Source organism: Scyliorhinus canicula, chromosome 9, assembly GCF_902713615.1.
Source record: "Scyliorhinus canicula chromosome 9, sScyCan1.1, whole genome shotgun sequence".
Lineage (NCBI taxonomy): Eukaryota > Metazoa > Chordata > Chondrichthyes > Carcharhiniformes > Scyliorhinidae > Scyliorhinus > Scyliorhinus canicula.
The window spans coordinates 94,483,686-94,555,774 of record NC_052154.1 but is presented as its reverse complement, the minus strand read 5'-3'; the positions used below and the strand labels follow the sequence as shown (position 1 = coordinate 94,555,774).

The 72,089-nt window shown below is 46.6% G+C and overlaps 2 protein-coding genes across 6 annotated transcripts in view; both read left to right on the top strand.

The window, feature by feature from the left end:
* LOC119971546 (zinc finger E-box-binding homeobox 1-like) overlaps nt 1-2,971 on the top strand; it is a 703,616-nt gene extending 700,645 nt beyond the window's left edge. For 2 of the 4 annotated variants that reach the window (XM_038807210.1, XM_038807211.1), the window contains exon 4: nt 1-709. This exon is cut by the window's left edge and continues 480 nt beyond it. In XM_038807210.1, coding sequence (XP_038663138.1) covers nt 1-353 — 353 coding nt within the window. In that variant the 3' untranslated portion in view covers nt 354-709. Of the gene's footprint in view, nt 710-1,662 lie in introns of those variants that run through there. The other 2 variants (XM_038807213.1, XM_038807212.1) reach the window with 2 other exon arrangements.
* A 28,466-nt stretch (nt 2,972-31,437) lies between these two features.
* Nucleotides 31,438-42,319, top strand: LOC119971551 (zinc finger protein 3-like). 2 transcript variants are annotated; one of them, XM_038807225.1, is made up of 3 exons: nt 31,438-31,626; nt 32,309-33,274; nt 42,116-42,286. In XM_038807225.1, the coding sequence occupies exons 2-3, from the start codon at nt 32,749-32,751 to the stop codon at nt 42,262-42,264; spliced, it is 675 nt and encodes a 224-aa protein (XP_038663153.1). In that variant the 5' UTR covers nt 31,438-31,626; nt 32,309-32,748; the 3' UTR covers nt 42,265-42,286. The 2 variants fall into 2 exon arrangements, with proteins under 2 accessions (XP_038663153.1, XP_038663154.1); XM_038807226.1 differs by having other exon boundaries at nt 31,467-31,626; nt 32,309-32,481; nt 42,116-42,319.
* The last annotated feature ends 29,770 nt before the right edge of the window (nt 42,320-72,089 follow it).

The following is a 72,089-nucleotide window of genomic DNA, read 5'->3' as shown; positions in this document are numbered from 1 at the left end:
AGATTGATGTTAGTCAGAATCTGCAAATAAACAATGAGATTCTTCAGCATCATCTACAAAGAAAGAATGAGATCCTTCAGCAGCAGAATGAGGTCGTGAGACAGCAGAATGAGATTCGAAACCAGCATCTGCAAAGAAATAATGAGATTTTTCAGCAGCAGAATGAGGTTCTTTGTCAGCTTCTGCAAAGAAGCAGTGAGACTCTGAATGAAATGAGGCAGATTCTGTCTCAGATTGTAGCGCCAGTAGTGGGGGGCCAGCAGCAGCCCAGTGCAGAGACATCTGCTGCTGGACACGGCTCTGACACAAGACAGGTCACGTCACAGGGACAAAGGAAGCATAGAAAGAATTAGGGTCACTCCCTCCAACACTGCCTCCTCGACCCCTTATACCCCCTTCTGTTTTATCATGAGGGCGTCACGGTGGCCGTGGTTAGCACTGCTGCCTCACAGCACCAGGCACCCGGGTTCAATTCCGACCTTGGAGGACTGTATAGAGTTTGCACTTTCTCTCCATGTCTGTATGGGTTTCCTCCCACAGTCAAAAGACGTACAGGTTAGGTGGATTGGCGATGCTAAATTATGCCTTAGTGTGCAGCAAGGTAGCACCAAGGTCCCAGATTCAATTCCCGTCTTGGGTCACTGTCTGTGCGGAGTCTGCACGTTCTCCCCGTGTCCCGAAAGTCCCGAAAGACGTGCTGTTAGGTGAATTGGACATTCTGAATTCTCCCTCTGTGTAGGGGCAGCAGGGTAGCATGGTGGTTAGCATAAATGCTTCACAGCTCCAGGGTCCCAGGTTCGATTCCCGGCTGGGTCACTGTCTGTGTGGAGTCTGCACGTCCTCCCCCTGTGTGCGTGGGTTTCCTCCGGGTGCTCCGGTTTCCTCCCACAGTCCAAAGATGTGCGGGTTAGGTGGATTGGCCATGCTAAATTGCCCGTAGTGTCCTAATAAAAAAGTAAGGTTAAGGGGGTGGGGGGTTGTTGGGTTACGGGTATAGGGTGGATACGTGGGTTTGAGTAGGGTGATCATGGCTCGGCACAACAGGCCGAAGGGCCTGTTCTGTGCTGTACTGTTCTATATTCTATGTTCTATGTACCGAACAACTGGTAACTGGGGGATTTTCACAGTAACTTCATTGCAGTGTTAATTTAAGCCTATTTGTGACAATAAAGATTATTACTACATTCAGGTTAGGTGGGCTCATGGGATAGGGGAGGTGGGAGTGGACGTAGCTAGGGTGCTCTTTCAGAGGTTCAGTGCAGCTCGATAGGCCATATGACCTTTTGCACAGTAGGGCAGCACGATAGCACAGGGCAGCACGGTAGCACAAGTGGATAGCACTGTAGCTTCACAGCGCCAGGGTTCCAGGTTCGATTCCCCACTGGGTCACTGTCTGTGCAGAGTCTGCAGGTTCTTCCCGTGTCTGCGTGGGTTTCCTCCGGGTGCTCCGGTTTCCTCCCGCAGTCCAAAGACATGCAGGTTAGGTGGATTGGCCATGCTAAATTGCCCTTAGTGTCCAAAAAGGTTCGGAGGGGTTATTGGATTACAGGGATAGGGTGGAAGTGAGGACTTAAAGTGGGTCGGTGCAGACTCGATGGGCTGAATGGCACTGTATTTTCTATGTTCTAATTTTTCTCTTTTCGGTCTGGATTTTTGCCACAGCAGTGAGCCTCTCTATCATGAGGACAATGGCAGAAGAGACTGAAATCCAGAAGACCCCTCTCCTCTCGATCACGGCACCTCTCATTTCCATGAGACCAGGAATGGCCAGGCCCGGATCTGCACATTTCACATCTGTCCATAGAAATCAGCAGCTGCCTTGACTTGTGTGGTTTTGGGGTGAGAGGTGTCTGAAACCCAACGTGTGCAGATTAAACCTGATAGGAGTTGGTCTGAACTCTGTTCATTTGTTTGGATAGATTGGGTACCCTTGTGGAGTGGAAATGGACCCGTTTGAATATGGTGACCCAACACCTTTGGGGAGCAAAGCTAACTTTGGGAAACTAAGCTATCAATTCAGATATATAAAAATTAGACATGAATGTGCCATAGTAAGTGCACAAACCCATTACACTGAGCCCATTGAAATTGTCAAAAACAATTGCCAAAAATGTCAAGAAGACTATCAAGCTCAAGGGAGCTGTCAAATTAATAAGCATTAAATACTCCTGGGCAGGATTCTTCATCCCACCAGCCGCCAATGGGGTTGCCCATTTTCTGTTGCGGCATGCCTCTGTCGGAAGCAGGATTATCTGTACCCGCAGACGGCCATTGTTGCCACCCATCTCACGCCGTTGGGAAACCCGCGGGCGTGGTTGGGCTGCTGGCAGAAACGGAGGATCCTGCCAACGGAGAATCCCGCTGCCTGTCTTTAACTCAGGAAAAAACTGTCTGGATGTGAGGAAAAACTGATTGGAGTATCGGCTCTGACTAAGTCATGCAGTTTCTACACGTTAGCTCTGTCCTATCTCCACAGTAGGCTGCCTGCCATTTCACAGTGTGATTGTCTGCCACAGTGGCTTTGTGGTATTGTTACTGGACTAGTAATCGAGGTACCCAGGGAAATGCTCTGCGGATCGAAGTTAAATCCTACCACAGCAAATCGTGAAATTTGAATTCAATAATCTGATTCCCTGATGTCCTTTATGGAAGGAATCTGTCATCTTTACCTGGTCTGGCGTACATATGACTCCAGATTCAACAGCAACATGGTTGACTCTGAACTGCTTCAAGGGCAATTCCAGGAATGAAGTTTTTAAAAAGTGGTTATGAACAGCATGGAGTGGGACTACCAATTTCATTGTTTGCTTTTAATAGGGGCAATTCAATTAAATGTTTGTTTCCAAAAGGGATAATCATAGAATCCCTACAGTGCAGAATGAGGCTACTCGGCCCATAGAGTCTGCACTGACCATCTGAAAGAGTATCCTACCTGGGTCCACTCCCCTGCCTCATCCCTGTAACCCCATAACCCCACCTAACCTTTGGATACTCAGGGACAATTTAGCATGGCCAGTCTACCTAACCCGCATATCTTTGGAATGTGGGAGGAAACCTGAGCATCCGGAGGAAACCCACACAGACTGGGGGAGAAAGTGCAAACTCCAAACAGTCACCCAAGGACAGAATTGAACCCGGGTCCTGGCACTGTGAGGCAGCAGTGCCAATCACTGTGCCACCATGCCACCCATAATGAAACTGAAATAATTTAAAGGTAGTAATTTAAAAAAATAAATCAATGTTCTTTTAAAAAAATAAAGTCTGCAACAGACAGTTGGAACTTCATTTTATTTAACCCGAGCAATGGGTCCCGACATTTGCCCATTGTGGATGGTGGGAGTTGGTATGGGTGGTGAAGGGCAACAAGTGGTGGGAAGGAGGTGAGTTGACACTAAGTTGGCATGGAGGCTATGGGGGCAGAGGTTTGCATGGAGTGTATGAGGGGACATCGTGGCAAGTGGCTGGGAAATAGAATCCATAGAATCTCTAGTGTCGAAGGAGGCCATTGGCCCATCAGGTCTGCACCAATCCTCCAAAAGGAGCATCCATCAAGGCCCACACCCTCGTTCTATTCCCGTACCCCACCGAACCAGCACATCCCTGGACACTAAGGGGCAATTAGCATGGCCATTCTCCATCTATAATCTGCACTTCTTTGGACACAATACCACAAAGCCAATCTACCTAACCATGAGACACCAAGCATAGCCAATCTACCTCACCTGCACATCTTTTGATTGTGAGAGATAACCGGAGCACCTAGAGGAACCCATGCAGACACGGGAAGAACGCATGCTCCTTCCCACGTAGTCACCCTATGCCGGAATTGAACCCAGGTCCCTGGCGTTGTGAGGCAACAGTGCTAACCACTGTGTCACCATGCTGCCCCATTTGGCATGGATGGGATGTCGGGAATGTGTGAGGGGTAACTCCTGTTTATGTTTCTTTGTTTTTAAACTTCAATACAGTGCTGGTCCTCCAAGACTGGATTTCCACCCAGCCCACCTCCTCACCCAGCATCCCCTCACTCATTCCAGGGACACCCATCTTGACGCCTGGGGTTCTCCACCATCCTGGAATGAAAATCCCAACTTCCAGGCCCTTTCTCCTAGTTGGGATTGCTCCAGTCAAACGGTCAGTACAAAGCACCGAGTAAACAGGTTTCTCAGCTGGATCTTCTCACACAGCATAAGGGGCATTTCTCACCTGATTCCCAAAGGATATTCAGACTGCCTCAAGATTAGTGTGGATATTATGGATGCAATTAATTAGCATCTTAATCCATTATTCACTGAACATTCATTCCTGAACGAATGTGGATATACAAGACGCCATCCTCGAAAAAAACATGCTCCTTCCCTGGTAAACAGGACTCTTACTAGATGCTCCTGAATGATTCACTGAATCGGAGCATATCATGCTGACAAATCAGGTACTTTAGTTTCAGCTTAAATCATGAATTTATTTCAGTGAGTTACAAATCAATACTGAACATGAATAAAATAACAGACAACAACACAATATCCAGCTTACACCAAAATTTAAATCAACCACAATGACAAAGCATTTGAAAATGATTCAAGATAGCAGAGGTGTAGAGGGGACATGAGAAGAACATTTCCATACATCGGGTGGTGGAGTCTGGATTCACTGCCTGAGTTGGCGGCGGAAGCAGAGACTCCTAAACTCTTTTTCAAAAAGTACCTGAATCTGCACCTTAAGTGTTGTAAGATAGAGGACTAAGGAGCGGTGCAGGAAGGTGGGATTAGAAAGGACACTTGGGTGTCCTCAGACTGGCATGGACAAGATGTGCCGAATGGCCTCCTGTGCTGTAACTTTTCTAATAATAACAATCGTTATTGTCACATGTAGGCTTACATTAACACTGCAATGAGGTTACTGTGAAAAGCCCCTAGTCACCACATTCCAGCGCCTGTTCGGGTACACGGAGGGAGAATTCAGAATGTCCAAATTACCACTGTGCTATGATTCTATTCTACATCACACAGTTATTACAGCACGATATGATGGGCTGAGGGAACTCAGTTCTGTAGAGACTCAGCCCCATTCCCTAACCATATTCAGGATAGTCGTCCTCCCAGACAGGAAAGTACAAACATTACCCATGGTATTAAATCGACCGTGGATATCTAAGGAAATAAGGGAGAGTATCAATTGAAGGAAAAAGCATATAAAGTGGCAAAGATTGCTGGGAGATTAGAGGACTGGGAAATCTTTAGGGGGCAACAGAAAGCTACTAAAAAAAGCTATAAAGAAGAGTAAGATAGAGTATGAGAGTAAACTTGCTCAGAATATAAAAACAGACAGTAAAAGTTTTTACAAATATATAAGACAAAAAAGAGTGGCTAAGGTAAATATTGGTCCTTTAGAGGATGAGAAGGGAGTTTAATAATGGGAAATGAGGAAATGGCTGAGGAACTGAACAGTTTTTTGGGTCGGTCTTCACAGTGGAAGACACAAATAACATGCCAGCGACTGATAGAAATGAGGCTATGACAGGTGAGGACCTTGAGAGGATTGTTATCACTAAGGAGGGAGTGATGGGCAAGCTAATGGGGCTAAAGGTAGACAAGTCTCCTGGCCCTGATGGAATGCATCCCAGAGTGCTAAAAGAGATGGCTAGGGAAATTGCAGATGCACTAGTGATAATTTACCGAAATTCACTAGACTCTGGGGTGGTCCCGTGGATTGGAAATTAGCAAACGTGACGCCACTGTTTAAAAAAGGAGGTAGGCAGAAAGCAGGAAATTATAGGCCAGTGAGCTTAACTTCGGTAATAGGGAAGATGCTGGAATCTATCATCAAGGAAGAAATAGCGAGGCATCTGGATAGAAATTGTCCCATTGGGCAGACCGCAGCATGGGTTCGTAAAGGCAGGTCATGCCTAACTAATTTAGTGGAATTTTTTGAGGACATTACCAGTGCAGTAGATAACGGTGAGCCGATGGATGTGGTATATCTGGATTTCCAGAAAGCCTTTGACAAGGTGCCACACAAAAGGTTGCTGCATAAGATAAAGATGCATGGCATTAAGGGTAAAGTAGTAGCATGGATAGAGGATTGGTTAATTAATAGAAAGCAAAGAGTTGGGATAAATGGGTGTTTCTCTGGTTGGCAATCAGTAGCTAGTGGTGTCCCTCAGGGATCCGTGTTGGGCCCACAATTGTTCACAATTTACATAGATGATTTGGAGTTGGGGACCAAGGGCAATGTGTCCAAGTTTGCAGATAACACTAAGATGAGTGGTAAAGCGAAAAGTGCAGAGGATACTGGAAGTCTGCAGAGGGATTTGGATAGGTTAAGTGAATGGGCTCGGGTCTGGCAGATGGAATACAATGTTGACAAATGTGAGGTTATCCATTTTGGTAGGAATAACAGCAAACGGGATTATTATTTAAACAATAAAATATTAAAGCATGCCGCTGTTCAGAGAGACTTGGGTGTGCTAGTGCATGAGTCACAGAAGGTTGGTTTACAAGTGCAACAGGTGATTAAGAAGGCAAATGGAATTTGTCCTTCATTGCTAGAGGGATGGAGTTTAAGACTAGGGAGGTTATGTTGCAACTGTATAAGGTGTTAGTGCGGCCACACCTGGAGTATTGTGTTCAGTTTTGGTCTCCTTACTTGAGAAAGGACGTACTGGCGCTGGAGGGTGTGCAGAGGAGATTCACAAGGTTAATCCCAGAGCTGAAGGGATTGGATTATGAGGAGAGGTTGAGTAGACTGGGACTGTACTCGTTGGAATTTAGAAGGATTAGGGGGGATCTTATAGAAACATTAAAAATTATGAAGGGAATAGATAGGATAGATGCGGGCAGGTTGCTTCCACTGGCGGGTGACAGCAGAACTAGGGGACATAGCCTCAAAATAAGGGGAAGTAGATTTAGGACAGAGTTTAGGAGGAAGTTCTTCACCCAAAGGGTTGTGAATCTATGGAATTCCTTGCCCAGTGAAGCAGTTGAGGCTCCTTCATTACATGTTTTTAAGGTAAAGATAGATAGTTTTTTGAAGAATAAAGGGATTAAGGGTTATGGTGTTCGGAGCCGGAAAGTGGAGCTGAGTCCACAAAAGATCAGCCATGATCTAATTGAATGGCGGAGCAGGCTCGAGGGGCCAGATGGCCTACTCCTGCTCCTAGTTCTTATGTTCTTATTAGTCAAACACCCGTCACCTGAAGAGGATCTGTCTATAGGCAGCATGGTAGCACAGTGGTTAGCACTGTGACTTCACAGCACCAGGGTCCAGGCTGGGTCACTGTCTGTGCGGAGTCTGCACGTTCTCCCATGTCTGTGTGAGTTTCTTCCGGGTGCTCTGGTTTCCTCCCATAAGTCCCGAAAGACACACTGTGTATTTTGGACATTCTGAATTCTCCCTCTATGTCCCCGAACAGATGCCGGAATGTGGCGCCTTGGGGCTTTTCACAGTAACTTCATTGCAATGTACTTGTGACAATAAGGATTTTTAAAAAATCCTTATAATTCACATCACCAAGAAAAGCAGGGTCCGATTCTACCACTTATCCACTCCTGACACTTTACTGACACATGCACACTCACATCAGGGGAAACTCTTTCAGAATACAACAGACAGAAATTTCTTGAAATTGTTGAACATCTGGCTCCCAAACCTGATGGTCAGAATTACACCAAACCTACTATGCACAGGATGGATATCATTTCCATCAACAAACCTACCAATAGTTCCAGAGATCCAGTGGTCACATGAAAAATCAATGGGTAATTTTATTGAGGTGTTTAAGATGATTAAACAAATTGATAAGAGAAATTAGAGAAACTATTTTTCTGGTGGAAGAGTCCAGAACAAGGGGACATTGCCTTAAAATTCGAGCTAGGCTGATCAGGGCTGATGTCAGTAAACACTTCTTCACAAAAACGTGTTGCCTGTAAAATTCAGACACTTCAACCAGTTCATTATTCAAACGTTTTACCCAGACACCCTTATTTGCCAGATGAACAAAGGACAGACACAAGTTAACAATTCAACCCAAGTTTATTTTTAAACACATTAAAACAGTTCTCTCCACCCCCCCAACCTCCAAATTATCCAAACTAGAATATGCCTGGACTCTTTTTTTAATAAATGTTTTTTATTGGATTTTTGAACAAAGTATATTTGCCGTTATGTACACAGGATATGATATATATATATGTATATATAGAAGAAGAGAAAGGCACACACACAAATCACAAAGGGAGAAAAAAAAAGTTACAACACGAGAGAAATGCAAAATAAAATAAAATAACGGGTACGGTATTATGCATCCGCTCAACAGCAGCAACTCTGTACACTTGGCAAAATTATTTACACGCTGTGTAGGCATCTGTTTGTGGCGGGCGGACGGAGACTGAGGGAGGGGGGGTAGATATACATTTGGGTGCCGGAGAGACAATTACGGAGGGCAATACCCGAATGGGGCTGGTGCTGGTGCTGTCCCTTGCTTCTCCAATACGGATTTTGCTGCCGTTGTCGTCTCGTGCTCACTTTTACTTTGGCCGGCCCTCCCTCCTTCCGCCTGTATTATCCTTTTTCTCTGTTCCTGTGGATGCCAAGTTTGTTATCGTTTCCCTACCTCCCCCCCCCCCCCCCCCCCCCCCCCCCTGGTTCTCCTTTTTTTTTCCCTGTCTCTTCCCCCCCCCCCCCGTGGTTCGCCTATCCTTCCTCTTAGATTTAGCTGTGTTCCCCCCCACCCCCCCATCTCTCTCCCGGTCAATCTCTCCTTCTCATGCTTTGGCTACTTTCCCCTGGTTCTTGGCTACCTTACTATTCTTCTGCTTGTTTGTTGGCCACAAACAAGTCCTGGAACAATTGGGTGAATGGCTCCCACGTTCTGTGGATGCCGACGTCTGACCCTCGGATGGCGAATTTGATTTTCTCCATTTGGAGAGATTCCGAGAGGTTGGACAGCCAGTCTGCAGCTCTGGGTGGTGCTGCTGACCGCCAGCTGAACAGGATTCTACGGCGGGCGATCAGGGAGGCAAAGGCAAGGCGTCTGCTCTCCTCCCCAGGAATAGATCTGGCTGGTCTATTCCGCCACTTTCGGGCATGGCTCCACCCTCACCCCCACCACTTTGGACATGAAGAAGGCTGTCCAGTACTCCACAAGTCTGGGGCAAGACCAGGAACGTGTGGGCGTGGTTGGCCGGGCCTCCTTGGCACCATTCACATCTATCCTCCACCTCCGGGAAGAACCTACTCAGATGGGTTCTTGTTAAGTGGGCTCTATGTACCACTTTTAGTTGCATCAGGCTGAGCCTTGCGGACATGGAGGTGGAGTTGACCCTATGAAGTGCTTCACTCCAGAGTCCCCATCCTATTTCGATCCCCAGGTCCTCCTCCCATTTCATTCTTCTTGTGTCCAGTACCTTCTAACAGTCGGTCATACATGTCGCTACAGTTTCCTTTCTCAAGTATGCTTGCGTCCAATAACTCTTCCAGTAATGTCTGTCGTGGCAGTTGTGGGTATGTCCTTGTCTCCTTTTGGAGGAAGTTTTTGAGTTGCAGGTACCTTAGCTCGTTCCCCCTGGCTAGCTGCAATTTCTCTGTCAGTTCGTCCATTGTTGCGATCCTGCCGTCCGTGTATAGATCCCTGACTGTCAGTGTCCCTCCGTCCTGTCCCCACCTTTTGAAGGTAGCGTCAGTCAGTGCTGGTGTGAACCTATGGTTGTTGCAGATGGGAGCTTTGTCCGACATTTCGGTCAGGCCAAATTGTTGCCGTAGTTGGTTCCAGGACTGGAGGGTGGCTGTCACCACCGGGCTGCTGGAGTGTTTTTTGAGTGGGGATGGGACTGCTGGTGTGGCGAGGGTCAGGCGGGCACCCATTTGGCTTCTGGCTCCTTGTTTCATCCCCTTATTCACTCGGCCATCGCCGCCCAGTGATAGAATTGCAGGTTTGGGAGGGCTTGTTTTTGCAAGACCTTCTTTGGGATCCTAGCATTCTTCCCCCTCCATACGAACGCCATAATTAGTTTGTCCAGTGCTTTGAAAAAGGCCTTGGGGATGTAGATCGGGATGGATCTGAATAGGAAAAGGTACCTGGGCAGCACGTTCATTTTGATTGTCTGGACTCTCCCCGCGAGGGAGAGTGGGTGTGTGTTCCATCTTTGCAGGTCCTTTTTACCCTTCATGTCCATAGACCACTACCTTCCTTGTGTCATGAATGCACATTTTACTGTTACTCACATCCAAATAATATTTACATTTACTGTATCCCGCATTCCATGCTCTATAACTATAGTTGATTAAAATATGGTCCCAGTATGATTAAGACCAGTTGGGAGGGTTGCTTGGGGTGGTTCCTGTCTCCGATCATAGATATGTTGGTACCATCCCTTGAAAGTGTTCAATGGGTGGCCTGCAGATCGCCATCTCTTAACCTCATCGTTTATCCTTTTTTTGGTTCTGTGTGTCTCCACATTGGGTAACGGTAGAGTCAAGATTTTGGAAAATGTACCATTCTGCCTTTTGGGAAAAAGTAAAAGGAACAGGCTGTAGTGGGATACCTGCTCAGGAATTGGTGGGGACAGAAGAACACACCCAGCACTTAGAGACGTTGAAGTTTCTGACATAGGCATAGGACATGTAAAGGAAACATTGAACTCCTGGATCAGGCCTGTTCAGCCAAACATGTAACTGAAAATCAATATTGTGGTAAACATTTTTACAGATTCTGATTTTGATACGCGCACTTAACATGTGACAAGTGACTTCCGGTGGCTGTGATGGATCAGTAAGCCACACATTTGGAAGCTCCCGTTTTAAAGAGATTTTTCGGCTCTTTTGAGAGCCCAAAACGGAAATTTTTCGACGTCTCCCGGTGGGGGAAGGTGTGCTGAACGACTTTCCCTGTAGTCCATGACTCGAACTCGGAGTGGAAAGGTGGAAAAAACAGCAGCAGCTCCTCAGAAAAAACGGGGGAAGGGATCCAAGATGGCCACCGACAAAGCTCCAGGGGAGTGGAGACTCTGGGCCCAGAAACAACAAACTGATCTCCTGCGCTGCTTTAAAGAATTCAAGGATGAAGTACTGAGCTCTCTGCAGGAAACAAACAGAAGGCTGTCAGAGATTCAGTCCACCCAGGGTGCTGCCATCAAGAAGTTGCAGACGCAGGCCATTGAACGAGAGGAGGAGGCCGTGGTCCTCGTGAGTAAGGTGGAGGGGCACGAAGCACTCCACAAGAAGTGGCAGGAACGCTTCGAGGAGCTGGATCACCGCATGAGGCGGAAAAACCTGCGGATCTTGGGCCTTGCGGAGGGGCTGGAGGGATCAGACCTGACAGCCTATGTGGCTGTAATGCTGGGTTCGCTAGTGGGGGGCGGGTCTCTCCATCTGCCCCTGGAGCTGGAGGGAGCACACAGAGTACTGGCCAGGAGGCCTAAGGAGAATGAACCCCCGCGTGCGGTGCTGGTGAGGTTCCACCGGTTCAGTGATCGGGACTGCGTGCTGCGCTGGGCCAAGAAGGTGAAGAGCAGCAATTGGGAGAATGGGGTAGTGCGGATCTACCAGGACTGGAGTGCGGAGGTGGCTAAGCGGCGGTCCGGATTTAATCGGACGAAAGAGGTGCTTTATAGAAAAAGATAAAGTTCGGAATGTTGCCGCCCGCGCGCCTGTGGGTAACTTATTCGGACCGGGACCATTATTTTGATTCCCCGGAGGAGGCGTGGGCCTTCGTGCGGACGGAGAAACTGGACTTGAACTAGGGGTTGGGGGTTGCGAGGTCGGCTGTAAGATATTAGTGCTGGATTCGGCTGTTGCTGTGTTCTCTTTTTCTTCTGTTTTTTTCTTCTTGTTTTAGTACTTTTGCAATTTTGATATGGTTATTTACGGGGGGGTTGTTGTGCTATGTTTTTGTTTTTGTGCTTGGGGCATTGTTTGGGCTGTGTATCTTGCGGGGAGGGTCGGGGGGGGTATGTTGTATTCTATGTCGGAGTGGGGGTATGGAGGGGGGCTGATATTTGGGAGCTGCGTCAGAAGGGTGTGGTGGGGCAGGGGCGAAAGCGCGGGCTTTCCTCTGGTTTCCCGCGCTGCGGGGCTGGGGGAGCGGAGATGGTGACGGGGGAGGTGGGGCCTTAACTGGTTCTTCCCAGCGCTGGAGCGGTGCCAGGAGGAGGGATAGATTGGGGGATGATCCCACTTCGGGAGGGGTCGGGCTATTGGGCGGGAGTTTTCCGGGGTCAGCAGAAGTTAGCTGACCCACGGAAGTAAATGGAGGACGGTTCGCGGCTGGGAGGGTTCCTAGCCTGGGGGGGAAGGGAGGTGGGGGAAAGGGGAATACCGGGTTGCTGCTGGTAGGGTCAAGAAGGAGCTGGTGGGGGCTGGGGGGGACAGAGGTGAGGGGTTGTCGCATATGGGGACGGGGGCGAGCAGGGGACGCTGGCCTGGGGCGGGCAGTCGAACGGGCTATGGCTAGCCGACGGGGGAGGGGGGCGGGACGCCCTCTGATCCGGTTGGTCACCTGGAATGTGAGAGGGTTGAATGGGCCGGTGAAGCGGTCAAGGGTACTGGCTCACCTGAAGGGGCTAAAGGCGGATGTGGCAATGCTTCAGGAGACCCACCTGAGGGTGGCGGACCAGGTCCGCCTGAGGAAGGGATGGGTGGGGCAGTTTTCCACTCGGGGTTGGATGTGAGGAACCGGGGAGTGGCGATTCTGGTGGGGAAAAATGTGTTGTTTGAGGCATCGGAGGTGGTGGCGGATAAGGGGGGTAGGTATCTGATGGTTAGGGGCAGGCTACAAGGAGAGAAGGTGGTACTGGCTAGTGTGTATGCCCCAAATTGGGACGATGCGGGCTTTATGAGGCGTATGTTGGGACGGATCCCGGATCTGGAGGCGGGAGGTCTGATCATAGGGGGGGACTTTAATACGGTGTTGGATCCTTCACTGGATCGGTCCAGCTCTAGGACGGGTAGGAGGCCGGCGGCGGCCAAGGTACTGAGAGGGTTTATGGATCAGATGGGTGGAGTGGATCCATGGAGGTTTGTGAGGCCGAGGGCACGTGAGTACTCTTTCTTCTCCCACGTACATAGGGTCTACTCTCGGATAGATTTCTTCGTGGTGAGTAGGGGACTGATTCCGAGAGTGGAGGAGGCCGAGTATTCGGCCATTGCAATCTCTGACCACGCTCCGCATTGGATAGAGTTGGAAATGGGGGAGGTGCGAGACCAACGTCCGTTGTGGCGGTTGGATGTGGGGTTGTTGGCGGAGGAGGAGGTGTGTAGGAGGGTCCGGGCAAGTATTGAGGGGTACCTTGAGGTGAATGATACGGGGGAGGTTCAGGTGGGGATGGTCTGGGAAGCCCTGAAGGCAGTAATTCGCGGGGAGCTGATATCCATCCGGGCACACAGGGAGAGGAGCGAGAGGAGTGAGAGGGATAGACTGGTGGGAAAGATGCTGGAGGTGGACAGGAGGTATGCAGAGGCACCAGAGGAGGGACTGTTGGGGGAGAGGCGCAGCCTGCAGGCTAAATTTGATTTGCTGACCACTAGAAAGGCTGAGGCACAGTGGAGGAAGGCACAAGGGGCAGTGTACGAACATGGTGAAAAGGCGAGTAGGATGCTGGCTCATCAGCTCCGTAAGCGGGATGCGGCTAAGGAGATTGCTGGAGTGAGAGACAAGAGTGGGAATGTGGTGCGGAAGGGGGTAGAGGTGAATGAGGTCTTCAAGGACTTTTACGGGGAACTGTACCAGTTGGAGCCAACGGGGGAGAAGAGGGGAATGGAGAGGTTCCTTGACAGGCTTTCTTTCCCGAAGGTGCAGGAGGAGAAGGTGGAGGGGCTGGGTGCGCCGATTGAGCTGGAGGAGCTAGTTAAGGGGATCGGGCAGATGCAGTCAGGGAAGGCACCGGGGCCGGATGGGTTCCCGGTGGAATTTATAAAAAGTTTGTGGACCTAGTGGGCCCCTTGCTGGTGCGGACACTCAACGAAGCGTGGGAAGGGGGAGACTTTGCCCCCGACGATGTCACGGGCGCTGATCTCGTTAATTTTAAAGAAGGACAAGGACCCCCAGCAGTGTGGTTCATACAGGCCCATATCTCTCCTCAACGTGGATGCTAAGGTGCTGACAAAAATCCTGGCCACCAGGATAGAGGACTGTGTGCCAGGGGTTGTGCATGAGGACCAGACAGGTTTTGTGAAGGGAAGGCAGCTGAACACGAATGTGCGGAGATTGCTGAATGTCATTATGATGCCGGCGATTGAGGGGGAGGCAGAGATAGTGGTGGCGCTGGATGCGGAGAAGGCCTTCGATAGAGTGGAGTGGGGGTACCTATGGGAGGTGTTGGGGAGGTTTGGATTTGGTGAAGGGTTCATTAGATGGGTAAGGCTGCTATATGAGGCCCCGATGGCGTGCGTGGCCACGAATAGGAGGAGGGTAGCATGGTGGTTAGCATAAATGCTTCACAGCTCCAGGGTCCCAGGTTCGATTCCCGGCTGGGTCACTGTCTGTGTGGAGTCTGCACGTCCTCCCCCTGTGTGCGTGGGTTTCCTCCGGGTGCTCCGGTTTCCTCCCACAGTCCAAAGATGTGCGGGTTAGGTGGATTGGCCATGCTAAATTGCCCGTAGTGTCCTAGAAAAAGTAAGGTTAAGGGGGAGTTGTTGGGTTACGGGTATAGGGTGGATACGTGGGTTGAGTAGGTTGATCATGGCTCGGCACACATTGAGGGCCGAAGGGCCTGTTCTGTGCTGTACTGTTCTATGTTCTATGTTCTATGTCGGGAGTACTTCCGGCTTTACCGAGGGACCAGGCAGGGTTGCCCCTTGTCCCCCTTGTTGTTTGCACTGGCAATCGAGCCGCTGGCGATGGCATTGAGAGATTCAGAGAGGTGGAGAGGCTTGGTGCGAGGTGGAGAGGAACATAGGGTGTCGTTGTATGCCGACGACCTGTTACTGTATGTGGCGGACCCGGTGGGAGGGATGCCGGGAGTGATGGAGTTACTAGCCGAGTTTGGGACCTTCTCAGGTTATAAATTAAACTTAGGCAAGAGCGAGGTGTTTGTGGTGCACCCTGGAGACCAGGAGGAAGGAATTGGTAGGCTCCCGCTTAGGCGGGCAGGGGAGAGCTTTAGGTACCTGGGGGTGCAAGTGGCCAGGGACTGGGGGACTCTCCACAAGCATAACTTTACCAGACTGGTAGATCAGATGGAGGAGGAGTTCAGGAGGTGGGACATGCTGCCATTGTCGTTGGCGGGAGGGTGCAGTCCGTCAAAATGACAGTGCGTCCGAGGTTCTTGTTCCTTTTTCAGTGCCTGCCCATATTTATCCCCAGGGCCTTCTTTAGGAGAGTGACCGGCAGTATTCTGAGCTTTGTGTGGGCACATGGGACTCCGAGAGTGAGGAGGGTATTCCTGGAGCGAGGAAGGGATAGAGGCGGGCTGGCGCTGCCCAACCTTCTGGGGTACTATTGGGCAGCCAATGTGTCAATGGTGCGTAAATGGGTGATGGAGGGGGGAGGGGGCGGCGTGGAAAAGAATGGAGATGGCGTCATGTAGAGGTACAAGCCTGGGTGCCATGGTAACGGCACCGTTGCCGCTCTCCCCCAAGAGGGTTACCACGAGCCCGGTGGTGGCGGCGACCCTAAGAATCTGGGGACAGTGGAGACGGCATCGGGGGGAAACAGGGGGCTCGATGGAGGCTCCACTGGGTGGCAACCATCGGTTCATCCCGGGGAACACGGATGGGGGATTCAGGGGATGGCAAAGGGCGGGCATCAGCAAATTGAGGGACCTGTTTATTGGCGGGAGGTTTGCGGGCCTGGGGGAACTGGAAGATAAATTTGGCCTTCCCCAGGGGAACATGTTCAGATACCTGCAGGTAAAGGCGTTTGCTAGGCGACAGGTAGAGGGATTCCCTTTGCTGCCCTCGCAGGGGACGATGGACAGAGTGCTTTCGGGGGTGTGGGTAGGAGAGGGGAAGGTGTCTGACATCTATAAGGTAATGCAGGAGGTGGAGGAGTCGTCAGTGGAGGAGCTGAAGGCTAAATGGGAGGAAGAACTCGGGGAGCAGATAGAGGATGGGACTTGGGCGGAGGCCTTGGAGAGAGTCAACTCCTCCTCCTCATGTGCGAGGCTTAGTCTCATCCAATTTAAGGTGCTGCACCGGGCCCATATGTCCGGGACTAGGATGAGTAGGTTCTTCGGGGGTGAGGACAGGTGCACCAGATGTTCGGGGAGTCCTGCGAACCACGCCATATGTTCTGGGCATGCCCAGCACTGGAAGAATTCTGGAAGGGGGTGGCGGGGACGGTGTCGAGGGTGGTTGGATCCAGGGTCAAACCAGGGTGGGGACTCGCGATTTTTGGGGTTGGGGTGGAGCCGGGAGTGCAGGAGGCGAAAGAGGCCGGTGTCCTGGCCTTTGCGTCCCTAGTAGCCCGTCGAAGGATTCTGTTACAATGGAAGGATGCAAGGCCCCCAAGCGTGGAGACCTGGATCAGTGACATGGCGGGATTTATAAAATTGGAAAAGGTCAAATTTGCCCTGAGAGGATCAATACAAGGGTTCTATAAACGATGGCAGCCTTTCTGGACTTCCTGGCTCAGAGATAGGTAACTGGGTCAATAGCAGCAGCAACCCGGGGGGGGGGGGGGGGGGGGTGCATTATTGTAGTGTTTATTCTGTAACTTTATAGTGTGTTAATTTGCGTTGTTGTTAAAATGCTGGGTTGTTCATGGGGATGGGGTGAATGTATATGATTGTTAATATTATTGTTATTTTCGGTATTTTACTAAGGTGCGTTATTGTTGTATAAAATCAAAATTTCTCAATAAAAATTATTTTTAAAAAAAAACATGTGACAAGTGAATCCAGGATTTCATTCCTTGGAGTTTCACAGCTGACTGGGTTGTGAGTAACACTTGATAGGGGCCCTCCCACTTGGCTCCTAATGGTTCACGCTGGGTTTTCTTGATGTAGACCAATTTGCCAGGCACCAAGTCATGGCGCCCCCTCACGAGGGTCGCCCCAGGCCGCCGAAACCTGGTGGGAAGCAAAACTAACAGCATTTGTTAAGTTTTAACAATAACTGAGTATAGCATCACTCATCAGATGACAGTCGGCCTTTCTTAAGTCAATAGTTCCTGGCAGGGACATGGGTCTGCCAGTGATGACCTCAAATGGGCTTAGGCCTGTAGTTCTGTTTGGTGTTGCTCTGATACTGCACAGAACTAGTGGCAAGGCTTGAATCCAATTCATGCCTTCTTGGTTGTATTTGGACAATCGTTCTTTTAAAGTCCGGTTCATGCGTTTCACTTGTCCTGATGATTCTGGATGTTAAGGGCAGTGTAGATTCAAATCGATGTTCAGTAACCTGCACACCTCCTGGCAAAGAGCACCTGTAAAGTGGGTTCCATTATCTGAGTCAATGCTAGCTGGTACACCCCATCTGGGAATATACTCTTTGCATAGGACTTTGGCTGTATGGGTGGCTGTAGCCCTCCTGGCTGGAGCAGCCTGTACCCATCTAGAGAACTTGTCAATAAAGGAGGAGCCATCGGTAAATAGAACCAAATCTGAATTTTGTAATGGTTCTTCTTCTATCAGGCGTGCCTCTTCCATTTCCTCTGTTACTTCCACACAGTCATGTTCTCCTTCTCCCCCCTTTTGTTCCTCGGGAGCAAAGATGATGGATTTACGGGGCTTGCACGGTGGAAGTAAAGATTAGGTGCTTCCGCGAGACTGGCTTTGTGTTCATCGTAGCTAAGGTGGTCTAAAAGGACATGCAAGTCTCTTTTATGGTCTTCATCAATGGAGGCCACCAAGATGTCATCTACGTACTGGATAATGGTAGATGGCACATCAGGCAGTTCTCTCAGGATGTCCTGTAGAGCCATGTGAAAAACAGTAGGGCTGTTGTGAAACCCTTGTGGTAGTCTGGTCCATGTGTATCGTTGTCTGATGGTGAAAGAAAACCATAGTTGCACCTCCTCTGCCAGTGGTACTGACCAAAAGCCATTGGCCATGTCTATAACTAAAAACCATTGAAGGTCTGGTGTTAAGGCATTAAAGATGGTGGATCGATCGGCTACCAAAGAACCTTTTCTCACAATGCATTGATTGGCCCTTCTTTAGTCAATGGTCAGGCGCCATGTGCCATTAGCCTTCTTGACAGGTGTTGTTGTCTCTATTTACAAACCACAAGCAGCGAGTGTGTTTCTTGTATTGACCAAATGACCACACAGCCACTATGTTAGTTCGAAGGACAGTTTATTATTAAACACAAGACTTATCTCTATGTGCAATGATACGCGTGGCTACATGTCAAACTACACCTATCAACTAAGATAATCTTAACTTCTGGATGACTGGCTCTGTGAAGGTAGATCTGGATTCCCACGTGTGTCGGCTGGAAATCGTCAGGTTCGTCGCGGCTCGTCTCTCAGGTAGCGATCGTGGGTCTTGAACTTGGCTGGTTGTTATGCTGAAATTGGTGTGGGCACAGGCTGATCCCAAAAGAGACCGATCCCTGGTGCGCCTCTTATCCTCCTCTTTTGCACCTTTTTGGGTGGTACTAACTCAGGATCCATCGATCGATAGGGTCTCGATCGCCCAGATCGATTCTAGCCAATTACGGGTGGGTAACTCAATGGCTGGGCGGGTCCGAGTTACCATTGTCCCAAGTACATATGCCTTTCCAAATAAGGGGCAGCGGCGCCAGTGAGTCTGCTAATGTGGCTATTCCTTGATTTGAATCTATTGTCCTGGAGAAATCGGTGATTGGCCTTTAACAGGTGGCAAGTTTCAGTTTGGTCTGATTTTTCTTTGCCAAATACACAGGGGCTGTGTACTGTCTGCATCCCAACTTGACCACAATTCCCATTATCCTTTGCGGGCGGCCATTTTAGATGGCCGCACAGGCCACACTGGACTGTTTGACAAACTCTGAAGTCGCACCACTACTCCTCTGTCTTCCAATTGCTTCACTACAGGTAGTATTCCCTCAATTGAGGAGGGGTCAATGGGGTACTGTTTGGTACATGGTGGTGCTACTCCAGTGAAGGATGCTGGTGCCATGTTTAATAGGCCACAGCCAATTTTGTCCATGGCCCAATTGGGTGATGCTCCTGTTGGCTCTTTTTGAGGTGCCTGCTGGACCATGTGACTTTTCCATTCTCAGAATTAAGAGAACAATTTAATTGGGCTAGTATATCCATGCCCAGAAGGGCCTGGGTTACTGGGCCTATCCAGATGGAGGCCATCAAAATAACGAATAGGAAGTAAGCACGGGTCCTCTCTCCTACCTGGAATTCCAAATGCTCCTTCCAAACTGTTCTAAACCTTTCCTCATAGTCTGTGAGATCCTCTAACTGCTTTTGAACACAGGATGTTATTTTCCCCCAGTCAGTTTTAGGTGGGTTGAATCTTAATGGCCAATCTTTAATTGCCTGCCATCCCCCTTCCAGATTTTGCAAATCATTGCCGAAGGCTGACCGAACATCCGTCAAGAATATTTTACTAGCGCATGGATTAACCATCACAGACAGAACCTGTACAGCATATAACGGATGGAGACCGTAAATATTCTGTAAGCGCTGTAGCTGTTCCCAGGTGGCTAACCCCCCCAACTTAGGGTGCGGGAGTTCTTTGGACCATCGATCAACTTTATTGGGGTCTGCCGGATCATGAATCCAATGTCGGGCATATTGAGATTTAGTGGTTGTTGTAGTGATCTGTACATCTGCACATACACCAGGGATTACAGCACAGATGTAACAGCCACAGCATCACGAGAGGGCAGCATCAGAGATGGGTATAAAGGGTCTGACCCAAGGGAGGATTCACCTCTTTTAGAAGCACAGGGCTAGTGAGCAGCAGCACACAGAGACAGCTCAGCATAGGCAGTTTACCTTAGCTTCACTGGTGATACCTCTTGACTGTATTCTATCTAGTTAAGCTCTGGAAACAGAACGAACCCTCTGAATAAAGTATGTGTGTCAACTGGAAGTCTACAATCTTTATTCAGACTTAGAGAATAACATAGTTGTTTCATTGTTGTTCCGATCGCTTCTACCATAACCCGTTTGGTGCGTAATGGGACGAGTCGGAATGTCCCAGTCCTGCCACTACGTTTGTTTTTTGCGCCACTGTCATTGTCCGAGTTAACTGGTTCCTTTTGTTCAGTGCCTCGTGTAATGATAACAATCTCGGAGCCTGCTGAAACTGTCCCGGAAGGCCCTTGAATCGGGGTTAGCTGGGTGTTTTGGCCGGCCACACTCGCATTGTAGGCAGGTGTGGGGACTAGCTGAGGTTGAGCGTTTGTGGGGACAAGGGCCATTGAACCCAGCACAGACATGGGGCGGCATTGTCCCCTACCCGGCGGGACGGGGGGTCCTGGTGTAGGGGACTGGCGCCAACCACTCCGGCGTCGGGCCTCCCCAAAGGTGCGGAATTCTCCGCACCTTTGGGGGATAGCCCCGCGCTGGAGCGGTTGGCACCACGCCGACTGGCACAAAAACGGGAGCCAGCGGCCTTTCAGGCCCAGCGCCCGGCGCCGGGGATGGCCAAAAGGCCTTCGCCAGTTCGCGCATGCGCCGGCAGTGACGTCAGCTGCCGCTGATGTCACGGCCGGCGCATGCGCGCTGCGGGTTTCTCTTCTGCTTCCGCCATGGCGGAGGCCGTGGCGGCGGCGGAGGAGAAAGAGTGCCCCCAGGGCACTGGCCCGCCCGCCAATCGCGGGCCTGGCCACCGTGGGGGCACCCCCCGGGGTCCGATCGCCCCACGGCCCCTCCCCCCGGACCCCGGGGGCCCGGTCGCGCCGCCGATCCCGCCGCCACCAGAGGTGGTTCAAACCTCGGCGGCGGGAGAGGCCTCCCAGCGGCGGGACTTCGGCCCATCGCAGGCCGGAGAATCGACGCAGGGGCTTCGCCGATCGGCGTGACGAGATTCCCGCCCCCGCCAATTCCAGGGTGGCGGAGAATCTCTGCCACGGCGGGGGCAGGATTTTCGACGACCCCAGGCGATTCTGTGACCCTGCTGGGGGTCGGAGAATTTCACCCATGGTGTTTTGTTGGCCGGGCCACACCTGTGGAGTCTGTGTCTATCATAGAATTTACAGTGGAGAAGGAGGTCATTCGGCCCATCGAGTCTGCACCGGCTCTTGGAAAGAGCACCCTACCCAAGGTCAACACCTCCACCCTATCCCCATAACCCAGTAACCCCACCCAACACTAAGGGCAATTTTGGACACTAAGGGAAATTTATCATGGTCAATCCACCTAACCTGCACATCTTTGGACTGTGGGAGGAAACCGGAGCACCCGGAGGAAACCCACAGGGAGGATGTGCAGACTCAGCACAGACAGTGACCCAAGCCGGAATCGAACCTAGGACCCTGGAGCTGTGAAGCAATTGTGCTATCCACAATGCTACCGTGCTGTGTCAGAGGATTCATAGTCGCCATGGCAGCAGCGGTTGGCGGCAGTGCCGGAACTGATGATGGTGGCATTGCCATCGAATTTAATTTGGTCGGCATGGGCAGGCTAGGTGTAGGTATAGTCGGGGTCAGAATTAATCCACCTGTGGTGGAGTTGTTTGGGCTGGAGAATGAAGAAATAGCTGAGGGTTTAAAAACGGATTTGCTGGCTTCAGAGCCGCCAAATTTTCTCTCAGCAATCTGTTATGACTCATTATGCCGTCCATTTCAGTCTCCAGAGTATGATTTTCTTTAAGTAACTGGTTATTTTTCTTTTGTAGCCCGGCATTTTGGGAATGCAATTCATCAATTTGTGATAGTAATTGTTGCACTCTGGAGTCTGAGTCAATTAATGAAGTTTTAGTTTTCTCGTGTTCGCCCAATAGGGTTTCTAATTGTTCAAGCTTAGGTTTTGATTTTCGCAATCACTCACAGACTGCCTGGAGTTGATCTTTGGCAGTTTTAAGTTTGCGATCGTGGTTTGTTTTGGCGGTTGTTTCTTGTCGTCTACGGAGCTGTCCCATTACCACAAGAGACCATCTAACACGCTCCCTGTCCTTCGTTCGGGTAGTTTTCCCCCCCAAACTCTCCTTATATCTTCAAGGGACCTTGGAGATGTTGTATTTTAATTGAATTTCTGTCTTCGCGTCAGACAATTCAAACTGCCGATTAATACAAAATTTAAGATCTCTGAACATATCATCAGTCGACACGTCTGGTGGAGCTCGGCCGTCCTTCGAGGTTGTGGGAAGCTCTAGTCCACCCTTGAAAGCATATGATTTAGAATGCATACATTTAGGAGAAGTACTCCGGTTGCACTTTGGAGAAGTATTGAAAAACTCCTCGTCCCCCATTACACTTCTGAATAGGTTTCTGACCCAGGCCGCAAATCGAGGATTCTGTGAGTTGTAGATGGTAATAAGTATACCTATAGCGCCGTACCACATGACACTGATATAAGATGTCTGACAATAGATTTGCACCCTCATCCAATTGCTCAGTCTTTTCTTATTAGGTTGGTAGGGGGAAGTTGTGACGGATTTAGGTTATTCCGGACCTGATAATACTTTATTAATAACCTATGCTCTAGGTTAACCTACCAAAAGAGGGAAATCTGTTTCTCTGCTAAGATTCAAAATAGATCTCACGAAGGGAGAATGCTTTTCCGGGTCTCAGTTACTTTCTATGGGAAAAGTTCAGATATGTCACTCGTAATTAAATCGTTACCTCTATCGTCGTGGGTCCTAGCCATTTAATACTTCCTAAATGAGTGTCTCGGATTTTAAACTTTGAGAATAAATCTACACAGTATAATTTTAATCAAAGTATTTTTGTTGTAAAAATACTCACAAATACATACAGAATTGCAGAGTTAAAAAATATAAGTTGACTAACAGTCTTTAGTTATCTGTTAATAATATAAAACCGTTAACAGTCCTATGTTATCACACTAACTTCTCTTCAGAGAATGTGAGATCTGAAACATGGAAAATCCTAAAGTATCTCCTATCAATTTCTAATACAGTTCCAAGAAGTTAAACAGAAACATACTTGCAAAAACCTGAGGTCTTTGTCTGACGAGGCAAGCTGGTTTGAACAGAACTTTTATCCCTTCAGTCGTACTGAAGAGTAACACTCGCTGAAGTGCCTCCTCTTTATATACATAAAATTCTCTAATCGGTCAAGGACTGCATCTGTTATCTTGTCACTTATTGTTGGTTAATTACCTATAGCCAAATGGTTAATTTGATGTATTATCATCAACATATATTTTAATGATCTTAGTGTCTGCGTGAATGTCAGGTGCCTTAAGACATATTGGCAAAGAGGGACTCGTATAGAGATCTGTCTTTTTTCAGTGTTGTCATGTTTCGTAGATATCAAAACAGACACTTCTTTGAGGGTGCTATTCTGAGTGTCAGGAGTTATATAGTTGAGGAAGGATTTGTGTATTTATTTATCTGAAGATTTTCCTGTCCTCATGGTTTGAATACTTATAGGTGCAGGGGAGTGATCCCAAAGAATTTATGGTGTGTCAAAGGAAGGTCTTTCTTATGCTGTATTTGTTTGTATTAATGATCCTTTGAAACCAGCTCGGAGTCTCTCCCAGCAGGTGGTAACCTCTACATGACCTTTAGCTGAAGTGGTTTTATTCCACTTTGAATTAAAATGGTGATTGTATTAATTTCTGTTGCTTTATTTCAAACCGAATTCTGTGGCGAACATGATATTCATCACAAAGTTTCATGAGCCGTTGCGGATTAAGACTTTAATAAGGTGATAGTGATTTCTTATCTGTCCGACTGATCTTCGGATCGAAGTTAAAGTTCGGTCTTCCAGTCAGCGATTCTGTATTCGGGCCTTTTTGCTAACGATTCGGTCATCAACGGCACAGTCTTAGGTCCACTCCTGCTTCTGTTTGTCTCGCAGCGCCAGTTGAAGGATCTCTGTGTCTATTCGGAACCCTGGATATCCATTATCCCTTCTCAGTTCCCAAATAACAGAGTTCAAATCTGTGCTTTTTGGCAAAGTCCACTTGTACTTTATTTGTCAGCTGTGCCACTGGTAAACTTGTTTTAAATACAACATATAGGAAGTTCTGACTAGCCCTACAGCAAGCTAGTCAAATTAATTGTCTTTAGTGAATACAGTGGTTGAGTTTTCATTTGATTACAGACCATGGTAATTCTTCAAATCATAATACACAGTATAAAATAACTAAGTGATTTAAACAAAAGAAAGATGGTGATTAGCAAAAGCAAGTAACGGTCAGCCTAAGTTGAAGGGGAGCCGGCGAAGGAGACCCAAGGAGTTTGAGTGAAGACAGGCATCAAGCAGAGGGCAGCAGAGCAGAGCTACTGATCAGCTGTTCTGGGGGAATTTGCATACGTGCAGTGCGGTCAGCCTAAGTTGAAGGTGGTTTGTGGAGGGGCTGTTGGCAAGTGACAGTTAAACCCGAAACACTTTGTGAGTGTTTCCCACCCTACCTCCTCCTCTAACCAACCCCCCCCACCCCACGGTGGTTGGGAAGCGGGAGCAGGGGCCTGTCGTGAAGGTGAGTGAGTGCCTTTAAATTTGCTTAACTTTCAGCGGGAGCAGGGTTTGAGGTAATATCAGGTAAGCTCTTCCTTTCTTTTTCTTTTTCTTGGTTTTTTTAAAATCTAGAGGTGATGTCAGGGAAGGCAGTACAATGCTCCTCCTGCAGAATGTTTGAGGTGAGGGACGCCGTCAGTGTCCCTGCTGATTTCATCTGTGGAAAGTGCACCCAACTCCAGCTCCTGAAAAACCGTGTTAGGGACCTGGAGCTTGAGCTGGATGAACTTCGGATCATTCGGGAGGCAGAGGGGGTCATAGATAGGAGCTTCAGGGAAGTAGTTACACCAAAGACTGGAGATAGTTGGGTAACTGTAAGAGGGACTGGGAAGAAGCAGTCAGTGCAGGGACCCCCTGCGGTCGTTCCCCTGAGTAACAAGTATACCGTTTTGGATACTTGTGGGGGGGACGACTTACCAGGGGTAAGCCATGGGGTACGGGCCTCTGGCACGGAGTCTGTCCCTGTTGCTCAGAAGGGAGGGGGGAAAGGAGTAGAACATTAGTAATTGGGGACTCAATAGTCAGGGGCACAGATAGGAGATTTTGTGGGAGCGAGAGAGACTCACGTTTGGTATGTTGCCTCCCAGGTGCAAGGGTAAGTGATGTCTCGGATCGTGTTTTCCGGGTCCTTAAGGGGGAGGGGGAGCAGCCCCAAGTCGTAGTCCACATTGGCACTAACGACATAGGTAGGAAAGGGGACAAGGATGTCAGGCAGGCCTTTAGGGAGCTAGGATGGAAGCTCAGAGCGAGAACGAACAGAGTTGTTATCTCTGGGTTGTTGCCCGTGCCACGTGATAGTGAGATGAGGAATAGGGAGAGAGAGCAATTAAACACGTGGCTACAGGGATGGTGCAGGCGGGAGGGATTCAGATTTCTGGATAACTGGGGCTCTTTCTGGGGAAGGTGGGACCTCTATAGACAGGATGGTCTACATCTGAACCTGAGGGGCACCATATCCTGGGGGGGAGATTTGTTAGTGCTCTTTGGGGGGGTTTAAACTAATTCAGCAGGGGCATGGGAACCTGGATTGTAGTTTTGGGGTACGGGAGATTGAGAGTATGGAGGTCAGGAGCACAGATTTGACTTCGCAGGAAGGTGCCAGTGTTCAGGTAGGTGGTTTGAAGTGTGTCTACTTCAATGCCAGGAGTATACGAAATAAGGTAGGGGAACTGGCAGCATGGGTTGGTACCTGGGACTTCGACGTTGTGGCCATTTCAGAGACATGGATAGAGCAGGGACAGGAATGGTTGTTGCAGGTTCCGGGGTTTAGGTGTTTTAGTAAGCTCAGAGAAGGGGGCAAAAGAGGGGGAGGTGTGGCGCTGCTAGTCAAGGACAGTATTACGGTGGCGGAAAGGATGCTAGATGGGGACTCTTCTTCTGAGGTAGTATGGGCTGAGGTTAGAAACAGGAAAGGAGAGGTCACCCTGTTGGGAGTTTTCTATAGGCCACCTAATAGTTCTAGGGATGTAGAGGAAAGGATGGCGAAGATGATTCTGGAAAAGAGCGAAAGTAACAGGATAGTTGTTATGGGAGACTTTAACTTTCCAAATATTGACTGGAAAAGATATAGTTCGAGTATATTAGATGGGTCGTTCTTTGTACAATGTGTGCAGGAGGGCTTCCTGACACAATATGTTGACAGGCCAACAAGAGGCGAGGCCACATTGGATTTGGTTTTGGGTAATGAACCAGGCCAGGTGTTAGATCTGGAGGTAGGTGAGCACTTTGGAAACAGTGACCACAATTCGGTGACCTTTACATTAGTGATGGAAAGGGATAAGTATACCCCGCAGGGCAAGAGTTATAGCTGGGGGAAGGGCAATTATGATGCCATTAGACATGACTTAGGATGTGTTGGTTGGAGAAGTAGGCTGCAAGGGTTGGGCACACTGGATATGTGGAGCTTGTTCAAGGAACAGCTATTGCATGTTCTTGATAAGTACGTACCAGTCAGGCAGGGAGGAAGGGGTCGAGCGAGGGAACCGTGGTTTACCAAAGAAGTGGAATCTCTTGTTAAGAGGAAGAAGGAGGCCTATGTGAAGATGAGGCGTGAAGTTTCAGTTGGGGCGCTTGATAGTTACAAGGAAGCGAGGAAGGATCTAAAGAGAGAGCTGAGACGAGCAAGGAGGGGACATGAGAAGTCTTTGGCAGGTAGGATCAAGGAAAACCCAAAAGCTTTCTATAGGTATGTCAGGAATAAAAGAATAACTAGGGTAAGAGTAGGGCCAGTCAAGGACAGTGGTGGGAAGTTGTGTGTGGAGGCTGAGGAGATAAGCGAGATACTAAATGAATACTTTTCGTCAGTATTCACTCAAGAAAAAGATAATATTGTGGAGGAGAATGCTGAGACCCAGGCTATTAGAATAGATGGCATTGAGGTGCGTAGGGAAGAAGTGTTGGCAATTCTGGACAAGGTGAAAATAGATAAGTCCCCGGGGCCGGATGGGATTTATCCTAGGATTCTCTGGGAAGCCAGGGAAGAGATTGCTGAGCCTTTGGCTTTGATTTTTAGGTCACCATTGGCTACAGGAATAGTGCCAGAGGACTGGAGGATAGCAAATGTGGTCCCTTTGTTCAAGAAGGGGAGTAGAGATAACCCCGGTAACTATAGGCCGGTGAGCCTAACGTCTGTGGTGGGTAAGGTCTTGGAGAGGATTATAAAAGAAACGATTTATAAAATCATCTAGATAGGAATAATATGATTAGGGACAGTCAGCATGGTTTTGTGAAGGGTAGGTCATGCCTCACAAACCTTATCGAGTTCTTTGAGAAGGTGACTGAACAGGTAGACGAGGGTAGAGCAGTTGATGTGGTGTATATGGATTTCAGTAAAGCGTTTGATAAGGTTCCCCACAGTCGGCTATTGCAGAAAATACGGATGCTGGGGATTGAGGGTGATTTAGAGATGTGGATCAGAAATTGGCTAGTTGAAAGAAGACAGAGAGTGGTAGTTGATGGGAAATGTTCAGAATGGAGTTCAGTTACGAGTGGCGTACCACAAGGATCTGTTCTGGGGCCGTTGCTGTTTGTCATTTTTATAAATGACCTAGAGGAGGGCGCAGAAGGATGGGTGAGTAAATTTGCAGACGACACTAAAGTCGGTGGAGTTGTAGACAGTGCGGAAGGATGTTGCAGGTTACAGAGGGACATAGATAAGCTGCAGAGCTGGGCTGAGAGGTGGCAAATGGAGTTTAATGTGGAGAAGTGTGAGGTGATTCACTTTGGAAAGAATAACAGGAATGCGGAATATTTGGCTAATGGTAAAATTCTTGGTAGTGTGGATGAGCAGAGGGATCTCGGTGTCCATGTACATAGATCCCTGAAAGTTGCCACCCAGGTTGATAGGGTTGTGAAGAAGGCCTATGGTGTGTTGGCCTTTATTGGTAGAGGGATTGAGTTCCGGAGCCATGAGGTCATGTTGCAGTTGTACAAAACTCTAGTACGGCCGCATTTGGAGTATTGCGTACAGTTCTGGTCGCCTCATTATAGGAAGGACGTGGAAGCTTTGGAAAGGGTGCAGAGGAGATTTACCAGGATGTTGCCTGGTATGGAGGGAAAATCTTATGAGGAAAGGCTGATGGACTTGAGGTTGTTTTCGTTAGAGAGAAGAAGGTTAAGAGGTGACTTAATAGAGGCATACAAAATGATCAGAGGGTTAGATAGGGTGGACAGCGAGAGCCTTCTCCCGCGGATGGAGATGGCTAGCACGAGGGGACATAGCCTTAAATTGAGGGGTAATAGATATAGGACAGAGGTCAGAGGTGGGTTTTTTACGCAAAGAGTGGTGAGGCCGTGGAATGCCCTACCTGCAACAGTAGTGAACTCGCCAACATTGAGGGCATTTAAAAATTTATTGGATAAGCATATGGATGATAAGGGCATAGTGTAGGTTAGATGGCCTTTAGTTTTTTTTCCATGTCGGTGCAACATCGAGGGCCGAAGGGCCTGTACTGCGCTGTATCGTTCTATGTTCTATGTTCTAAAGATATAGGTTTCAGAAAAATAAATAGAGTGATTACTGAATGAGTTTTTCCATCCCGGTAAGTGATTTTTAAGGAGATTATTATCTTAAGGTCTGGCCTTCTTTTCACTTCTGATTGGCTTTAACTAATTCAGAATTCACTCAATTTGGCCAAACTGTCTTATCAATTTTAAGAAATATATGTATTTAAATATCTTGGTGACTTTCCCATACCATTGCTTGCCAATTTTCCAAATTATCCACACTTGCATCTATTATTAATTAGAAAGACACAGTTTTCACTGAGAAATTATCAGTCCTAGACTGGCTATTACTATAGAAACTGGACGACTCGTACTGGACAGCCGCCCAGTTTTTACCATACAATGGGGCCTTTTATCTAGTTGATGTCACGGGCCTTGCAGTCTCAAGCGGCTTGCAAAATGTGAAACTTAAGAAAGAAATTAGAGTGTTATCTGGATTAACCCTTAGTGGGTTCCCAGCTATTTGTTGCACTGAAGTAATGCCTAATACGATTATAGTTAATTATTCTTAATGAGTTCTCAATTAAACCTCTATCATTTCCTCTTACTCTCGTGGTTATAGCTGATTAGAAAAGGCAGTTTCTATCACTGGCCTGTCATTACCTGGTTTGTTCCAACTTCCCTTCTTGAATAATGACACCTTCTGTGGCCAGAGAAGATTTGAAAATTTTGTCAGATCCGCTGCAATTTTTGTCAAAGCCCTTGCCTCCCAGAGCAGCCTGGGATAAGTCTCATCTGGCCCCGGGGATTTATCCACCTTTAAACTCATTAAACTGTTAATACCTCCCCCACTCTCAATGTTAAGTTGTTCAAGTAAATCATAGCGCACGTCCTTGATTTCTACACCTATATCATCCTTCTCTTTAGTGAACACAGATGCAAGTACTCATTTAAAACCTCACCTCTATCTTTCTGTTCCACACACAAATTGCCACATTGGTCCCTACCCTTATCCTGATCAACCTCCTGCCCTTAATATACTTATGAAACATATTTGGATTTTCCTATTTTATCCGCCTGTGCATTTTCATGCCCCTCTTCGCTCTCCTCGTGTCTATCTGAAGTGTCCCCTGCACTTTCTATATTCATCTCGGGCTTCTGCTGTTTTCAGCCCTCAGTATTTGCCATAAGTCGCTTTTTTTCTTTATCCAACCCTGATATCCCTTGGCATACAGGGTTCTTTGGGCTTATTGCTCCCACCCTTCATTATCATGGGAACATGTTGGCCCTGTACTCCATTTCCCTTTTAAATTATTCCAACAAGTAGCTGCTCGTCCAACCTAGTTTCTGATCTAGAGTTGAAATGTTAACTGTTTCTCGACGCAGATGCTACCTGACCTACTGAATATTTCTAGTTTTGATTCTACTTTATAAAGCAGAGATACGGACCATTCAGCCCATCTGCTATCGACCGATGCTTAGGAGCTTTCTGCATACTGATTTTATCTCACCCGATCAGCAGATCCTTCTACTCTTTTATCCCTCAGCTACTTCCCTGACTTCCCATCAAATACAACAAAACTATTTGCCTGTGGGAACAAGTTCCACATTCTGATGGGGAAAAGGGTGCCAGTCTTTTCAGTCGTTCGTGATAGTTACAATCTCTCCATTCTCAATATCATTCTGTTCAATTTTTTTTTGCACCTTCTCCAGTTCCTTTCTGTCCTTTTTCAATACGTTGATCTGAACTAGTGTAGATTAATTTGTTCTTAAGGGCAGCATGGTAGCATAGTGGTTAGAGTAATTGCTTCATAGCTCCAGGGTCCCAGGTTCGATTCCCGGCTTGGGTCACTGTCTGTGCGGAGTCTGCACGTTCTCCCCGTGTCTGCGTGGGTTTCCTCCGGGTGCTCCGGTTTCCTCCCACAGTCCAAAGATGTGCAGGTTAGGTAGATTGGCCATGCTAAATTGCCCTATGTGTTCAAAAAGGTTAGGTGGGGGTTACTGGGTCACAGGGATAGGGTAGATACATGGGCTTGAGTTGGGTGCTCTTTGTAGGGGCCGGTGCAGACTCAATGGGCCGAATGGCCTCCTTCTGCACTGTAAATTCTATGCACAGCTCTCCAAGTGTGGTCTAAACAAGGTTCGGGGCAAGTTCAACATCACTTCTCTGCTTTTCAATTAGATTTCTCCAAAAATGGACATTGTTAAGGTTTGATTATTTTAAATAAAATATCCTTGTTGAGCAGCTGCCTTGTTACTTTAAATGATTGATGAATCTAGTTCTGTCCTTGAACAATTTGTAAATATGACCTTTGGCCCTCACTCACCTCTCCAATTAAAATAATTTGTACACATGAAGTCACTAAGACAAACTGTTGCTATTTTCAAAGTTAAATCACATCAACCCATAGCCTCCACTTCCCTAAAATGCAGCTCTTGGAATTCAATGGGGCAAAGTGGTGTGAATGCTGGAAATGTGATAAGGAAATTGAGAAAATGCTGAGCTCAGGAAACGTGTGGAGGCAGAAGCAACCTCTCTGCAGCCTTTGACATGCCCGGCCACACTATCCTCCTCTTGTCTCCTGTATTGTCCAATCAGTGGAACTGTTTTGACTTGTGCCATTTTCCCCTTCAGTTGTATGCAGAGAATCTGCTGCAACGGTGAATCTTCCCACCGCCATCGCTCTGCTTCCTCCCCAAATCTCTGCTTTTCAAATCCACTCAGCCGCTCGCGGACACTCGGCGCCAACCGCTGCTGCGCGCGGGAAAACTAAAGCTCCCATCGGGCACCGCGCGTCAGCTCTCCCACTTATTTCATATTGCCGCTCCTCACTCAGCAGACGCTGGGGCCACATGCAGCATGGGACATGTAGTTTCGACCGGGTGAGAATCTCTCTGGAATGCGGTTGCGCAGAATTCGGCGGAGCACAGACGCAGTTAACGGCTCCGCCCTCCAAAGTGATTGGCTGAGAAAAATGATTGCGCCATCCATTGTGAGAGGGGCTTCTTTGTATCCGATTGGCTGTAAGAGCCGTCAATCAGAAAGCTGAGCTAGTGATTGGCTGTGTTGGATATTGAGTGATTTATTGGAAGCATTTCCCTTCTGATTTACAGGCTGAGATTTGTTGATGGGTCATTACTGAATATGAGAAGGTGAGGTGTAATTATCTGGGCGGGGCAGAGACACATTTATTCAAATGTATTTCATGGTCTTCTTTAAAGATTTTACCTGAAGGCCTCGGTCTTTCCCAAAAGCCTGGGCTTTGATTTGATACTTTTACCCAGCTGAATTTGGATGTGCAGCAGTGCATCTCATTTCCCAGGATAAACCAGAACCCTTCAATCTGAAGCAATATTTTCCTCAGCTTCCAGCACTTCCGACCAAGTGTGTTTTTTTTCAATAATTTTGGAAAACAAGGAAGGAATTTCAAAATCTCCATCGGATTAACATTTTTCCTGATGAGATGAAACAAATTCTCCAAGGGTAAAATGGTCTTTACGAGCACAACACAAGCTCTACGTTAATTGAAAGACCATTTTACACTCTGCTCAACTGTCTTTTCCATTGTCCTCACGGTGCCTGGGAAGATGGGAGTCTGCATAGAGGAAAGAAAGTAGCCACGTTGTCTCCTGGTCGCTATCCAGTGGCCCTGCTGGAAACAGAGGGTGTATGACAGTTAAGTGGGCAAAAATAAAGGAGTTGTATCTGATTCCCCATACGGATAAATACAGACTAGCACTCACTGTAGAACAGTCTCTAACTGAGGAGTCAGCCCTCGAAGCAAAGGAGGAAGGAGAGTTGGAGGAAATCATGTTTCCTTTTTCTGATTTACAGAAGGACATCACCATACTGCACCAGAGAATATAGAGAGGATAGACACTACAGAAAGATCCTGACCATAATCCAAGGAACAACTGGACAACTGCGAGAAGACATCCAGTCCCCTCTCGGCATTGCTCAACACAGAGAAGGTTGGTCAGTGAAAGTATCATCTGGAAATCAGTCAGGTACCTTTGGCATCTCATTAGATCTGAAACTGGTCAGTGGAGTGGAACTTTCCATTAGAACCAACCTTTCTGAAGGTTCGGCTGTGGGCCATCAGTTTGGTTGAGGCTGGGAAGAAGTGAGCGGGCTCAAAGTGTGGTGTGAGCTCAATCATCGACTAATTTCTACAGGTGCAAGTCTCTTCAAGCGTGTGGTGTCTGCACGGTTGCATAGGCTCATAATATCTCCTGAACACACAATACAATCATTGTAAACCCAACTGCAACCATATGGATGGAAAACGATTCAAGTGTGACATTTGTAATAAATGTTTTATGACATCTACAAGCCTCCTGATACACCAAAGGATTCACACGGGGGTGAAACCTTTCAGATGTAAGGTTTGTGAGATGACTTTCACCCAAGACTCCCAACTCCTGAGTCACCAGAGGATTCACACAGGGGAGAAACCCTATGTGTGTGAGGTGTGTGACAAATCTTTCTCATGTTCATCAGCCCTACGGGTACATCAGCGTATTCACACTGGCGAGAAACCATTTATTTGCGAGGTGTGCAACAAACCATTCACTGACTCCTCAACTCTCCGTAAACATCAACGCATTCACAGCGGGAACAAACCATTCGGGTGTGACGAGTGCGACAAATCATTCTCGCAGTTAACGACGCTCCGTGTGCACCGACGCATTCACACTGGAGAGAAACCATTCATGTGCAACGTGTGCAACAAATCATTCTCACAGTCATCAAACCTCCGTGTACACCAACGCATTCACACCGGGGATAAACCATTCCCATGTGGGTTATGCAACAAATCATTCTCAAATTCGTCACAATTCCTCATGCACCAACATAAACACACTGGGAGAAACCAATCAGATGTGAGGTGTGCAACAAATAATTCTTAAACTCATCATCCCTCTGTCAACACCAACATATTCACACATCTGAAAATCTTTTAGAAAATATTTTATTGAAGCACTTAAAATTTTCACAGTTTAACATATTAACATTTCTTAAACAGTCATGTGGGCTGACACATGTATATCTATATATATATATAAAAAAGAAGCCCCCAACCAGCCCCAGCCCCCTCTTACTGCTGACGTTTAATTTTCTTTGAAGAAGTCGATGAACGGTTGCCACCTTTAGGCGAACTCTGAGTTGTCAAGGCGAACTTGATTTTTTTTTCCAGACTGAGAAACCCTGCCATATCGCTGACCCACACACCTGACTTCGGGACTCTGATTCCCTCCAACCCAGCAAAATCCATCTCCGGGCCACCAGGGAGAAGAAGGCCAGGACATTGGCCTCCCTCCCCCCCTTGGCCCCCGGATCATCCAGTACCCCAAATATTGCCAGTTCTGGACGCGGGGTTACCCTCCCTTCCAGGACTTCTGACATAAAGTCTGCAAATCCCACACCACCCACATCTATCCTCCACCTCCTCAAAGAACCTGCTCATCCGGGCTACCATCATGTGAGCCCTGTGGACCACCTTGAACTGGATCAGGCTAAGTCTGGCACAGGACGAAGATGAATTAACTCTCTTCAAGGCTTTTTCCCACTTTTCCATTTCCACCTCTCTTCCCAGCTCCTCTTCCCACTTCTGCTTCACCTCCCTGATCGGGGCCCCTTCCCACTCCATCAACTCCTTGTATATCTCCGAAGTCCTCCCTTCTCCAACCCCAGTTTTTGACATCACCTTGTCCTGTCGTCCCCTCGGGGAGGCGAGGGAAGCTTAGAACCTGCCTCCGGACAAAGTCCAGGACCTGAAGATATCGAAACCCATTCCCACCCGGTAAGTCAAACTCCTCCTCTAGTGCCTCCAAGGTCAGAAAGCCCTCCTGGATTAATAAGTCCCCAAATCTCTCGATCCCTGCCTGCTGCCATCTCCTGAAGCCCCCCCCCCCCCCCATCCAGCCTCCCCGGGATAAACTGCTATTTTTTATAGATTGGAGACCACACTGACGCACCCTCTAATCCCATATGCTGCCTCCATTGCCCCCACACCCTTAGGACTGCCACCACCACAAGGCTTGGAGAGTACCTAGGCGGCGAAAACGGCAGGGGCGCCCTTAGTAAAGCTTCCAAATTTGACCCTTACAGGATGCCATTTCCACTCACTCCCAGGCCGACCCCTGCCCACTACCCACTTAGTGACCATCGATAAGTTGGCTGCCCAGTGATAATAAAGCTCGGGAGGGCCAGGCCCCCCTCCACGCGACCCCGCTCCAGAAGTGCCCTCTACTCTCGGGGTGTCCCCCCCCCATACAAAACCTGTAATCGCCGCATTTATTTTTCTAAAAAAAGCCTTTGGGACAAAAATCGGAAGGCATTGAAAAAATAAAAGCAGTCTTGGGAGTAATGTCATCTTCACCGTCTGGACCCTTCCCGCTAGCGTCAGCTTTGCCCAGATTTAACTTGTGGAGCTGCCCTCACTCTTTAGCCACTTGAATCCTTAAATATCTGAAAATCCCCGCCACCACTTTAAAAGGTAACTCCCTCAGTCTCCTTTCCTGCTCCCGTGCCTGGATCATAAACATCTCGCTCTTTCCCATATTCAGTTTGTAGCCTGAAAATCGCCCAAATTCTCTCAGTACCTCCATGATTTTGGTCATTCCTCCCCAGGTCTGTAAGATAAAGCAGCAAGTCATCCGCATAAAGAGAAACCCTGTGCTCCACCCCCCACCTCACTATTCCCCGCCATGCACTCGGTGCTCTAAGGGCCATTCCAAGTTAAAGTCCAACAGGTTTGTTACAAACACTATCTTTCGGAGCACTGCTCCTTCCTTCATTCACCTGAGGAAGGAGCAGTGCTCCGAAAGCTAGTGTTTGTAACAAACCTGTTGGACTTTAACCTGGTGTTGTAAGGCTTCTTACGCTGGCATCTCCACACCCCAGGGCCATTGCTAAAGGCTCTATGGCCAGGGCAAACAGTAATGGGGAGAGCGGGCACCCCTGCCTTGTCCCTCTCCCGAGATTAAAATATTCTGACCGGGTTCGGTTGGTTCTCACATTTGCCACCGGGGCCTGATATTTCAACCGGTCCCAGTCCACAAATCCCTGCCCGAACCTGAACCTGCCTAAGATATCCCATAGGTACTTCCAGTCCACCCGGTTGAAAGCCTTCTCCGCGTCCATGGCTACTACCACCTCAGCCTCACGCCCCTCGGCTGGCATCATTATAACATTGAGAAGCTGCCTAATATTAGACGTCAGGTGCCTGCCCTTCACAAACCCCATCTATTACCTCTGGGACACAATCCTCTATTCTGGTGGCCAAGATTTTTGCCAGTAATTTAGCATCCACATTCAAAAGGGAAATTGGTATGTACGATCCACAGCTCTCCGGGTCCTTGTCTTGCTTCAGGATGAGAGAGATTGATGCCTGTGACAGCGTTGGGGGAAGCATTCCTAATTGCTTGGATTAATTGAAAGCCTTGACTAACAAGCGGTCCCACTAGCCCCGAAAACCTTTTATAAAATTCCACTGGGAATCCGTCAGGTCCCGGGGCCTTCTCCGTTTGCATTGCCCCCAATCCGTCTTATCAATTGGGCCCCCCAGCTCTTCATCTACCTTCGGGAACTCTAGCCTCCCCAGGAATTGGTTCATTCCCTCCTCCCACCGAGGGGGTTCAGACTCGTATAAACGGCTATAAAATTCATGGAACACGTCATTAACCGCCCCTGGGTCCCTCATTACTTTTCCCCTCACATCCTTAATTTTCCCTATCTCTCTAGCCGCCTCTTGCTTCCTCAGCTGATGTGCCATGATCTCACCATATTCATATATTGCCCCTTTTCCCCTCATAGAACATAGAACACCAAACATACAGTGCAGAAGGAGGCCATTCGGCCCATCGAATCTGCACCGACCCACTTAAGCTCTATCCACCTTATCCCCGTAACCCAATAACCCTTCCGAACCTTTTTGGTGACTAAGGGCAATTTAGCATGGCCAATCCACCTAACCTGCACGTCTTTGGACTGTGGGTGGAAACGGAGCACCTGGAGGAAACCCACGCAGACACGGGGAGAACATGCAGACTCTGCACAGACAGTGACCCAGCAGGGAATCGAACCTGGGACCCTGGCACTGTGAAGCCACAGTGCTATCCACTTGTGCTACCTTGCTGTACCCTCTACCCTCCGCCTTGCCTGTCGAAAGGAGCCCAAATGAAGTCTCTAACGCTCCTTCAGGAGCTCTTCATTTCGGGGACTCCGCATATCTCCTATCCACACGGAAGATTTTTCCTACTAGCCTATCGGGCTCTGATGACCGCTTTTAGTGCCTCCCACACCACCCCAGCTGCAGTCTGCCCTGTGTCGTTGGTGCTTATATACCCCTGAATGGCCTCCCCCACTCACTCACATATCTTATCGTCTGCTAACAACCCTGCATCTAGCCTCCACAGTGGGTGCTGAGAGTTCCCGTGTTCACCTGTGGGTCTAGCCAATGTGGTGCATGGCTAGATACTACGATTGCTAAATACTCAGTGTCCACTAACCCCGATAATAATGTTTAGTCCAATATTTTAAAAAATCGATCCTGGAGCACACCTTGTGAACATGGGAGTAGAATGAATATTCCTTACTCCTTGGCTTCTCAAATCTCCACGGATCAGCACCTCCCATGTGCTCCATGAATCCTCGCAGCTCTTTTGTCTTTGCTGACACTTTCCCCGACCTGGAACTAGACCGGTCCATCCTAGGATCTAAGACCGCATGTAAATCACCCCCCATGATCAACCGGTGCGGGTCAAGGTCCGGGATTTTTCCAGCATCTTCCTAACAAACGCAAAGTTGTCCCAGTTTGGGGGCATATATATTCACCAGCCATTCCTTCCAGTTTCCCACTCACCATGATAAATCTGCCTCCCAGGTCTGTCACCATTTCCCCCACCTCGAACGCCACCCTTTTGTTAATCAGGATGGCCACCCCCCTAGTTTTGAAGTCCAATCCTGAATGAAACACCTGCCCGACCCATCCCTTTTTCAGTCTAAATTGATCCCTCAGCTTTAAGTGTGTCTCCTGTAACATGGCCATGTCCGTCATTAACTGTCTCAAGTGTGCAAAGACACGGGCCCTCTTGACCGGCCCATTCAGGCCACAAACATGCCATGTAACCAGTCTGGTCGGGGGGAGGGGGGGGGGGGGGGAGGGGAGCCCTTGCCCCCCTCCCCTGTTAGCACATGGCCCGCACCTCCCCAGATCCACCCATCGGCGGCAATCGCCATCTAGTCTCCATCTCCAGCCTCCCGGAAGTCCCCAAATCGTCAGCAGTACCCCCCCCACCTCGTCATTTTTCAGCTTGAGGAATTGAACAAACGAATGTGATACAAAATGGGATAATTAGTTAGGATAATGTAGAGGCCGGAACAAAGGAACTGGTCTAAGCATGGCTTGGATAGGGGATGGGTAATTGCGAGGACGAGAATGCTGAGTGAAAGGGGCCCCCCCAAGGGCTGAAGAATGTGAAGTGAGTCCAGGGCTGAGGAATGTGAAATGAGCCGATCAGGATATATGGCCAGGTCAAGAAGTGTATAGGGATAGCCTATGGGAATTTTGCATTAATTATGTTGCCTTATTTGGTCGTATGTATGTGAAATTTGATGTAACTTGAATGTATCTGTACAGAAATGTTTTGTCCCGTTGTTCACTCTGGCTGTTGAAGATCCAGGAGACATGGCTGTGTCCTGCTCTCCCTATAGAGTGAGTCACCCAGCTAGCTGGTTAAAATAAACAATAATTGATACCTGTCCCAAATTTTATTGAGACCAGACTGACGGCAAAAGAATCAGGATTGTCATTTGGTGCCGAAATCCGGGATTTCTCCAGACGATCACCTCTCATCTGCAAAATCAGAATTAGACTGATCTCAGACGGGGAAAGAGGAAATGGGCCCACGATGGGAGTAGCTGGAAAATGACCATGTCGATTTTCCTCTCTCTCGTAGTCTGATTACAGTCTAATCAATCGCATTTGATCAGGTAAGATCATCAAAGGTCAGCCTGGCGGATTAGAAGAATTAATTTCAGTCGATGCTGGCCTAGTAAGTCAGGTGCATGTGAGTTGAAAATTGAAATTGGTTATATTAAATTACACTAATTCGGTTAAGGTCTTTAACGGGTTGAGGGAATGTCACAGAGACAATTCAGTTAAGACCGCTGATGGAATGTTCTGGAGACAATTCAATTCCGTACAATTGGAATTGGCTAAGTTAAAATTTATTCTTGGGAGATATGTTTTCTGAGTGAAACAAAGAATTGGGAGATGAATGGCCACTAGGGGGAACCAGAGACTTTGGAAGTTTAGAACCGTATCGGAAAGTGGAGCTCTCAGGATTTGCTGAAATTATATTCTGGTTTCTTTGAAAATTCAAACCTTTATTGTTCGGTTGGTTGAGATGAATGAAAGTATAATGATTTGAATTCCTTTTGTTTGAATGGAGATCTCCAACGAATGAATGAGTCAGTTTAATAAGAATTTGTGAACATCCTCTGGTATTCCTAGTTTTTAAAATGTTGTGTTTTGCAAAATGAAGTTGCACGTCAATTAGGAGGTATACTCGGCCGTTAAAGTGAGATTTAAAATGGGGTAAGTATTTGAAAGTTCTTTAGAAAATCAGTAATAATGATTAACATTGTGGGAGTTAATTAGAACATAATTCTCAGGAAGTAAACAAAAAGCAAAATCAAAATGTATAAATTGGGATTTGTAAATGATTAGTTTCAACTCGGCATAGTCTTGGCTGCTCTAAAAAAAAATTAAGAAATAAGAGAACAAAGGAATCTAAATTGAAATGTGAAGACTAGGCATTCGGTGTGCGCCATGTGCTCCCTTGTTAGAGGTAGCCATGATGTCCCTACAATTAAAACTTTTGTTCGGTGTGTTCCAAATTTGTAGAGATTTCAGTATTTTCTCTGGAAACTCACTACACATCAAATTTACTGATCGGGGATTTTCATACAGCAAAGACTATGGATTTTTTTTGGACTACATTGCAGATGGAGCTTTAAGGAACAAAGATATGGGACTGGAGCTTAGATTAGGAGTATTACTTGCAGTATCAAGAAATGAGAATCTGATGGCAGAGAAAGATTAATAAAAATAGATGCAAAACAAATTAAGATATAAACAATTGATAATTGGATTGGATTGGATTTGTTTATTGTCACGTGTACCGAGGTACAGTGAAAAATATTTTTCTGCAAGCAGCTCAACAGATCATTCAGTGCATGGAAGAAAAGGGAATTAAACAAAATTCAAGAAAATACACGAGAATACATAATAGGGTAACACAAGATATACAATGTAACTACATAAGCATTGGCATCGGTTGAAGCATGCAGGGTGTAGTGTTAATGAGGTCAGTCAATAAGAGGGTCATTTAGGAGTCTGGTGACAGTGGGGAAGAAGCTGTTTTTGAGTCTGTTCGTGCGTGTTCTCAGACTTCTGAATCGCCTGCCCGATGGAAGAAGTTGGAAAAGTGAGTAAGCCGGGTGGGAGGGATCCTTGATTATGCTGCCCGCAAGAGGAGATAAGGAAAGCAAAACTAGCAATAGAAAGAATGACACAGGGTTAATCAGCACACAATTCCAGCAGACAATTCAGGGAAACCGACCCAGGCCGTAAAAGCAATATCCCTTGACCCGAGGTGCCAAATGCGAGCTGGAGATAATGATCAAAGATTTAGAACAGCAGGGGAAAGACAGCTTTTACCTTTGGCACTAAACATTGCGTATACTGTAAATTGCCACAAGGATATGTTAATTCCCCGAACCATCTTCAGGCAATAGTAAGGGAGCTGGTTAAACATGATTTGGCTTTAGTATATATTGATGATGTGTTAATTAGAGATGATGATCAGGGGGACACATGTTGAAAGAGTGACCAAAATTATTAAAACACTTAGTGAAGTGGATTTAAAATAGGGTTAAAGAAATGCCATATTGACAGGAGCGAAGTCGACTATTTAGGATATTCAATGTCAAAGGCAGGTAGGGAAGCCAGTGTTGGGATGAGAGAGAAAGTTACTAGAATCACAGCACCTGTTTCACGAAACGGGGTCCAGCAAATCATGAGAACTTTGGGGTATTTGAGACCAGTAGTGGAAGTCTTTATACTAGACCCATTTATGAAACTTTGGAAAGGGGATTTTAGGTGGACCAGTGAAGCACAGAGGAATTTGGACCAGTTAACAACAGCTGTAGCAACATCCAGGCCATTAGAGGAGAGACTTGAAGTGGATGATTTGAGCATTAAATTTGATCTGTACGCAAATGGATATGGTATGGTGCTTGCTAATCATAATACTCAGACATTTATCAAACATTGACAGGAAATTGGGCAAGGGCTGAACAAAAGTTTTTGGACATCGCAAAATAACTAAAAGGATAGCAGAGGGTTACAACTGAATTTTAGAATTGACAGAGTTAACCAAGAGACAGGGTTGCCAGCAAGGCGCAAATACGGCTCGATGGGAAAGATGGGAAACCATTCTTTCACACCCTGCCTCCATAACATTACAAAGGGACAGAAACTTGATAAATCAGTCAGCAAAACAGAGTTGGTATATACGGATGGTGGTAAAGTTAAGGAGGACGAAAACAAGCTAGATGGGCATCCATTTTAAACATTTCAGGAAAGAAAATGGTGGAAAAACAGGGAGTAGCATAGAAACTGAGACACCGATGGAAGAATGGTCATGAGAGTATGCAGGCCCTCTTTTTCCTAGGAGTAACAAAAGTAATTTGTACTTTTAATCATAGCTGAGAGAAGCACAGGGGAAGTTGCATTAGAGAATTAGTCCCCAGTTTAAAATGATTCATTGTGAACATAATGAAACATCGTGTCAAAGGTGTGGCACGTCCTGTAGCCCAGTAGTTTGGTCAAGGAGTAATCATATGAAACCTAGGAGAATGACAGATACAGCGTAGTCAGGCGATTTGATATTGCATTTAGAACAATAGAAATGGGGAAATGCTTCGGCTCAAAGCAATACGGGTGATTGAAGTTTGTGACCGCAAGATAAATTTTGACCATGGGATGGTGTGCTAATGACAAATTTTAATTACTGCAGAGAAAACCTAGCTGACGACGAGTGATTGGGAAAGAGTATGCAAGCTTGTGGACAAGTGACAAACTTGTGGTATCGATTAGTGAGGGAGTACGTAGTTTATGCTGTTGGGATGACCTGGGGGCATAAAATTAGTCTAACAGTGCTTAGAGACTGTATCACTGCAATGATGCCGTGCCACAGGATAGATCATATCCCCCAACCGCTCGGACAAGGGAAAAAGGAATGTTTGGGTATGGGTGTCAGGATGCCAGTGAATTGAAACCTGTTAGCAGCATCGATAGGACAGATGATACAGTGAAAATGTCATGTTCGGAACTTAGCTTTCAAAAAACCCTGTCACAATCAGAATTTAAAACATTGAAGTAGATGCAGTAGCAATATCCGAAATGTATCAGGGGAAGTTTCGATCTGATTGAATCACTGAATTAGAAAAATAGGAATGGTGGCAATGGAAACTGGAGAGGGTACTTCTGGAATATCCAGGCAAGGATAGGAAGATACAAATCAAGAAATAGGGCCCTCTCCACCTTTGACCTGTTCATTTGGGTTTCAGATGAAGCAACAATAATACAGATGACGAACCTGAACACCACTCCGGAGAAGAATGTTTCAGACAGTATGGGGGAAACACTAATGATACAATTGGCTACATATTTGAGGGAATTAAATGATAGAGCCCGGAAGAAAAACCTTACGGGTTAGCAACAAATCAAAATATCAAATTATTACTGAATAGTGAAACCTCCGGTCAGACATCTCTAACTGGACGTTAGCTGATGGGTGATCTGTGGTCTCCAGGAGGGGCGTATTACACGGTGGAGTTATTAAGGGTCTCGGCAGACAGCAGCGACGGACGAGGAACCCCCGTATTTTAAATGACAATAGTTTAAGAATGTTGACAGCTTGATGCCACGAGGGGAAATTTGTAACCAATGCAGCAACCAATATAGCATTGGAGAGTATAACAGTTATTACAGACGAAATGTCCTGTAAGTTGTTCGAGACTGTTATGTATGGATTCAATTGGGTTGTAACCTCAAAAAGTTAACTATTGAATGTGCGAGTTGTGTTATTGCATAAAAAACAAACAAACGAATAATGGCAAGTATACACTTCATGCTGTAAGGAAAATGATAACGGACAAAAGGGGTTTGAAGAAAACTGAGTTATTGTCTCAAGTAAGCCAGGGCTGGCAGATTACATGGTTCAGTACAATGTTCAACGTTAAAGTAAGGAAGTCAGGAATAGAAACAGGATCGGTTGAAGCTCCTGCAATTAATAAAGCAAGATAATCAGTGGATAATACATGATATCATAATTTACCATTCCAATGAGAAACGGAAAGCACTTCCTACATGAAAAAAAAACCCAGTGAGGGATAAAAGACCTTTTGGTCGCTGATGGACTGAGTTGTGTGCTGTTTCTAAGGGACATGAGGAAGCTTTAACGGTGCTGCTACCCCAAGGTAGTCAAATGCCTTGGAGATAGTGGAACACACAGACATAGCTATTGTGTTACCTTCCTGAGCGGCGACAGCTATAGTTCACGGTGATTGGACTTGAGGAAAGAACAATACAAAGGGTCTACCGACACTGGTCTGCGAGATGGATGCATTTACCATTGATTTCCGTGCACAGTTTACAAATCATGACATGTATATACGAATGACAAGGATGAGGGATAGTTGCTAGTCAGTACAACTATAAGAGGGATATAAACCCTACAGCAGGATTCAGCTCAGAGTTAGCTCTCATAGCTCGGTTATGGGGTTTTACCTGATGCATGGATTGATAATACTTGTTATTATAATTGTATACTGTATAATCATTGGATGCCTTAATATATGTTGCAAGCTGGCAATGACTCGGATGATGCCGATAGACTTGGCCCATCACTAATCACCAAGTCCCGTTACTGGTGACCATCACACCAGAAGGAAGCTGGACGGAGAGCCAGTGGCTGTAAAAATGTGATGAGGTGTTTATGTATGGAATACCAGTTAAGTTCTGATAATGGGCCCCATTTTATTGGACAGATTAACGAGGAGTTCTGCTCCCAGTTGAGCATACGCCAGCAGTTCCACTGTGCGTACTGGTCACAGATGGCCGGCTTGGTTGAGAGACACAATCAGACCCTCAAAACCAACTTGGCCAAATTACGAGTGGACAGAGGGTTAACATGGTTTAAGTTGCTCCCTGTTGTCCTCTTCTAGCTGCGGGTCACACCTGCAGGATCGGCCCGGCTCTCTCTTGCCGAGATCTTTTATGGCAGGCCCATTTTGACACCCTGGAACCTGCCTGTTCCCAGACTGGTCCAGTTTCACCATATGACTGAAGAAAGGACTAACTATGTTCTAGCCCTCACCAAAGCCCTCAAGGAACTCCATAGCCAGGTTCGAGCGACTCACCCGTCACCGTCCCCATTACATAGCTTGCTTGAAAAATGAAACATCAGTGCAGCCTGGTAGTTATGTCATGGTTAAGAACTGGACTCGGAAAGGGTTGGAGCCACAGTGAAAGGAGCCCTTCCAAGTTCTCCTTACCACCCCCGCTGCAGTTAAAGTGGAGGGGCAGAGTGCTTGGGTTTACCTCCACCACTGCAAAATGGTCGGTCACTAACCTGCCTCGTGTCCCCAGCGCTGTTTTACAGGTGTGGAGCATGACGGATTGGATACGGGCCACCTGTGCTGTCCTCGGCTTTGCCTCACTTGGAACACCATCTATACCTGTAATCCCGACCAAACTACAAGGACATTTCACTTATGCAGAGGTGACGTTCTCCGCTGCCCCCATGTACGAGAGCATAGTATCGACTCATGGAAGGTTATCAAGTTACAGGACAATGAAGGGCTCATGAAACAATTATATTGGTCCCGGTGATGGGAAGGGAACATTGCATGGACATTGCCTTGTTTTTGGAGCAAATATACATTTCATTTTGGATGTGATAAGACTGGTGCCATAAAGGTAAAATCAGACCGTGTGGAGGGGGTAGGAAAAGGTTGTAGGGGAGAGAGGAGGAATAGCAAGAGGACAGAACAAGTAAGAAGGGAGGCACAACAAGAACGCAGGTTATCAGGAGGTATACTTACTTCACTTAGGACCCAGAACGAGGGAAACCTGGGCAGTTTGAATCTCTTCTACCAAATCTACCACCGCGTGTATGGCCAGGGACGGGTTGTCTGCTACCTGAACCCCGCATCGGTGTCTAGGTTATTTTCCGTCTCACCGCTTTGAGGAATTCCCCAAAACAATGGTTCATTGTCAGTGTTCCGAGCCACTGCCCGAGCAAGTTACTCTTCCTTACGATCCGGGTTCGGCCCCACCAGCTATTTGCCTTCCCCTTCCTCGGGATAACTCCCATTCACAGTATGATAAGCTTCAACGGTGGAGGGCGTATATACTTAGCCACTTCACTCCCAATCGAGATTCCCGGTCGTACAAGAATTTTTTCAGCAGTGAGGGGTACGGCTGTTTGCTGGTAGAGATGGAAATGAATATAACATGTCTGTTCCCCACTTGTACTGATGGGAAGTGTCGCGTAACCCTGACATCAGGTCAATGCGTCTGTTACAACACTACCTGCATCCCATTGATGGCAGGCCTTCAGCTCCTTTGTGGCTGGACAAATGCCTCTCATATCACTGTTTGGACTAGGGCTCTCCGCATTGCTAGGAAGCCTGAATAGGCATCCCAAAGCTGGATAAACTGGGCTACTGGGGGATCCCTGCTCAACCGATATACTGATTGTGATGCTAGCCTGTATACGGATCAAGGATACTACTTCCTTTTTAATGGCGCAGCGACCAATGTTTTGTCACCTCCATTTCCCCGCCAAATCACTATCAGAACTGCCCCTCTGTGTGCGGGCAGTCTCAGCAGAATCCTGCGAGAGGGGAATCCTGAGCACAGCTAGGGATTGGACCAATAGGTTATCATGAAATGATAAAAGGAGGGAATGAGGAATTGAACAAACAAATGTGATACAAAATGGGATAATTAGTTAGGATAATGTAGAGGCCGGAACAAAGGAACTGGGCTAAGCATGGCTTGGATGGGGGGATGGGTAATTGCGAGGACGAGAATGCTGAGTGAAAGGGCCCCCCCCCCCCCCCCCCCCCCCCAAGGGCTGAAGATAGTGAAGTGAGCCCAGGGCTGAGGAATGTGAAATGAGCCAATCAGAATATATGGCCAGGTTAAGAAGTGTATAGGGATAGCCTATGGGAATTTTGCATTCATTACTGTTGCCTTATTTGGTCGTATGTATGTGAAATCTGATGCAACTTGAATGTATCTGTACAGAAATGTTTTGTCCCGTTGTTCACTCTGGCTGTTGAAGATCCAGGAGACATGGTTGTGCCCTGCTCTCCCTATAGAGTGAGTCACCCAGCTAGCTGGTTAAAATAAACAATAATTGATACCTGCAAATCCGTCTCAAATTTTATTGAGATCAGACTGACGGAAAAAGAATCAGGATTGTCAAGCTCAACCCCCATTTCGCTTCTGTGAGGTAGCCTTCCTAGCTAACCTAGCAGCTCCACCCTGAAGCCTAAAAGTCGACCGGCTGCTGGATCTTTTACACCCCAGCTCTTAACATTAGTTTTCAGAACAATAGCACCGAGTGCAAAAGATAAACAACTTTTGATTCCTTCTTTTGCGAGCGTAATTCCATAGGATAGGGGTCGCCTTTTCCTCCTCTCGCTTTTATCCACTTATGTTAGAAAAAATGTCTGCTAAAATCCAGTTTAAGGCTCAAACTCAATGGCCCATCCCTCCCCCTTTACAACATTTAATCAATCCCATCACCTTCAAACAGAGCCCCAAACAATAGAAGTGTAAATAAACAGGGTAAATGGAGAGACAGAAAAAAGTATCTGTGTAAAAACTCGAACAGATGTCTTTCTCTCCGAGACCACCTTAATTTGAAAACTCTTCTCCTCCTCCATTCTTTTCTTCCCTTTATTATTATTTTCCCTTTTTTACATTTTTTATTTACAAACACAAACAAAAAGGAAGAAACTGTACCGCAGTACATACACTGAAAGGTCAAAGTTAGATAACTCAAAAAGAAAAAACAACTTCTCTTCCCGGTCATCGCAACTTAAGTTACAATACAGCACAGAACGTTTTGATGTAAATCACTACTGACCAGGTTTCTCTTTTTATTAAGTCCTTATGAGTCCCCCAGGTTGTTGTCTTTCATAAAGCCCGTTTCTTCTTCCGGCGAGCCAAAATACTGTTCCTGTTCCTCGTAGGTTATCCAAAGACAGGCCGGGTAGAGAATCCAAATTTTATTCCCTTCGCATACAGCGCCGCTTTAATTTTATTGAAACTCGCCCTCCTCGTAGCAAGTTCTGCTCCCAAGTCCTGGTAGACTTGCTTCTTTCCAGACAAGCCATTTTGTCTCCCTTACCCACCTCATGATGCATTCCTTGTCCAGGAATTGGTGAAGCCTCACCACCAATGCTCTCGGGGGCTCACGACCCTGGGGCTTGGGCACAAGTGCCCTGTGAGCCCAGTCCATCTCCAAAGGCCTGTCAAACGCCTCTGCCTCCATCAGTTTCTCGAACATCCTCACAACATATGCACCCGATCCTTCCTATCCCTCCGGGAGACCGACGATCCGAACGTTCTGCCTGCGGGAACTATTCTCCAGGTCCTCCACCTTTTCCAGCAGCCGCTTTTGCCGATCCTGTAAAATACCAATTTGCAGTGCCATCCCAGTGGACTGCTCCACTTGCTCCGTCGCCTGCTCCTGCAGGTTTTGGATTGACTGCCCCTGAGCTGTCACTGTCACCTCCATCCGGTCAACAGCCTCCTTAATCGAGACAACCACCTTGGTCAGGTCCTCCGGACATTCCTTCTGGTGCCTGGCGAACTTCTCATCCAGGTATGCAACCAACTGGTCTGTCGATCATTGTGCCGACGGGGCCGGATCTCGCTTCACTGTCATTGCAGCCACCAAGCTCAGCTCCTCACTTTCAACCAACTTTTGATTCCTTTTGCGATTATTTTTTGAGCGTAATTCCATAGGATAGGGGTCGTCTTTTCCTCCTCTCGCTTTTATCCACTTACGTTAGAAAAAATGTCTTCGAAAATCCAGCTTAAAAGCCGTCAAAAAACCACCAAGAGCAGGAGCTGCTAAATGTGCGACTGTTCACAGCATAGTCGCCACCGGAAGTCCCTGAAAATCTTTTCATGTGCGAGATGTGTCACAAATAATTCTGCAAGGTGTGAAACCTGCATGTACACGAACACATCCATACAGGAGAGAAACCATTCATGCAAGATGTGTGACAAACACAATCAGCAACACTCCATGGACACTAATACATTTAAACAGCTACTGAGACTCTTTGTCCATCAGAGGATCCTTACGGGAGGGAATGTAGCCACCTAAGATGGACACTGGGCTACAAAATGGAGAACTGCTAAGGCTGCAGGGAAAAACAGTCTTAGCAAGGACAAGCAGTTTGCAGGAAACTAATTAGCATTCTGCACGTACAGAAACCAGTTTTTGGCCAGGTGCAGAGTTTCAGCCAAAGGTGTAAATGGCAACAAGATCTACATAGTAATGAGGTGATCCAGATCCAGACCCCGCACAATAGAAACATTTAAGTATGAATGGATACTTTTGAGTAGACGCCCAGACAGAACGGCACCACTGTATCCAACACAAAGAACCATAGGGACAGCCCACCCATCGAGGGACGACCCTCAGATTGGGGGGTTTAGAAGATATTGATTGGGAAAGGCCCAATCGATACATGGCAGGTAAAAGGCTCGCCCCGAAGGGGCACGGACTTCTAGGAACTATAAAAGTATAAAAGCACATGGTTCGGTCTGCTTTGGCTCACAGAAGGCGCAACCGATATCACCTACACCACCCCCTTAACTGTAACCCAACTCAGGGACGCGTGTGAGAAGATCACTCTGTTTCTCCCCACCGCAGACCCCCACCAATTTTTCACGAAAGTAAAACAGCAGGCAACCATGTATGGCCTGGACGAGAGAGAGCAGGTAAAGCTGACTGCTACTTTTGCTCCGGCTCTGCTTTGCTGATACATCGCATCCTGACTCCAGTTTCATCACCAGCCGTTGAGCCATCAGCCATCGAACTGTAAGTGCCAATACAATGATCGCTACGTGATCCAGACCTTGCTAGATCCTGACAACTTTTAAGTACTTGAGAGTTGCAGACCAAGAACGGGACGAAGGCCTTGCTCCCTGACCTTGCCTGTTCCTGTCTAGATAAGTATTTTAGTTGTTTAGTATTAGAAGTAAGTTAGTCTCTTTAGCGTATGCATGTGTATTTATTATATTTGTCATAATAAATATCAATCGTTTGGACTTACTAATCGGTGTACAGATTTATTACTTTGAACCTGACCTTGATACACTTGTGAGGTGTCTAAATGCGGCACCTGGTGACTCCTGAGCATAATTACATACACAGAGCCATAGTAGTGTTAAGCACACGGCCTTTAAACGGAGGCGTGTTAATACACTCCAGTAAAACGAGCAACATTTAGTGGCGACATCCTGACGGGACGCGGTTACAAGTGGCACCCCCACTCCGTCGAGGACCCAGAAATTTGAATTAGAAATCTGAGTAAAGAAAAAGGAAAACTAACAAGTAATCAAGGTGTTCAAACGAATAAAGATAATTCGGAAGTGTGGTTTGTGCATGCGTACTAACAGGGTTGTAAGGAAAACCTGAGAGCTTTTGTTGCGACGAACTGTCGGGAGTTTTGTGAGCGGAACATAGCGTAAGCCTTACCCGTCTTGTAAAACATAACCTCAACACCCCCTGTTCCAAATTTAAGAGAAAGACAAAATGGCCATGCAGGCAATGGAACGCCTCATGAACCCAGAACGGTTTGTGGTCGCAGCGACCAGCAGTAGCCGAGTAGGTCAGTGTCCCGTGTGGGAGCTGGAACTCCGCAAGTATCTGCAAGGAAAGGGATGGCCCCTTTGGAAAGAGTTCTGTATGAATGAGGAGACAGGTCCCGGAAGTATAGGACAAACTTGGTGGGAGAACCTCTCTCAAATTCATAAGAAAAACCTTAGTAAATCACGCAAGCCGATGGCAATCGTGTCCTGTTTGGCACAGTTGCGAGGCACTGAGGAGGTCGTTCAGACGCTCCGGGCAGAATTAGAAGAACGAAATAGGATGAGCAAAGTGGATGTCAGGGACATTGAGAAGGAGAATATGGAACTTAGAGGGAAGCTGGCAGAGAAGGGTAGCGAGGTGGATGATGCCAGGAGGGCACATCAGTCATGTCTAGCCCATCTGAGCAGTTCCCAGACCCAGTATGAAAAGGCCTATCAGGACGTGCAACATGCCGTCCTGATAAGAGAAGAATCAGAGAAGCAGGTAGAGGCATTGCAGAGGCAATGCTCTGACCTAAAGGCAGCTTTAAGAGCACTCCATGCTGCCACCACAGAACAAAGACAAAGTACAGTGGATCATGCCAAGTGTAGGAAGCAGATTGCGGAGCTGCAATCTCTGCTTTCAGTGCAGAATGGGTTCCAAAGTACTTTTGGAACACAGCTAGATGAGGAGAATGCCCCAGACTGGCAGGAATTAAGTGAGACAGCGCAGCGCTATGTTCAAGGAACATGTGCGCCAGCAGCGCAGCAGAAAAGAAAAGCACCCCAAACCCCCACAGATCAAATCGCTATTGCACCCATGAATCCAGTCACCACCCAAAGGAAAGCAACCACAGAAGGCGCAACCGATATCACCTACACCACCCCCTTAACTGTAACCCAACTCAGGGACGCGTGTGAGAAGATCACTCTGTTTCTCCCCACCGCAGACCCCCACCAATTTTTCACGAAAGTAAAACAGCAGGCAACCATGTATGGCCTGGACGAGAGAGAGCAGGTAAAGCTCACGGTTCTGAGCTTAGACCAGTCTGTTGTAGCAGCCCTCCCCGACCCACAGAACGTTGGAGGAGGCACACTAGAGGAAATGCACACCTCCATTTTAGATGCCATAGGGTATAACCGAGGTGACCCAGTTGAAGGACTTAACAAGTGCCGACAAAAGAAAACAGAGCATCCCACAGCATTTGCAGGAAGGCTGTGGATCCATTTTAACGCAGTGAAAACATGGTTAAATGGACGCGCACCATAATTTCCCATGCCACCGATGCAGGACAGAGTGCTTGCAACAGTTATGACCCCTCAGAAGAGGCCCACAATGAGAAATGGGTCCTGAAAAGATTGTCCCGTGCTTGGGAGCAATCAGTTCAGGGCAAAGGCAAAGTAAAGTCCCCAGAGGAAGCTCAGGCTGCAGCGGACATTCAGGCAGTGAGAGCACACCAAAGCCCCGCATGGGTAAATGAAGGGAAGAACAGCCCTCCACAGAAGTCGCTCGAATGCTACAACTGTGGCCAATTAGGACATTGGGCTAAGGAATGCAATGCACCCCAAAGATCACAGAGAGGCCAGCAGACAGGCACTCTGAATAGAAACAAAGCAAAACCGATTCATAGTATAGGGATACAGTCAGGACAGACCAATGTGGACGGGACTGTCTGACGGTGTTCGGGCTCCCCCACTTGGGTCTGTGACACTCTTTGGGATCAATCCGGAAGACCGGTAGTCACAGCTAAGGTTAGAGGGAAGCCCATAGAGTTACTTTGGGACACAGGAGGGTCCCGCACCACAATTAATTCCACCACCACGGCACAGGCAGACACGTGGCCGACCACCTCCACCGTCACACTTAGCGGTTTCACAGGTCACTCGCAACAGGGACACATTACAGCACCCGTAGCAATCCAGCTAGGGAACATTTCCACCAGACACCCAGTTGTATTAGTAAATCTTCCCCGCTCAGCAGAACACATATTGGGTATAGATTTTATGAATGCCCATAGCCTGTCGTTCGACCCAGTAAACCAGTGTGTCTGGCGAATGGCAAGGTCAGATAGAGCACCCGCTACTCTCACAGTAGGAGAGTACGCTAATCGGATTAGCGCAGTAGGCGAATATTCTTTCGACCTGACTACACTAAACCCGGACAGACAAGTGAGAGCAGTTTTAAACACACACAGGACAGCATTTGCCAGTCACCGGCACGACTGCGGCAGAATGACTGGACAAGTTCACGTTACCGGACCTGACCCCCGACCACAGAAACAATACAGATTTCCCCTAGAAGCAGAGGGAGAAATAGAGAAAGTAATAGGTAGCTTATTGGAACAAGGGGTACTTAGGACAGTAGCCTCGATGAATAATGCTCCTATTTGGCCAGTGAGAAAGCCCGACGGATCATGGCGTCTGACCATTGATTATCGGGAGCTCAACAAAGTAACCCCAGCAGTAGCCCCCACGGTAGCAACAAGTCCCGAAACCATGCTCAAGCAGGGACTCAACTCCAAATTCTTCACGGTATTGGACATTAGCAATGGCTTCTGGTCAATCCCATTGGCAAAGGCGTGCCAATACAAATTTGCCTTCACATTCAAAACACAGCAGTATACGTGGACATGCCTCCCACAAGGATTCCACAATTCCCCCTCCATTTTCCACCGACAGCTGGCGAATGGTTTAGAAAAATTTTTCCGCCCCGAATGTCTGGTACAGTATGTGGACGACCTATTACTGCAGACAGACACAAAGGCAGAGCACATTACGCTTCTGGCCGAGCTCCTGGAACTTTTAACCTCAATTGGCTGTAAAGTTAACCCCAGAAAGGCCCAGATATTGGAAAATAAAGTGATGTATTTGGGTACAGTCATCACACACGGCAAACGCGAGATCGAATTCAAAAGGATTGATTCGATTGTCAAATTGCCCCTTCCCCAGAATGTTCCAGCCCTCCGGTCGTTCTTAGGACTGGTTGGGTACTGTCGGAACCATATCGATGGATTCACGACAAAGGCAGCCCCACTCTCAGACCTCCTTAAGAAAGGAGCCCCTTGGGAATGGCTTCCGCAGCATACATAGGCTGTGGAAGAGTTAAAGAGAGCCCTTAGCGCAGCACCCGCGCTACAAGTCCCAGACCAACTTTCCCCCTATGCAATAGAGGTAGCGAGCACAGATCTGACCCTCTCGGCCGTGTTACTTCAGGAACGGCACGAGCAGCTAAGACCAGTGGCTTATGCCTCCCGACTTTTAGACCCAGTAGAACAAGGATTCTCAGCCTGCGAGAGGCACCTCCTAGCAGTTTTCTGGGCAGTTCAATACTTCTCCTACATTACCGGACTCAACCCCATCACCATTTTGACCGAGCACACCCCCACACAGTTACTCCTAGACGGTCGACTGAAGGACGGTTCAGTTAGCCAGATTAGGGCAGCTAGGTGGACACTACTTTTACAAGGACGGGACATTACGGTAAAACGGACCCGGACACACACATTTTTAGCCGACAACCTCCAATATCCAGGACAGCCCCATGAATGTGAAATTGTAGCACCCCTACACAACACAGGACCCTTCATAGCGAAGACACCCCCCAGGAAGATAGGGAACCCAAGACAAAGCCCCCAACTCACAGACACGTGTGGCCCACTGAAGATATACGTGGACGGTTCATCCACGGTTTTAGATGGTGAGCGTATCACTGGATGCGGCATCTATGTCGAGGACGCGCAGGGTCGCGCACCCGAAGAAATAGCATTAAAATTGCCAGGTCACTTAGGCGCGCAGGCAGCAGAGCTCGCAGCCATAGCTTACATAGTGGACCACCCCGATTCTTTCCCCAGCCCGGCAGACATATACTCGGACAGTCTATACGTTTGCAACAGCTTAACGGATTTTCTACCCCTGTGGAGGACACGAGGCTTTGTCTCCGCAGATGGGAAACCCCTTCCATCAGCCCCTTTACTCCGCCACATTCTAGACCAGGGGTGGGCAAACTACGGCCCGCGGGCCGCATGCGGCCCGCCAAAGGTATTTCTGCAGCCCACCAAGTCATTAAAAAAAAATTAATTAAAAAAAAAATTTTTTTTTTTTTTTTAAATAAATTTTTTTTTTAAAAGGTTAATGGGGGGGGGGGGGCTTTTGGGTTACTTACTGGTATATGGTGGATACGTTGACTTGAGTAGGGTGATCATTGCTCAGCACAACGTCGAGGGCCGAAGGGCCTGTTCTGTGCTGTACTGTTCTATGTTCAAGATGAGGCGCCCAAAATCATAACCGGGTGAAGTAATTATTTTACTTAATATACTATGCGGCCCTTTGTGAATTGTGAATTTCTGAATGTGGCCCTTGCACGGAAAAGTTTGCCCACCCCTGTTCTAGACAAAGCGAAGGATAGGACCTTTGGCATTATCAAAGTGAGAAATCACCATAGGTCATCCCCCCCTGGAAATGTAAAAGCCGACGCACTGGCTAAGGCAGGTTCCAGGCGAGGACACTTTTGGACACCCCCAGCTAGCGCACCAGCTAGCGCCGCTGTGAGTGCAGTTCAAGTCTCACACACGGACATTAAAGATTTAGCCCAGGCACGATGAGGATCTCAGGGAGATTTTTAAAGGAAATTTTGTGCCTCAGTATGATAAGTTCCGACACGCTCTGACCACACATGAGGGTGTGATCATGAAGGACCAGCTTTATGTGGTCCCGCAGCAGGACAGAAACCAAATGATTGCCTTGTTCCATGACAGTCACGGACATCAAGGGATCGACCCGACCACGGGTCACCTCAGACAACTCTGTTGGTGGCCTAACCTAAGGACCGATGTAACCCATTACATTGAGAATTGCCTTATTTGCGCCCAGAATAACCCGGAGAGGTATTCCAAGAAGGCACAGCTTCGGCATACTCGACCAGTTAATGGCCCCTGGACAAACCTCCAGATCGACTTTATAGGACCATTGCCCCCTTGTAGGAATGGCTATAAATACGTGCTGGTTGTAATTGATACCTTTACCAAATGGGTAGAGGCATTCGCCTCACGAACGAATACAGCTAAGACAGCTGCAAAGATCCTGACCCACCACATCTTCACGAGATGGGGTTTACCCAGAAGTATAGATTCGGACCAGGGATCTCACTTCACAGGACGTGTCATGAAGAACGTCCTGACCATATTCGGCATTAAACAAAATTTCCACATTGCGTATCACCCACAGTCCAGCGGGATTGTAGAGCGCATGAATCGGACCCTAAAATCGACCCTTAGGAAAATGGTTCAAGAAAACAATTCTACATGGGATTCAGTACTCCCATTTGCACTAATGTTTATCCGAAACACGGTTTCAACATCAACAGGATTCACCCCACACACACTCATGACCGGACCCCCTATGAAAGATACGGAATTCCTTTTAGGACTGGACATGACTAGCCCCGAAGTGACGGCCCTCACCCATGAGAAAGCTGTTAAAGACCTAGTTGAGACTGTGAGGTCTGCACAGATCGCAGCCGCAGTTCAACTGGGAAAATGCCGCAGACAAAGCACAGCCTGCTTTAATAAGAACGTACACCCCACAGAATTCCAAGTTGGGCAACAGGTAATGCTATCTGTGTATAACCCCAGCAGTTTTTTGGCACCAAAATTCTCAGGCCCATATTCAATTTCGGACAAAATTAGCCCCTCAGTTTACAGAATAAAATACCCCAATGGAAAGACTGCGTGGTTCCATATTAACCAACTGAAGGCATATGGAACACAGTCTAACCATGCACACCATGTCCTGCTAGACGCAGCAGAACATCTCGCCCCGCCCACTAGAGACACGTTTCCACCATCCCCCTCACAGACCAGTTCATCATTGGACTCGCCCACGACTCCGCCCACTGACTTCAGACCACGTCCCGAAACGCCCACAAGCTGCCACAGCAGAGACAGCGATACTGACACTGACTTTGAGGACAGCCACAGCACACAACCCTACAGCCCCCACTGTAGCGACTACGACCCCGACTCCAGTGACCCCATGGAAGTCACCTACATTAAATACCCAGACCCACCACCCGACCCCGACTACCCCGACAATGCCCATTCAAGTTTAGACCCCACACTTTGGCACAGGGACAATTCATACCGACTTGTCCGTAACGATAAAAGTGACCCCCGGTCACATAATTCCAAAATTGCATGCCTGATCCACACAAGGGTGTGGGATCTGGGAGAGCAGGATGACACGGTGTCTGACTCCCGATACGGCAACCCCTTTGTGACCCTGTTCACAGAGACAGAGGAAAAGTGAGGTGTCCAGATGATGTAAAATAGGAACCGCTTGAGGGAAGCGATATCCTTTCTGATGGAACCTGCACGTATGTTTTGTTTGTTAGTTTATGTCTGTTTGATTGTTGATATATTAAGGGTTTGATTGCAGATCTTTTCAGCTGAAAAGATTGTGACCACCTCACATTATCGCTACAATGTCTGGAGCACAGCTCAACTTTTCACAAGGAGCATCTTGGCTCCTCCCTTGTTTTTTAGGTGCCCCTCTATTCGGCGAATAGAGGCTGCAAACCCACGGTTAACATATTCTTGCCCGTTCATTCCAGGTTACTCAGGCGGTGGAGAAACGGCACTAAGGACCCGCCCTGTCTGAGAACCCACTTTGGTCAGCCAAGCTCGGGTACGGCACAGCACGCCTTACCCGGGGATTCCATCCAAATCTTACCAGTAGCGGCTCATACGCAACCCATTCCACCTTTTTGTTTCCAAATTTGCTTTCATTTTTCATTAGGTAGCCCTTAGGCCGCCATCCCACATGCTATTTACATCCAGGAACATTCGGATGGTAAATTAGCAAAGCCTGCGAGACGGCTCACAGGAGGAACGTTGTTAGGTGTATTCTGCTCCTAAATTCGCTTTTGAAAAAAAAAATGAGGGGAGTCACAGGGTGTGACTTGGCCAGTCATTTAATGGGTCAATTGGAATGAGAGGTCGGATACACTAGCAAGTACGGATATTAAACTGTGTATTGACAGATACTGTGCTTGATCCCATAGCTTTCGAAGAGTCGAAAGAGGGTTCACGGCAAGGATCGGCCATACAGAAGGAAGAGGACAAAGAGAACGAAGAGAAGACCATGATGGAAGCCTACCTATTACTGTTAAATGTTGTATTTGTATATGTGGAAGCAAGTCACGTTTCCCCCACAACCCCCGCCGTCAATGTTTCCCTCACACCAACTTCCCCGTGCTCAGCTCTGATCAGCGATGTTCAGACCTGGTGCATAAAATTTACAGTAAGAAGTCTTACAACACCAGGTTAAAGTCCAACAGGTTTGTTTCAAACACGAGCTTTCGGAGCACGGCTCCTTCTTCAGGTGAATCACCTGAAAAAGGAGCCGTGCTCCGAAAGCTCGTGTTTGAAACAAACCTGTTGGACTTTAACCTGGTGTTGTAAGACTTCTTACTGTGCTCACCCCAGTCCAACGCCGGCATCTCCACATCATGGCATAAAATTTATGACATGGTACTCAATGTCGTACGTGATTGAATCACTGTTGGTCATTGCAATTCTCTGCGTAATTGTACAGACCCTCAGGTTGAGGAAATGGAAAAGGAGAGCCTCCCGTTCCTGCCCCTCAACCATCTACGGAGTTCAATCCCCTATTTTCGGTTTTCACCAATTCCCCCAACCCCTTGATGCCTAGGAAATGAATAAAGCACTATGTTAATAAAGACACTAATGTATTATATTGTTCTGAACTCGACTGCCGAGTCAGAAAGTGATATGTAATGTGGTGTGAATGGATAAGGTTTTTAGACTGTAATAAAATGTTTAAAGTAAGATAAGGATAGTACTTGTGATAGGTAGAGGTTCCCGGTTATTGGTAATGCATGTCCCCTTTGACATAGCGCCAAGTAGAAATGCCAGATAAAATTTTTTTTTGCCATAGTTAAAGACAGCGTAGACGCCCAGGAACTTGCTAAGGTCAAAGAACCCAAAGAGGGCACCCAAAGGCACTCGAAGAAACGTGCATAGGTGATCCTTCACAATTTCTTGTGAGGATCACAAGGAGGGAATGTAGCCACCTAAGATGGACACTGGGCTACAAAATGGAGAACTGCTAAGGCTGCAGGGAAAAACAGTCTTAGCAAGGACAAGCAGTTTGCAGGAAACTAATAACATTCTGCACGTACAGAAACCAGTTTTTGGCCAGGTGCAGAGTTTCAGCCAAAGGTGTAAATGGCAACAAGATCTACATAGTAATGAGGTGATCCAGATCCAGACCCTGCACAATAGAAACATTTAAGTATGAATGGATACTTTTGAGTAGACGCCCAGACAGAACGGCACCACTGTATCCAACACAAAGAACCATAGGGACAGCCCACCCATCGAGGGACGACCCTCAGATTGGGGGGTTTAGAAGATATCGATTGGGAAAGGCCCAATCGATACATGGCAGGTAAAAGGCCCGCCCCGAAGGGGCACGGACTTCTAGGAACTATAAAAGTAGACCCCGCACATGGTTCGGTCTGCTTTGGCTCCGGCTCTGACTGCTACTTTTGCTCCGGCTCCGCTTTGCTGATACATCGCATCCTGACTCCAGTTTCATCACCAGCCGTTGAGCCATCAGCCATCGAACTGTAAGTGCCAATACAACGATCGCTACGTGATCCAGACCTTGCTAGATCCTGACAACTTTTAAGTACTTGAGAGTTGCAGACCAAGAACGGGACGAAGGCCTTGCTCCCTGACCTTGCCTGTTCCTGTCTAGATAAGTATTTTAGTTGTTTAGTATTAGAAGTAAGTTAGTCTCTTTAGCGTATGCATGTGTATTTATTATATTTGTCATAATAAATATCAATCGTTTGGACTTACTAATCGGTGTACAGATTTATTACTTTGAACCTGACCTTGATATACTTGTGAGGTGTCTAAATACGGCACCTGGCGACTCCTGAGCATAATTACATACACAGAGCCATAGTAGTGTTAAGCACACGGCCTTTAAACGGAGGCGTGTTAATACACTCCAGTAAAACGAGCAACAGGAAACTATTCAAGTGTGAGGCATGTGACAACCTTCGCAGGATCAGCAAACCTCTGTGTGCACTAGAATATTCACGTAATGGAATAACCCTTCAATTGTGAGGTATTGATGAAGCTTCTTGATATTTTTTACCCTCCTGCAACACATGAAGATTCACACATGGAGAAACCCTTCACTGCAGTGTTTGTGATGAAGTTTTCACCCACTCCTCTGATCTCCTGAACCATTGCTGAATTCAGACTGGGGAGAAATCATTTGGCTGTGAGGTGTGTGACAAAGCTTTCACACAGTGTATTTCCTGGTCCATCAACATATCTCACACAGGGGAGAAACGCTATCAGTGTGAGTTCTGTATTAAAGACTTCACACAGTTAGACCTCCTGGAACATCAGTGAACCCTCACGGGAGACAAACCCTTCCAGTGTATCAGGATTATTTCACCTATTCCTCTCTCGCCAAACATCCACACTCCACATGGACTTGGAGCTGACTCGCCTGATTCCCTTACACTGAGAGTTGGCTGTGTTGTTTACCCTCCAGTGCTCACACAGGGGAGCTGTCCTTCGAAAGCACAATCTGTCTCAGCAATGTATGTTTCCAGCCTCTTCAATCAGTCCAATTGGGTCTCACTCTGCGGAGTTTGCACGTTCTCCTTGTGTCTGCGTGGGTTTCCTCCGGGTTCTCCGGTTTCCTCCCACAAGTCCCGAAAGATGTGCTGTTTGGTAATTTGGACGTTCTGAATTCTCCCTCTGTATCCGAACAGGTGCCGGAATGTGGTGACTAGGGGCTTTTCACAGTAACTTCATTGCAGTGTTAATGTAAGCCTACTTGTTACAATAAATATTATTATTATAAATTGTTTAAAGATAGTCAATTTAATCTTTTACTAGATAGCCAAATAGCACTAAAAGATGGCAGCAATGCGCAGGGAAGCTCCTCTATCAACCCAGCATCCTCTTGATTCTGCATTTTGTACAAATTTGTACAGTGTACTATAAGGAGAAAATGTGTCCATATACATCAATAGAAGGGAATTGATGTACTCATTGTGTACTCCAGTTTTAGTTTAATTTTTGCTGCAAACAACACAGCTCCTAATGCCTCCAATATTATAACTTGTATGGGCAGCATGGTGGCACAGTGATTAGCACTGCTGCCTCACAGTGCCCATTCAATTCCAGCTTTGGGTGACTGTGTGGAGTTTGCATGTTCTCCTCCTGTCTGATTGGGTGCTCTGGTTTCCTCCCACAGTCCAAAGATGTGCAGGTTAGGTAAATTGACCATGTTAAAATTGCCCCTTAGAGTTCAAGGATGTGCAAGTGAAGTTATGGGATAGGGCGAGGTTGGCGGGGAGTGGACCTGGCTAGAGGGCTCTTTTGGAGGGTCAGTGCAGCTTCGATGGGCTGAATGGACGAAATCTATGACTGTTCTCATGTTTCTTGTACTTAATGAACCTACAATGTGTTAACCAATCGCTTATGTGTGATTGGTACCTTGTGTCTTCTACAGCAATAGGTTCAAGGACGTCCACATTAAATCAACATGACATGGTGTGCAGCAGTGATTCCTTCTGTGTCACACTGGTGGCAGCTAACATTTTATTAAAAGGCACAACAAATGGGCAAGGATTGAGAAAGATCAAGTACGGGTACAAGCTGCTGAACAGCGATAATCACAGGCTGAGAAGACCATTGACATTCTGCTCAAACAGCTACGTCAGTGAGTGTTGAAAACACATGATGGCTGCGATGAAAATCTCTGGAGACACCTTGTCGAGCAACTGCTCAGATAAGAAGCTGGGAAGCAGACTGATCTCCTGTGGAGAGACTACAACACAGTTTGTCAGTTCCATGAGTGAGAAAGTGTGTCAAGGGGACCAGCATCAGGTTAGGTCAGTTGAAAAGGGAGTTCACTAATTCCATATGCAGTATTCATAGTGCTGGAGTGCAAGTACAATTGATACTGCTGTGTGTCACAGATATTCTACATTATAGAAACTAATGGACCAGCAATTGCAGATTTATCAGCACCGGTGGCGCGGTGGTTAGAACTACTGCCTCACAGCTCCAGGGTCCCGGGTTCAATTCCAGCCTCGAGTGACTATCTGTGTTTGGAGTTTGCACTTTCTCCAGTGTCTGCATGGGTTTCCTCCGGGAGCTCCAGTTTCCTCCCATAGTCCAATGATGTCCGGGTTAGGTGGATTGGCCATGCTAAATTGTCCCTTCGTGTCCAATAGGTCAGATGGGGTTATTGGGTTATGGGGATAAGGTGGAGGTGTGGGCTTAAGTAGGATGCTCTTTCCAAGGGCCGGTGCAGACTCAATGGGCCCATTTCTGCATTGTACTCGATGTAAACACACTCAAAGTGCTATTTTCAGTTTATTTGATGTACCTTGAGAGATCATTTTGGGTAAAGGTCAGTAATTTATTGGTGATCCATTTCAGGAAATGTGTGAGAAATTGAATATCAATCACATTACTATTTATCCTCATAAATAGTGAGGACAACAGCCCAGCTGAATGAACGATTCACAAGGTGAAATCTCGAAATTCTCAAATGTACACATATCGAGCAAGATCTACACGTAGCTCTGTTGCACCTCAGAAATACAACTTTTTAAGTGCTAGGATTCCATCACCGACAGAGCTCATATTTGGCAGGCCGGTGAGTACCGATTTACCAACTCTTACCCATTCTACTTTCTGGGAAACTAGAAAGCAACTTTTAAACCTGAAGAGATGATAAATGCACACAATAGAAATTTGAGCATGAGTTGCCAAGTTTAATCTTGGGAAAACAAATTTTCAACTGAGATTACATAAAAGGCCGAGGTGACAGGAATTTGTTCAGAACATTTGTCCTATGAAGTAATTGCACGGAAAGGTGCAACAATGAGCTGAGACTGAGGATGAATCAAATCCATTGCATCTCCTCAACCAGTTCTATTGAATCGAGGGCACGATTCCAAATTCAACCAGGAACATTCCAATTAAGGGGCAATTTAGTGTGGCCAATCCACCTACCCTGCACATCTTTGGGTCGTGGGGGTGAGACCCACAGAGACACAGGGAGAACGTGCAAATTCCACACAGATAGTGACCCTGGGTCAGGATTCAACCTGGGTCCTCGATGCCGTGAGGACTGCGCAACTGTGCCACTCGATGGAACATCTAAAATGTGAGTGTGAGAAACTAAAGAGACATCCAGACAAGGTTTCGGGATGGCATGATGGTTAGCACTGCTGCCTCACAGCGCCAGAGACCCAGGTTCAATTCCGGCCTTGGGTGACTGTCTCTGCGGAGTTTGTACATTCTCCCTCTGTCTGCGTGGGTCTCACTCCCACAACCCAAAGATGTGCAAGATAGGTTACGGGGATAGGGTGGAGTGGATCAGTGCAGACTTGATGGGCTGAATGGCCTTCTGCATTGTAGGAATTCTATGATTCAATCATCACAAAATTTGGGTGTACAACCTCTTTAGAGACTCATAGAAACATGAGTTCTATGTAATTGCAACTAAACGGATTCCGGTGGTGCTCGCAAGCGCAGCGGGCGCATCACGAAGATGCTCCCGCCGGTGTGTGCAATTTTAGGCGTTTATGGGTGTTTTCCCTTTTGTTTCCCCCCCACCCCGATTTTTTTCAACCTTTAGGGCCTAAGGGACGGGCACCAAACCAAGCCAGTTTAAAACCGGTGAAGAACCGCCTGGGAATATCGGGCAGCAGGAGTGGAAACGTCGAGTCCGGAGTGCGCGGCAGTTGGAGCGGCGGGGACGAAGCTGAACACGAGGCAGTAGAGGCGTCAGGCCCGAATCCAGGGTGTGGCATGAAGAGGGGAAGATGCCCATTGGGTGGCTCCTGCTTCAAATGTTTTTTTAAATCGTTTGAAGTCCGGTTCCGGGGGGGGGGGGGATTTCTTTTTTTAAGCATTGAAGAAATAAAAATAATAAGTCACTAAAGGATGCGAAAAGGGCCGTGAGGAGCAGCTGTGAATAAGGGAGGAAACGCGGGTGGAGGCGTTGAGAAAGGAGATAGTGGTCGCACTTAAATCATTGATGGAGGAGGTGAGGGTAGCTGTGGCAAAGGCATCGGCTGAAGTAAGAGAACAGGGTGAAAAGGTGAAGGAAGTGGAGGAGGCCGTGTCGCAGCACAGTGACCAGCTCACCTCGATGGGGGGATGAGCTGTGGAGGGTGTTGGACATCAACAGAGGGCTCAGAGTAAAGCTCAAAGATTTGGAGAACTGCGCCAGGAGGCGCAATCTGAGAATTGTGGGCTTGACCGAAGGGACAGAGGGCTTGAGGCCAACAGAGTACTTTGCGAAGATGCTGGCGGAGTTGATGGGGGAGGGTGAGGACCCATCCGGTATTAACTGGACCGAGCTCATTGGTTGTGAAGGCTGAAACCCAAAGTACTGTGGGCTAAACAGCTGGCTTGTAATGCAGAACAAGGCCAGCAGCACGGGTTCAATTCCCGTACCAGCCTCCCCGAACAGGCGCCTGAATGTGGCGACTAGGGGCTTTTCACAGTAACTTCATTGAAACCTACTTGTGACAATAAGTGATTATTGTATTATATTATTATAAGTAAATGAACCACCAGGAGCAGTAATTATCTGCTTCCATAAATACCATGTGAAGGAGAGGGTGTTAAGCTTGGGAGGTGCAGTGGACTGGTGCTAGAGTTCGGATATACCAGGACTTGACGGTGGAGTTGGTGAAGAGACGAGCGGTGTTCGGCCGAGTAAAGGCGACACTGTACAACAATGGAGTGTGATTTGGTATGGTTTAGCAAAGTGGGTTAAATAGCTGGTCAGTAAAGCAGACCAAGGCCAGCAGCGAGGTTTCAATTCCCGTACCAGCCTCCATGACCAGGCGCCGGAATGTGGCGATGAGGGGCTTTTCACAGTAACTTAATTTGAAGCCTACTTGTGACAATAAGTGATTTTCATATTTCTTTCATCTGGTATACCCTGCGAAGCTGAGGGTGACGTACAACACCAAAGATTTTTATTCTGAAACGGTGGAGACGGATGAGGCATTCACAAAAGCAGTAGGCTTGGGACAGAGTGAGGAGTGGGGCAGGAAGAGAGAACATGGTTGGGGAGCTGGAAAATGCGGTGCAGTGGACTGGTGCTAGAGTTCGGATATACCAGGACTTGACGGTGGAGTTGGTGAAGAGACGAGCGGTGTTCTATCGTTCTGTTGATAGATAGACAGACAGATAGATAGATCTATCTATCTATCTATCTTTCTATGTATCTGTCGATCTGTCTATCTATCTATCAATCTATCTCACGATCGTCCATATATATATGTATCTGCATATCTATCTATCTATCTATCTGTCTATCTATCTATCTATCTATCTATCTATCTTTCTATCTATCTATCGACCTATCTATCAATCTATCTATCTATCAATCTATTTATCTATAGATCGATCTATCTGTCTATCTATAACTATGTATCTATCCATCTAAATATCTATCTTTATCTCAATCTATCTATCTATCTATCTATCTATCTATCTATCTATCTATCTATCTATCAATCTATCTCACGATCGTTCGATATATATATCTATCTGCATATCTATCTATCTATCTATCTGTCTATCTATCTATCTATCTATCTATCTATCTATCTATCTATCTATCTATCTATCTCTATCTATCTATCGACCTATCTATCAATCTATCTATCTATCAATCTATTTATCTATAGATCGATCTATCTGTCTATCTATCTATAACTATGTATCTATCCATCTAAATATCTATCTTTATCTCAATCTATCTATCTATCTATTGATCGATCTTTCGATCGATCGATCTATCTATCTATCTATCTATCTATCTATCTATCTATCTATCTATCTATCTACGTATATCTCTATCGGTCGATCTATGTATCTATCTATATATCTGTCTATCTATCTAACTATCTGTCTATCTATCTATGTATCTATCTATCTTTCTATTCATCTATGAATCTAACGATCTACTGATCTGCCTATATATCTATCTATCTAACTATCTATCTGTACACATAGGTAGCTATATTACTGTCGATCTATCTATCTATCTATCTATCTATCTATGTATCTATCTATCTATATAGCTATATTTATATCGATCTATCTATCTATTAATCTATTTGTCTATCTATTCAGCTATATGTCTATCTTTCTTTCAATCTATCAATTTATCTCACAATCGTTCGACCTATATATCTATCTGCATATCTATCTATCTGTCTATCTATCTATCTGTCTGTCTGTCTTTCTATCTATCGACCTATCTATCTGTCAATCTATCTATCCATCTATGTATCTATCTACCTATATAGCTATATTTATATCTATCTATGAATCTATTTGTCTATCTATGTATCTATCCATCTATATATCTATCTTTCTCTCAATCTATCTATCTATCTATCTATCTATCTATCTATCTATCTATCTATCTATCTATCTATCTATCTATCTATCTATCTATCTATCTATCTATCTATCTATCTATCTATCTGTCTATCTATGTATATATCTATCTATCCATCTATCTATCTATCTATCTATCTATCTCCCTATCAATCTATCTGTCTGTCTATCTTTCTATCGATCTATCGACCTATCTATCTATCAATCTATTTATCTATCAATCGATCTATCTGTCTATCTGCCTATTTTTTGCCAAACTTTCGTTTATGGAATAAAAGTGATTTTCTCTGTAAATTAAGGATTTTGACAACCTGCTTACATTAAAATTCACTCTTCTTTGCGAAACAGTCATTTATGGCATAAAAGTGATTTTCTCGGCGAATAAAGCATTTTGACAAACTGCTTGCATCAAAATTCACTATGTTTTGCTAAACAGTCTTTAATGCATAAAAGTGATTTTCTCGGCGAATTAAGCATTTTGACAAACTGCTTGCATCAAAATTCACTCTTCTTTGCCAAACAGTCTTTTATGGCATAAAAGTGATTTTATCGGCGAATGAAGAGTTTTCACAAACTGCTTGCATCAATATTCACTATCTTTTCCAAAACAGTCTTTTATGGCATAAAAGTGGTTTTCACGGCGACGTAAGCATTTTGACAACCTCCTTGCATAAAAATTCACTATTTTTTGCCAGTTTTTTATGGCATAAAAGTGATTTTATCGATGAATTAATCATTTTGACAAACTGTTTGCATCAAAAATTCACTATGTTTTGCTAAAGTCTTTTATTGCATAAAAGTGATTTTCTCGGCGAATTAAGCATTTTGACAAACTGCTTGCCTCAAAATTCACTATTTCTTCCCAAAAAGTCTTTTATGGCATAAAAGTGATTTTCTCGTCCAATTAAGCATTTTGACAACCTGCTTGCATCAAAATTCACTCTTCTTTGCCACACAGTCTTTTTTGGCATAAAAGTGATTTTCTCAGCTAATAAAGAGTTTTCACAAACTGCTTGCATGAAAATTCACCTTCCTTTTCCAAACAGTCTTTAATGGCATAAAAGTGATTTTCACGGCGATGTAAGCATTTTGACAACCTCCTTGCATAAAAATTCACTATTTTCTGCCAAACAGTCTTTTTTGGTAGAAAGGTTATTTTCTCGGCAAATTAAGCATTTTGACAAACTGCTTACCTCAAAATTCAATATTTTTTGCCGAACAAAACGTCTTTTATGACAAAAAAGTGATTTTCATGTCCAATTAAGCATTTTGACAAACTGCTTGCATCAAAATTCACTGTTTTTTGCCAAACTTTCGTTTATGGAATAAAAGTGATTTTCTCTGTAAATTAAGGATTTTGACAACCTGCTTACATTAAAATTCACTCTTCTTTGCTAAACAGTCATTTATGGCATTAAAGTGATTTTCTCGGCGAATTAAGCCCTGTCTCCCTCCCCTAACCTCGGGTACTCCAGTCCATCTAGAAATTCCTGCACCTCCAGGAGTCGCCCTTTCCTGTACAACCTCTCATAGAATTCCTCAAAGACTCGGAGCCACCACCAACTTCCCTACCCTGTCCCACACCTGAACAATTTCCTATGCCGCCGCCTCTCTCCGAAGCTGACCCACTAACATACTAAACTTCTCTCTATGCTCGTAAACTGCACCCCTTGCTCACCTCAATTGGCGCACCACCTTCGTGGTAGATAGTCAGTCAACACTCGCCTGTAGTTCCTTCCTCTTTCTAATTTCGCTGGGTCCCCATCTTCCGCATAACTCCTATCTACCTCCAGCAACTCATCTATTACCCTCTGACGCACCAACCTCTCCTATTTGTCCACCCTAGCCTTAAACAAGAATCGCCTCACCCCTCACCACCGCCTTTCGAGCCTCCCAGACAACAGCCTTTGACACCTCACCCGTGCAGTTGAAACCTCCATATTCTTCAAGTACTTTTTCAATTTTGTCACTAAACCCTCAGTCCCCCAACAGTCCCACATCTTGGGCTGGATTCTCCCCTACCCGGCGTGACGGAGGGTGCCGGCGTAGGGGAGTGGCGCCAACCACCTTTGGGGGCAGCCCCGCGCCGGAGCAGTTTGCACCAGAAGACTGGCGCAAACACCCGGCGCCGTCGGAAGCGGGGCTGGCCGAAAGGCTTTCGGCGGTCGGCGCATGCGCCGGCAGTGACGTCAGCGGCAGCTGGCCGCTGACGTCACTGCCGGCGCATGCGCGATGCGGGGTTCTCCTCCGCGTCCGCCATGGCGGAGGCCGTGGCGGAGCGGAAGGAGAAAGAGTGCCCCCACGGCACTGCCCCGCAGAGTGAGCGGGGGGCCCCGATCACGGGCCAGGCCTCCGTGGGGGCACCCCCCCGGGTCCGATATCCCCCCCGCCCCCCCAGGACCCCGGGGGCCCGCTCGCGCCGCTGAGCCCGCCGTTTCAGAGGTGGTTTAAACCTCGGCGGCGGGAGAAGGCCTCCCAGCGGCGGGACTTCGGCCCATCCGGGCCGGAGATTTGTGTAAGTTTTTTAACAAATGAAATCCCGCCGGCGCCAGCTGTTTTCACAGGTTGCCGGCGGGATTTGCACAACGCCGGTTTTTGACCGGCGGGAGAATTACAAAACCTGCGGGAGCGGAAATAACGCCGCTTCCCGCCTATTCTCCGACCCTGCGTGGGGTCGGAGAATTTCGCCCCTTATTTCCAGCCCAGCCTCCAGTACCATCTCCAGTACCATATCCACCTAATGTGGAGCATGATCTGACACTGCAATTGCAGAGTACTCTGACCCCTGAACCCCAGCCAGCAGCCCCTTCCCCACCACGAAAAAGTCGATCCGTGAGTACACCTTACGGACCGCTGAGAAAAACGAGTACTCTTGCTCCCTTGGGTGCAGAAACCTCCAAGGGTCTACCCCTCCCATTTCCACCCTTAGCCCAGCCAACGGCATCGCCCCCCCCCCCCCCCCCAGACGGGACCAGTGAGCACGGCCGTAACCTGTCCAACCTTGGCTCCTGCACCAAGTTCCAGTCAGCCCCCACTGTCAATTCGTGTGTGTCCAAGTGGGGGATGGCCCTCCACATCTTCTTTGCAAATCCTGCATCGTCCCAATTGGGACCATATACGCTTACCAGTGCCACTAGCCTCCCCTCTAGCACAATCACAATCATGTAGGGCTGGTTTAGCTCACTGAGCTAAATCGCTGGCTTTTAAAGCAGACCAAGCAGGCCAGCAGGACGGTTCGATTCCCGGACAGGCGCCAGAATGTGGTACTAGGGGCTTTTCACAGTAACTTCATTGAAGCCTACTCGTGACAATAAGCGATTTTCATTTTTTTCATTTCATATATTCACCCCTGATCTGCAACCATTTTCTCCATCTGAAACTGAAGCATTTTGCTGACCATAAGCGCTACCCCTCGAATCCTTCCGTCAAATCCCGAGTGAAACACCTGGATAACCCAGCTCTTTTTAAGTCTCACCTGCTCCTTCACCCTCAAGCGAGTCTCCTGCAGCATTGCTACATCGGCCTTCAAGGTTTGAAAATGTGCAAGCACCCTTGACCTCTTGACTGGGCCTCCCAACCCCCTCATGTTCCACGTGACTATCTTATCCGCCATCGTCACACCTGCCCCATGAGCCTGACCCGCCATTATTAACATCGAACCTCCTCCCCCTCCCAGGATCCATCCCTGAACTTCCTCTCGAAAAAAGCCTCATGCAGTATCGATCCCTTCCCACCCCACCCTTGCTCATCGAGGCCCATCGAAATCTGCTAACCAGGCTCCAATGTCTGCAGCCTCACCTCACCTGTTCACGAGCCGACTTTATTTAGCGAGCACGGGTCCCCCCCCCCCCCCACCACCAAGGCATACCGTACCCTCCCACCCACTCCCAGAAGAAAAAGAAAAACAATCCAATGCACACAATTCGATAAAATAACACATAACCGTCACAACAAAGAATGTCAATCAAACAAAACAAAAACTTACACTCTGTAACAATATGAAGTCAATAAAGTTACAATGGAGGTCAATGAAAAGAAAGTTATAACATTTATGCATTTTCCAGCTCCCCAATCACAGTCCATGATCTCTCTTCCAGCCCCACTCCTCACTCTGTCCCAAGCATTCTGCTTTCGTGAATGCCTCATCCGTCTCCACCATTTCAGAATAAAATTTTTTGGTGTTGTACGACACCCTCAGCTTTGCAAGGTATACCAGATGAAAGAAATATGAAAATCACTTATTGTCACAAGTAGGCTTCAAATGAAGTTAATGTGAAAAGCCCCTCGTCGCCACATTCCGGCGCCTGGTCGTGGAGGCTGGTACGGGAATTGAAACCGCGCTGCTGGCCTTGGTCTGCTTTACAGACCAGCTATTTAACCCACTTTGCCAACACCCTCCGCAGCAGCTCGTCCCCCCATCGAGGTGAGCTGGTCACTGTGCTGGGACACTTCCTTCACATTTTCACCCTGTTCTCTTACTTCAGCCGATGCCTTTGCCACAGGTACCCTCACCTCCTCCATCAATGATTTAAGTGCGACCACTATCTCCTTTCTCAACGCCTCCACCCGCATTCCCTCCCTTATTCACAGCTGTTCCTCACGGCCCTTTTCGCATCCTTCAGTGACTTATTATTTTTATTTCTTCAATGCTTAAAAAAAGAACCCCCCCCCCCCCGACCGGACTTCAAACGCTTTAAAAAAACATTTGAAGCAGGAGCCGCCCAATGTGCATCTTCCCCTCTTCATGCCACACCCTGGATTCGGGCCAGGCGCCTCTACTGCTCTGCTTCATCTTCATCCCCGCCGCTGCAACTGCCGGACTCGACGTCTCCACTCCGGCTACCCGATATTCCCGCGCGGTTCTTCACCGGTTTTAAACTGGCTTGATTTGGTGAGATAGATTGTGAGATCGTGAGATAGATTGATAGATTGAAAGAAAGATAGATATATTGCTGAATAGATATATAGAAAGACAAATAGATTAATAGATAGATATAAATATTGCTATATATAGATAGATAGATACATAGATAGATAGATAGATAGATAGATAGATAGATAGATAGATAGATAGATAGATAGATAGATAGATAGATAGATAGATTGAGAGAAAGATAGATATATAGATAGATAGATACATAGATAGACAAATAGATTCATAGATAGATATAAATATAGCTACATTTGTAGATAGATACATAGATAGATAGACAGATACATAGATAGATGCATAGATAGATAGATAGATAGATAGATAGATAGATAGATAGATAGATAGATAGACAGACAGACAGATAGATGGATAGATGGATGGACAGATCGGTAGAATGATAGGTAGATAGACAGAAAGATAGCTAGATGGATAGACAGACAGAGCGATCGATAGATAAATAGATTGATAGATAGATAAATTGATAGATAGATAGGTCGACTAATAGATAGAAAGACAGACAGACAGATCGATCGATAGATAAATAGATTGATAGATAGATTGATAGATAGATAGGTCGATTGATAGATAGAAAGACAGACAGATAGATAGATAGATAGATAGACAGATAGATAGATAGATAGATAGATAGATAGATAGATAGATAGATAGATAGATAGATAGATAGATAGATAGATAGATAGATAGATAGATAGATAGATAGATATGCAGATCGATATATAGATGGAACAATCGTGAGTTAGATTGATAGATCTATCTATATAAATATAGATCGACAGCTAGATAGGTAGAGAGATAGATAGATAGATGGATAGATAGATAGATTGTTAGACAGTAAGATAGATAGATAGATAGATAGATAGATAGATAGATAGATAGATAGATAGATAGATAGATAGATAGATAGATAGATAGATAGATAGATAGATAGATAGATAGATGGATAGATAGACAGTAAGATAGATAGATGGATAGACAGATAGATCGATTGATAGATAAATAGATTGATAGATAGAGAGATTGATAGATAGATTGGTCGATAGATATATAGATAGACAGATAGATGGATAGATAGAGAGATAGATAGATAGATACAAAGTTACATAGATAGATAGATACTTTGAAAGATGGATGGATAGATACATAGATAGACAAATAGATTCATAGATAGATATAAATATAGCTATATGGGTAGATAGATAGATAGATAGATAGCTCGATCGACAGATAGATAGATAGATAGATAGATAGAATGATAGATAGATAGATGGATAGATAGACAGTAAGATAGATAGATGGATAGACAGATAGATAGATCGATAGATAAATAGATTGATAGATAGATAGATTGATAGATAGATTGGTCGATAGATAGATAGATAGATAGATAGATAGATAGATAGATAGATAGATGGATAGATGGATAGATGGATGGATGGACAGATCGGTGGAATGATAGGTAGATAGACAGAAAGATAGATAGATGGATAGATAGATAGATCGATCGATAGATAAATATATTGATAGATAGATAGATTGATAGATAGATTGGTCGATAGATAGATAGACTGCTGATAGATAGATAGATAGATAGACAGATAGATGGATAGATAGAGAGATAGATACATAGATACATAGATAGATAGATACTTTGAAAGATGGATGGAATGATCGCTAGATTGATAGGCAGATAAACAGATAGATAGCTTGATGGACAGATAGATCGTTCGATAGATAATTAGATTGATAGATAGATATAGTGATTGACAGAGAGACAGATAGATCGATAGATAGACTGATTGATAGATAGATAGATAGATAGAAAAATAGATAGATAGATAGATAGATAGATAGATAGATAGATAGATAGATAGATAGATAGATAGATAGATAGACAGACAGACAGACAGACAGATTGATAGATAGATAGATACATAGATACATTGATACTTTGAAAGATGGATGGAAGGACCGCTAGATTAATAGGCAGATAAACCGATAGATAGCATGATGGACAGATAGATCGATCGATAGATAATTAGATTGATAGACAGATATATTGATAGACACAGAGATAGATAGATAGATTGATTGATAGATAGATAGATAGATAGGTCGATAGATAGATAGATAGATAGATAGATAGATAGATAGATAGATAGATAGATAGATAGATACAGAGAAAGATTGGTAGACAGATAGATAGATAGA

Bases quoted from the DNA above. Each gene is read 5' to 3' on its own strand.
- LOC119971551 (XM_038807225.1), top strand. From the start codon at position 32,749: ATGGATGGAAAACGATTCAAGTGTGACATTTGTAATAAATGTTTTATG. The intron at 33,275-42,115 runs GTGGGTTATGCA...TTTGGGTTTCAG, and splicing joins CGGGGATAAACCATTCCCAT to ATGAAGCAACAATAATACAG.